The sequence below is a fragment of the Pelobates fuscus genome, chromosome 5 (assembly GCF_036172605.1).
Source record: "Pelobates fuscus isolate aPelFus1 chromosome 5, aPelFus1.pri, whole genome shotgun sequence".
Classification (NCBI taxonomy): domain Eukaryota; kingdom Metazoa; phylum Chordata; class Amphibia; order Anura; family Pelobatidae; genus Pelobates; species Pelobates fuscus.
The window spans coordinates 84,759,239-84,831,327 of NC_086321.1; the positions used below are offsets into that span (position 1 = coordinate 84,759,239).

The 72,089-nt window shown below is 43.3% G+C and overlaps 1 protein-coding gene across 1 annotated transcript; it reads right to left on the reverse strand.

The window, feature by feature from the left end:
• Window positions 1-7,052: 7,052 nt before the first annotated feature.
• On the reverse strand, window positions 7,053-34,108 carry LOC134612511 (granzyme A-like). Its single transcript, XM_063456890.1, has 5 exons — window positions 34,042-34,108; window positions 33,040-33,178; window positions 18,346-18,487; window positions 10,531-10,821; window positions 7,053-8,066 (listed from the first exon to the last, which is right to left on the reverse strand). Exons 1-5 carry the CDS (start codon window positions 34,100-34,102, stop codon window positions 7,914-7,916), a joined length of 786 nt encoding a protein of 261 aa, XP_063312960.1. The 5' UTR covers window positions 34,103-34,108; the 3' UTR covers window positions 7,053-7,913.
• Window positions 34,109-72,089: the final 37,981 nt, after the last annotated feature.

Here is a 72,089-nt window from a genome sequence, read left to right on the forward strand (position 1 = left end):
ATTTAGTAGATCTAGCATTACCTTCTTGATTTGGAAATTTCTGTAGAGAATAATATAATAAAAACAAAACAATTTTCCAAGAAAGTAGATGCTAATAACTACATTTTAAATAGTGGCCATTACACACCCTGGCTGAATAATATCCCTAAGGGACAGTGTGACGAGAGCAATATCGCCACATTGCATTGGAGAAGCCTGGCTGCCCGCCTGCTGCCTTTGGACTATGGCCCTGGGAGATTGGGCCCTTTAAAAACAGTATTCGGCCATACCAGAGTGTATGTCACTCATTCTGGCCCTTTAAATACAGTGGGTTCATTTGGTACTTGCCCTGTGTGAGCTGTGGTAACCCAGATAGCTATGCCATGGAGCCTATTCGTGTGATTAAAGACTTTGGCTCCATGGCGATTAAACTGTATTCGGTTGGTCTGAGTGCCATTCACCTAATAATGTGCACTCAGATCTGAGCTATCTGGGGATATGTGAAATGTCTGTGTGTTATGTGTAAAATGTGACTTTATGTATTTTAAAGTGTTTTATGTCGTTTTGCAACCATGTGGTTAATGGAGTCTGTCTCTAGTCCTGGATAATTGGATTACTTCCCCCCATTGTCTCCAGGATAGAGGGCCCTGTAAAACCATGCTTCCAGAAGGTCAAATGCACATTTGTACTAACTTTTGAACCCCTGGTCCAATTCGTATGATTTTTGAGTATGTTGTTCCCCTGAATGGATTGATTGTGAATATGTATTTTTATGCGAATGTGATGTATATTTTGGGAGTTATGAATGTTGTGTAAAAACTGTATTTTCCCTACCTATGATAATTGTATTTTCCTGTGTGTACAGATAATTAGTTTACAGGTAGAGGGGAGGGCTATGTGTGGGATGTAACTATTGTGTGATTGGTTAATGTACGTTACTGTGTGTGTCCCTCCCCTTCATGGGAGCACCTAATAAAAAGGGCTGCAAGCTAGCAGCCAGAGAGTTCTATTTTTACCCTCAACTTGAGTCCTGTCTCTTATTGGGGGAATCTGCTATAAGGGATTGCTATGCTAGGCATATTCCCTTGCTATAATCACTGAGCTCTTGTAAGAGCTTGTTCCTGCTTCGTTCTGAAGGGAGATAGCTGCAGCTTTCAGTGCTTATGGTGTCTGGTGGAGTGCTTGGAGTCCTCTGGAAGCGCTAGGAGCATCCATTAACGGAGGTACCCAGCCGGGGTACCAGGTGATCCGTTACATTGGTGGCAAGCGGTGGGATGGCGTCCTAGTGCGAGGAGAAGCAGCGCAGAGACACCGGTAACGTGTGGAGTTGTGCAGCGTCCCTATCTTCAGCAACATAATGGAACCAGCAGTGGCTACAGCAAGCATGGCGTATAGCTACTCCGTACTAGAGTTTGGCACGATGGTAGGGTTGCACCTGAAGTTTTACGGACCCAATCCAGAGGAGAAATACGTGCGGTTCGTGTGGGACATGGTGAACCGGAACCTACAACACAGGGCGTTGAGGGAAGGCCAGTGGGCACGTTGGGAGAAACTCCAGCCACAGGTAGAGTGGGACGAGGAAGAAACCGAGGTGGCCGGTGGAGATGGGACCGAGGTCTCTCTACCGGCCCTACAGGGATGCTGGGCACCCGGCCCAGATCCCCAGCGGCAGTATGTTTTACAGGGAGGGGAGACAGTCGGTCTCACTCCCCAGCGGCAGAATGGGTTATTGGAGGAAGAGACAACCGGTCTCCCTCCCCAACAGCAACCAGAGGTACCCGAGGTAGAGGACCTCATAGACTGGTCCTGGGAGGACCCCCTGCAGGCAGGTGGAGATGGGACCGAGATCTCTCCACCAGCCCTACAGGGATGCTGGGCAACCGGCCCAGATCCCCAACTAGAGCTGGAGTTACAGAAAGTGGAGAGCATCGACCTCCCCCCCCAGCAGCAGGGCACTGTATTGGGAGGAGAGACAGTCGGTCTCCCTCCACAAAGGCGGAAAGTATGTATGGGAGAGGAGCTTGCTACCACCTCTCCCCAGCGGCGGATCCGTAATGTGCAGGGAATAGAGAGCCCAGTCTCCTTTCCCCAGCGGCAGAGTGTTCTATTGGGAGAGGAGCCTGTTACCCCCTCTCCCCAGCGGCAGCTTAATATACCAGGGGGAGACTGTAAGCCCCCCACCGGTGCAGATGGGACCGTGGTCTCTGCACTTACCACACAGGGGGTAGGGATGGTCGGTCCTGCCCCCCCACGGCAGGGCTGTTTAGCCAAAGGGGAGACAGTCGGTCTCCAGCAGCAGAGCTGTGTAACTAAAGGGGAGACAGTCGGTCTCCAGCAGCAGAGCAGTGCAGCTAAAGGGGAGACAGTCGGTCTCCAGCAACCAGGCTTCAACCAGACTACTCCCGTGGTAGTGCTGGCATCAGGGCAGAGTACCGCTGGTCTCTGCCCACTCAGCAACCCACCAAGGCAGCCTACCAGTCCCCCACACAGCCATGGTGAGGCACCTGGACATGGACAAATGTCTCCTCTACCCAGGTGTAGTAACCAGTTATTGTGGGTGGGCTGTATTGCTGTTTCTGTTTTGTGGGTGGGCTGCTGGACTAACAAGGGCACTGACCGGCAGGAGGTCAGATACCCTGTTAGTCTGTTTGGAAAAGGGGAGAGATGTGACGAGAGCAATCTCGCCACATTGCATTGGAGAAGCCTGGCTGCCCGCCTGCTGCCTTTGGACTATGGCCCTGGGAGATTGGGCCCTTTAAAAACAGTATTCGGCCATACCAGAGTGTATGTCACTCATTCTGGCCCTTTAAATACAGTGGGGTCATTTGGTACTTGCCCTGTGTGAGCTGTGGTAACCCAGATAGCTATGCCATGGAGCCTATTCGTGTGATTAAAGACTTTGGCTCCATGGCGATTAAACTGTATTCGGTTGGTCTGAGTGCCATTCACCTAATAATGTGCACTCAGATCTGAGCTATCTGGGGATATGTGAAATGTCTGTGTGTTATGTGTAAAATGTGACTTTATGTATTTTAAAGTGTTTTATGTCGTTTTGCAACCATGTGGTTAATGGAGTCTGTCTCTAGTCCTGGATAATTGGGTTACTTCCCCCCATTGTCTCCAGGATAGAGGGCCCTGTAAAACCATGCTTCCAGAAGGTCAAATGCACATTTGTACTAACTTTTGAACCCCTGGTCCAATTCGTATGATTTTTGAGTATGTTGTTCCCCTGAATGGATTGATTGTGAATATGTATTTTTATGCGAATGTGATGTATATTTTGGGAGTTATGAATGTTGTGTAAAAACTGTATTTTCCCTACCTATGATAATTGTATTTTCCTGTGTGTACAGATAATTAGTTTACAGGTAGAGGGGAGGGCTATGTGTGGGATGTAACTATTGTGTGATTGGTTAATGTACGTTACTGTGTGTGTCCCTCCCCTTCATGGGAGCACCTAATAAAAAGGGCTGCAAGCTAGCAGCCAGAGAGTTCTATTTTTACCCTCAACTTGAGTCCTGTCTCTTATTGGGGGAATCTGCTATAAGGGATTGCTATGCTAGGCATATTCCCTTGCTATAATCACTGAGCTCTTGTAAGAGCTTGTTCCTGCTTCGTTCTGAAGGGAGATAGCTGCAGCTTTCAGTGCTTATGGTGTCTGGTGGAGTGCTTGGAGTCCTCTGGAAGCGCTAGGAGCATCCATTAACGGAGGTACCCAGTCGGGGTGCCAGGTGATCCGTTACAGACAGTTACAAAGAATATGAAGAAAATGTACCCAGGTTGAGATATTTAACAAGTAAGCTAGTTTAAGAAATATCCTAAACAGTTAATGAGTCTAAAACTAAAATTACTCAAAAAGGTAATAAAAATGTTGCACCGTTAGTTTTTTAATTTATTATTGATTCTAGGAAAATTAAATCAATAATAAAAAAACATTGGCATATTATGAAGAAAGCTAATGAGTTATCCAGGTCATTCCTAAGAAGCCTTTTATTACTTTTAGAGGAGCGTCCAGTTTAACTTTCAACCATCCAACAAAAATGCCCACTACATTTTTAACAGCAGGAAAAGGTTTTTACTCTTGCAACAGATTTGCAGGCTATAAAACAGTAAAAAAAAAAAAAAACTTTAAAAGGAATAAGTAATCCCGAGATATCGGGAGGTTCCTGAGCCAGCATGCTAGGCCCGAGCAGACTAAAAAGGCACCAGAGGAGGCTTCAGCATCCTCTAATGAGGACAGCTTGGTGGAATGGCAGTCTACCTTTCCTAAGGTACCTGTGGTCACCCAAGGGCCCCCTTCACCTGAGGATACTGCACCATCAACAAAGGCAGACATCAAGGCACTGCTTCATGAGCTGAGAGCCATGTTTCAAGGGTGGCACACCCTTACTACAACCTTTGAAGGAAGCATACTCCCCTTCTATTGGGATTTGTCCCGCCACACCATCCTTTGGAGACAGTCCCTCCGATCACTCACCCAGCTTCTCCGTGACCACCAGATGCCCTATAAATGGGGCATGCCCTGGCTTTTGGTAAAAGGGGACGGAAAGACCCATTTCCTCTTTCATCTGTCAGAGGCATTCTCCATAATTCAGTAACTGGGATTACCAGCCGGCTCCTTCTCAGCAGCACATCACCCGCCATAGTCTGTGGACCAGAAAACCCCGTTCATACCCAGAGCAATAACTGTAAGATCCAGTGACCTACCACAGTGAATAGCAGTACCGCTCTACATTGTGTACAATATGCCTGTTATGTGCATTTCACGTTTTCTATAAACTATTGTTTCGATTATTTTTGGTTTTATTTTGTTAATTATTATTTTGTTCTGGCTCCGAAAGCTGATGTTATTTCAGTCTTAGATGATGTGTCTCCATACATCTTTGTCCACTACACCACGGAGAGCTGAAAGTCTAGCAAGCTTAGACTGTGTATTTGACCGGTAGTCAGATCCTACTGTAATGTTTTATCATAGTTTCTTTTATATTAGGCCTCTATAGACATGTATTCATAAGGTATCTTTTGTAATATATTATGTTTATTTATATAAGTGTCCATTACAACAGACGTTGGATAGATTAAATGGACTTTGAGTACACTATGGTTTACATATAATTACTGTCTGGACTAGTCCGCATATCGTGCTATGTTTCCATTCATATTAATGGTTTTCAAAAGCCACCTATCAGGGGACTCACTTTTGAAGAAAACACCCATTGGGATTGACTTAAAAATGAGTGGCAGCCTAAGACTGATGGATCTGATTAAGCCGTGAAATGGCAAAACACGTCATCATGTTTAGTGACATCAGAACACACGTAGGACGTATCCCCATGATCACAAGGCCTGCGAGGGCCGAATCTGCCGTAGGATTGCGACGGAGTCCTGGTGAGTACAAAGGACAGCAGAGACATTCCAAGCAAATGATTTAACTACTGTTAGTGAGGAATTTTCTCTGTCAGGAATTTCCCCTTGCCATGGCCTTTTGTATCAATTTGCAATTCTCTCTATTTCTCCTCGTCCCCAAACCAGCTGATGAGGAGCCTTAATGAACGAGACAAGAAAATGCAAGGTTTAAAGTGACTTCAGACATTTAATGGGCTGTGTAACAAGTTATATTCAGCAGGAAACAGGGGCGGTCTACAAACATTATCCAATCCTAATAAAAGCATTTATCTTATCTTAACATCTTAACCTATAGCAAGCTTGCAGGTGTATCTTCATGTTCGGGCCTTGCTCAAAGCTAAGTTTCACTATAACTATGCACTTAGAATTAATATGTAATTAATATGCATACACACTTAGAATTAAAGATATTTACTGCGCAGTCATATTACTATGCAGATATGATCAAAGGGAGAAACACAGGAAATAAAGCCAACAGCAGAAACACACAGAATATAACACTAACACTTGTTACACAATGTTCTATAGCTCTTGTCGAGGGGTATATTCACTAAGCATTGTATATAGACAAACTATATTATTTCAAATATCTAACATGCTCCAAGTTAGCCAATTTTAAACAAACTGAACATCCTGTCATCTGTAGCTTGAGCCTTGGGTCAGTATAGGCAAAGTGTATTATTCCCAACAACTACTCAAAATCAGCCAGTGCTCTAAAACCCAAACCCGCCTTCCTTCACCAATACTTCACTCATACACTACCCTCCCTAATCTGTCTTTTCACTGTCGCACAAAACACAAGTAATATCTCACAAAAATACTACCTTGAAGTTTATTTTCTTTAGTTTGCATCCCAATGGCCTGAACTCAAACTATAAGACCCTCCATCTTTCTCTGACAATGTCTTTGTTAACAATATTTACCATGACAGCAGTGTCATCTCTAGCAAATGTTTCAGCTGAGTAGAAGATTACCACATCTGCTCTATTAATCATAGAGTCACCTACCACCACAACTTGACTAGTCTTTCCTGCTTTCTCAATCCCTCCTACACTAGAAGAACTATTTATTTGGCTGGAAAGTTTGGTGACTTCCCAGCAAAGTCACCCTTAAGCCGATGCTCCTCACATCTTCATTTAAATAGATAATTCTTGTTGAGTTGCACACAATCCGAACTTCACCATAGCCACCACATCTAACTGTCAAATACTTTTTTTGCTTTAGTTGAGCCCCTTAGTAAATCAAATACTTACACAGTGACACTGTTGAATTATAGCAATACATTATCAAATGCATTACCTGGGGAATCTGACTCAGTGGCCAAAATGTGATGTTTACACTTTTGAATTGTTAGCCATAAGTCATCAATGAAGTCCATTGTTGAATGAATGAAAATGCAGTTAGAATAATATTGGTGTCAGAGGATGGCTGGAACAACAGGTTCAAGCTTCATCAATCCTCTGACATCAGAGCTACATTCAGTGTCCATTAAAAGTCAAACCGATTTTTTTAGCTGCCATACTAAAAGAGCCATTTGTTCACTGAAAAGAAGAGTTTTTTTTTTCCAGCAAAGCCTCTCATGAGCTGGGAACTATTAATAGTCCTCCGAAACTCCCTACATCTCTCTACCTCCCTGTGGTTCCTGTTCCTGACTCCATTAGTAGAATGTGGAGCATATTGCATCATATGTCTACCTCCTTCTATAGCTGGCACCTCAAATAAACAACCATGCAGAGAAGCACTGATAAAAACTTGTACTAAGACCTCTGCTGCCTCAACTCTATTAGACTACCAGATAAATTGGAGGATGTGAGAAAATATATTTCTGCTTCTTGTTTCACACATTCACAAAATGGATTTAGGAAGAGAGGGATGGTTGTGATTTTTTATGGGAGAGAGAGGTGGTGGAATGGCTAATGAAGTGGCAAGATTGCTATAAAAATGTAGTGGGGTGAGGTGATTGTTATGATGTGAGGGACAAAATGAATGAGTGGATGTGATGTAACTGCTAATGAAGATTGGGATAGGTGATTGCTAATAAAGATGAGATGGAGGAGGGTTTGATATAACTGCTAATGAAGTGGTTAGGAGATGGATAGGGTTGATCTGGTGTCTTGTTGAGTAAGAGATGGGTGCATGAATAGGTAGTTTTAACAGCCAATGTATAGTATAGTAGGATGTCATGAGGGACATAACATTTTGCATGAATTAAACTTTGAGGTTTGGTTGTGGCTTGGGGGTGTAGTCTTTGTGGTGTGTTTATACAGTTTTGCTTTGGATTCCATTGCCATATCTTTTTGGGACCCAACAAGGGCCTATGTTATCATAAATTAACAACATCAAATTCATATTGCATTTCTAAAGACATCACATTGTTCGAAAAGAAAAAAATATAACATTATCATTTGTAAACGTACAAATATATCATCATAGTGGCTAAGGGCAAAAGCAATGACAGTATAATATCCAATGATGCTGGTAAGATAATTTTAATTTGCATTGATAAACAGTCTGAATGAAATGCAGATTTAGAAAGCAGCAATCTTTGCCTCTATCCACTTCACATATTTTGATGTTAGTCGAGTATAAACTGTAGGTACTTTAGAACTGCAGGTGCTGTCCCCATATGACACAATTCCTCGCAGTTGATTTTCACAAATTAGAGGACCGCCAGAGTCACCCTATATTAAAAGAGATAACGTGTGAGGCTTATACACATGTAAATACTAAACATTCCTTTACTCAATATTATGAGTTTTCACTGGTAATCTGCAGTAGCTAACAGAGGAAATAGACTCTGCTGAATACACACAGACACACTGCTGAATAAACACAGACACACACAGACTGCTGAATATACACACACACACACTGCCAAATACACACAGACAGGCTGCAGTGAGTGTGCAGTGTTTGTGTGTATAGGGGCACACTGTGTGAGTGGTGCAGTGAGTGTAAGTGGTGCAGTGTATGAAGGGTGGAGTGTGTGTGAGGGCTGCACTGTGTGTTTGAGGGGTGCAGTGTGTGTGTGTAGGGTTGCAGTGCATGAAGGGTGCATAATGTCTACATTGTGTGCGGGGGTTATCAGGGATGTAGTGTGTGTGGGGGTACAGTGTGTGCAGGGGTGCAATGCGTGAATAATGCATAGGGTCCATATTGTGTGTAGGGGGTTATCAGCGAGAAAATTTATATTTCTTTAATTTAAATAAAAGCTTTATGTGCCCTCACCCTTCTTATCCTTTTATCAGGGAGAGGGGACCTTGCACTGCCTGGTGATCCACTGGTTACTAGAGAGCTTTAGCCTGCAGCCTTTACCTGCAGGCTGACTGTACTCCTCTTGCAAGCACGGGGCTGTGTCAGAGCTTTGCCACGGTACTTGTTCTTGGGGGAGAGGGGGAGCAGGTATCATTGATCTCCCCACTGGCCCAAGAAGGCAGACAGCGTGTCTGGCTCTGCATTGGTTGGCGGGGACCTCAGCCCATGGGCATTCCCATGCCTCACACACAGGCATTGGAAGAGCTGGGGCTAAACTGAGTTTTACATCCTCTATAACTATCTGCAGCTCTGCTATCAAGCACAGGGTTCTGATTGGGTTACAGAGGACATTGAGCAAGGCTCCTGTTGCTTATCCCTCCTCACCAGCCCACTTGAACTCACAATAAGCACATTATAAGTGCTGAAAACAGACACCCCTAGTGGAAATTTGGGGTAACATATTGCCTACAGAAAGTGTCCAATGGATACAATGTCTTTTGGACTTTGTATCCATTGGACACTTTCTGTATACAATTGATCTAATTCTTAGGGTTACCCCCTTTGAAGTCCATTTACACTTCTCATTTTCTTGTAACATTTTGCCTAGACTAATTATTTAATATTTTAATATAGCTCAGCAGAGAAATGGGTTAACATATGTTGCAATATACCAAAGGTCTGTATCACAGAATCAGTTTTCACTAATGTTCAGATATATTGTTTCCATACTCTATGTACATTACAATTTGTGGCTCAATTTCAATAGAATAAAATGACAGCTATACCAGTGTCACGTCAGTGTCAGCTTTAGACTTTGCTAGGCCTTAGGCAAAACTCAAACATGAGGATCCCACTAACACCCATAGTGAGAAAAATATATATTATAAGATAGATAGAGGGTGTCTTGTGTATGTATGAGGCTGAAGCTATGCTGCATAGCTTGCATAGGGGAAAGCTGGGAATGTATTGGGATAAACATCAAAGAATTTGTGGAGTCACCAAGGCACAATAACACCTATTGTTTCCTACATTATCAGTTTTGTAAAGAACTAGAGTGATTTGTTCCTCCATTGGTTCTTGGATATGCATGGGTGATGGAAAGGTTGTGTTTTATTGAGACCACGGATATCTGGGGAACTATAGATTTTCGCCCACCGTATGATTGGTAGAAGAAAAATAAAATGATTAATACATAAAATCAGTCAATGAATTAGTACACGCTTCATGTAATCCCACACAACAAGTCTGCCTGTCCAGATCATGTTGGTATATATTGAGTAGAACCTCTCTGATACATCTTTAGGAGAGCAGTTTGCTATAAAATCATTATGTGTGTCTAATTCTAATATATATATATATATATATATATATATATATATATATATATATATATATATATAAAACACACAACAGTGCTACCTATACTGAAAATAAATGCCACTTGCCACTTACCTGACTTACATACACTCACTCAATGGACTGGCAATGCATCTTTTTAAAGGCATCAGAAGTTTCAAAATGATTATAAGTCAAGTAGTTTAGGCTTAACTTGCTCTCAGAGCTGTTTACAGGAACAAATGTGCAGAGATGTTTTGCATACCAGTTACTCGCAATGTCCTTCAGTATGCTAAATGCTAATGGTTCTCTCAATCACTCAAGGATACGTTTATTTTTTTTTGAATTTGATACGTGACTTCTAGACACAGTGAGAATCTATAAAACACACACATGCAATATGCACACACATACATTTGCATCATACATTTCTTTACCAAAGTATGTAACTCTACAATGGCTAAGCAGGGGTGCAAGTTTATATTAATAACAGATTTATTGTCTTATTAAAATTATCTGACAAATAGACCACTTGAAGTGACTAAGAACTCTTACCATGCATGCATCATCTCTCCGGTCCTCAACTGGTTTTGCACAGAGCATGTTTTCAGTTATGAGTGCTTTTATATTCTGTTTTCTATATTCACTTCGGCAGCTGGCTCTATCAATTATAGTTAAGTTAGTTTCACGTAGATACCTTGATAGCTGTGGGACATTAGGTGGGACATTAGGTACGGTGTAGCCCCAACCTGCAGTGTTACACTGAGTGTTTTCTTTCATATCATCAGTAGACTTTGGAAATGGAAAAACTGAAACAAACGGGCCTAGCTTTGCATGACGATCTAACTGTAAACAAAATCAATTGAAAAAAAAAAAATCATGCAATTAAGCATCGTTTTGATTAAACAAAATTATCCTGTTTATTTCAATCCTGGGATGGTTAGCTAACATGTAAACAGGTGAAAACAGCAATTCGATTAAAGGACCACTATAGTGCCAGGAAAACATACTAATTTTCCTGGCACTATAGTGCCCTGAGGGTGCCCCCACCCTCAGGACCCCCTCCCGCCAGGCTTTAGGGGGAGGAAGGGGTTAAACTTACCTCTTTCTCCAGCACAGGGCGGGGGACTCTCCTCCTCCTCTCCACCTCCTCGGCTGAATGCGCATTCAGCCAGTCCATAGGACAGCATTCACAATGCTTTCCTATGGACGCTGGCATCTTCTCACTGTGAAAATCACAGTGAGAAGCGCAGAAGCGCCTCTAGCGGCTGTCAATAAGACAGCCACTAGAGGCTGGATTAACCCTATTATAAACATAGCAGTTTCTCTGAGATTTAGCAGCAATTAAATTGTTGGATACTTTGGTCACAGCAGTTTCGACAGAGTGACCAGCGCGGAATCCAGACTGAAGGGGGTCAAGCAGAGAGTTGGATTCGAGAAAGTCTGTCAATCTGGCGTACACAACTCTCTCGAGGATCTTGGAGGCAAATGGCAGTAGCGAGATAGGGCGGTAGTTGGAATCAAGGTTGGGCTTTTTCAGAATTGGGGTTACGGTTGCATGTTTGAAGGGTGAAGGAAATGTGCCAGAGGAAAGAGAGATTGAAAATGCTAGCGAGAGGAAGAGCAAGAGAGGGAGACAAAGTGCGGATGAGATGCGAGGGAATAGGATCGAGGGAGCAGGTGGTGGGGCGGGAGGACAGGAGCAGAGCAGAAACCTCTTGTGTTGTAGCAGGTGCAAATGTGCATAGGATGGCAGGGGGAGTGGGGTTGGGTGATGTAATGATATCATTGATATGGTCATAGGTATGAAACATTTAGCATTTCCCTGACCGATGGCTAGTTTTTAGATCTGAAATATCAATTTTCTCTCTCATGTTAAGCTTGGCCATGCTAAAGTCTGGTAATACACAGTTGTATTTTTCCTACTGTTCTCTCTGGTAGGGATCTGATCTACACTGTTTAAGAATGCAGCAATTGTGATACTTTCATCCTAAACCACCAAAAGTGCAAAAGAAACATCTCACAATCCTTAATCTTATATCCTCCACTACATTGTTTGTGCCTGTCCAACTAGCAGGGGTATTTCAATATCTGAGCTCCACTTTTAGCATTCCACAACTGGACAGGAAGAAATAAATACCTGTGGCTCTATGTGAGCATAAGCCCTTTCTTGCAAACAAACTCAAACAGCTGTGCCTGCTAGCAGACGGTAAGCGGTCAAGCAGAAAATTAGAGGAACACTATAGTCACAAAGACAACTTTAGTTTAATGACCAGTGTTGGTGTATAGATCATGTCTCTGAAGTCTCATTGCCCAATTCACTGCCATTTAGGAGTTAAATTATTTTAGTGAGGCTAAGGGCAGAGAGATAACACACACAGAGGCTGGGGGCAGGTTTTTGGGGGCACATGGCGCTAGTGGACATTCAGCCTTTTACTCAGTAAAGGAATTCAAAAATTTTATTAACCAGTTCCGACTTTTCATATATTTCCAACTCACGCACATGAACAGATAATTGTTGGAGGTGTGGAATAGATAGGGAGACAATGAATCATATGTGGTGTAAATGCTCGGTGATCAAACCATTCTGGTGTATGGTGGTGGATATCAGGGCTGCCATCAGGGCATGAAAACCATAATGCTTGTCATCAGGGCCGGATTAACATAGGGGCTGATGGAGCTGCAGCTCCAGGCCCAGGCCCATGGAATAGGCCCATTTAAAAAAAATAAAAATATAAAAATAATTTTTTTTTTTTTTTTTTTTACACACGCACTACTCTTGGGTTTGCCACCTGACTGGTATTTCACTGGCACAGCCGGTATTTGAGGCTGCCTGGCCATGCCGGTATTGCAGTAATACCGGAAATACAAATGCACGTATTTTTCGCAGAATAAATGTAGATTACTCTGCAATACCAGCACCGGCCAGTAGGGGTCACTGTATGTGGAGAAAGGCAGGGATAGGAAGTTACAGCATATCCCTGCCTCTCTCTACTACTCACTGATCTGTGGGGGAGCAGCAACACAGCACAGAGTCCAGACAGCAGCTCTACAGCTCAGGTAAGTGAGGGATGGGGGGGGGGGAGGGCAGCAGGGACACATGCGGACACTGAGACACATGCGGACACTGAGACACTAGGGGACACTGAGACACTAGGGGACACAGACACTAGGGGACACAGACACTAGGGGACATATGGGGACACAGATATTAGGGGACATATGGGGACACAGATATTAGGGGACATATGGGGACACAGATATTAGGGGACATATGGGGACACAGATATTAGGGGACATATGGGGACACAGATATTAGGGGACATATGGGGACACAGATATTAGGGGACATATGGGGACACAGATATTAGGGGACATATGGGGACACAGATATTAGGGGACATATGGGGACACAGATATTAGGGGACATATGGGGACACAGACACTAGGGGACATATGGGGACACAGACACTAGGGGACATATGGGGACACAGACACTAGGGGACATATGGGGACACAGACACTAGGGGACACAGAGACACTAGGGGACACAGAGACACTAGGGGACACAGAGACACTAGGGGACACAGAGACACTAGGGGACGCTGAGACACTAGGGGACACTGAGACACACTTAGACATTGGGACACGGAAACACTATGTCCCCATGTCTCCCAGTGTCCCCATGTCCCAGTGTCCCCTAGTCTCCCAGTGTCTGTGTTCCCATGTCTCTGTGTCCCTAGTGTCTTAGTGTCCCCAAATGTTTCAGTGTCCCCATGTCTCCCAGTGTCTGTGTCCCTAGTGTCTCAGTGTCCCCATTTCTCCCAGTTTCCCTAAATGTCTCAGTGTCCCCATGTATCTCAGTGTCCCCATGTCTCTCGGGGACACACTGAGACATTGGGACACTGGGAGACTAGGGGACTGTGAGACAAGGGGACACTGACACTGTGATACATAGGGACACAGACACTGGGTGACTTGCGAGACTGAGACACTGGGATCAAGGAGACACTGGGAGCAATCCATCTGTACAGCAGAATCCAACTGTGAGTAGTTTGTTGGTGATTTTACAGAATTTCTCTGATGTCACTCCTTGTGATTTACATCATGTGATGTCATGCATAACTAATTAATTATACAAATGATTAAGGCTGGTATTTTTTTCCAAGAAAGGTGGCAACCTTAACTACTCTTCACATACTCTTGCTTAAAGGAGCACTATAGGGTCAGGAACACAATCATGTATTTCTGACCCTATTATGTTAAAACCACCACCCTGGCCCCTTCTTGCCTCCCTAAATATAGTAAAATATTACTTGTATTCAAGTCTGCAGCTGCTGGCTCTGCCTCTGAACTGACTGTCTGCTGACATCATCAGAAGTGGTGGTCTGAGCAAATTACAATACTTCCCCATAGGATTGGCTGAGACTGTCTAGAACTAGGCAGATCAGAGGCAGAGCCAGCACAAGTCCAACATAGCCCTGGCCAATCAGCATCTCCTCATAAAGATAAATTGAATCTATGCATCTCTATGAGGAAATTTCAGTGTCTGCATGCAGAGGGTGGAGACACTGAGTGGCAGTGCTGCACACTAGGCAGTACTGCCCCAGGAAGCACCTCTAGCAGCCATCTAAGGAGCGGCCAGCCATCTCTGAAAAGACAGTGTTTACTGCAGAAAGCCTGAATGGAATCATTCTACTTACCAGAACAAATACAATAAGCTGTAGTTGTTCTGGTGACTATAGTGTCCCTTTAAGTTTGGAAGCTTAAGAGGGATGTATGGGAACAAAACTTGTGTGGATTGGCTGACAAAATTAGTTTAGGTAATGCAGACGTCGGTCTCTCTAACACTGTGGCATGTCCCCTTTCTTCTACACTCACTACATACACATTTTCTCTGTCTCAGGAACTTCTGCCTGCTAGTAAGAAGGTAAGGAGACAAGTGGACCAGCCAGTGCTAGGGGACAGTCCTTAGAAAGCATGGAGTGAGCGCATCATTAGACGCATTTATGTCAAGCTCAGGGTGCTGCCTGCATAGTATGCCCTTAGTTGGACAGCCTGCATGATTGGCTGGCAGCCTGACATGCATTCATGCCAGGCTGACCTTCCAATTCTTTGGACAAACATGCCCCCTTTTTGGGCACGTTTACCCCTTTTGGCGGGTCCGGTCACGTGATTCGCGCCAGTGGCACACCCTTTTACCCCGCCCATTGACTTCCTGCTTCACTGGACACTGCTGTTAGGGGGTATGAATTTACTTGAAAGATGAAAGCATAAATTAGAGAGAGATTAGCATAGGGTATGTGTTTTCTTATAGCTGCATCCTATGAGTTTCCCTCCAGTACCATCTCCATCAGATACATGACGCTTGGGAGGTATGACTGTTTTAGTGTTTTTGGTCAATAAGATTCCGTAATTAGGCCCATCATAACTGTCAGCACCAGGCCCACTGTGCTCTTAATCCGGCCCTGCTTGTCATGGGCACGGAGGTCCTTGGGGGCCCGGACTACTCTGGCAGTCCGAGACCCACATTCCTTATGTGCACATATATATAGCGATTTTCGCTATATATATGTGCACTGAGGACCCCCTGCTACCTGTAAATTGCAGAGGGGGGCCCAGCAACACACTGTCTTCCTTTCCAGCTGCTCTCTGTCTAACTTTCCTGCGCCCTTCAGCCGCCAGAGCGTTGCCACGGGTTACCATGGCAACGCTCCGCACAGCACGCAGGCCGGTCTTGTGAGAGTTAGTCAGAGAGGAGCTGGAAAGGAAGACAGTGTGTGCTGCTGGGCCCCTTCTCTGCAATGTACCATGGCTGGCTCCCTCTACAATGCGATCTCCCCCCTCCCTGGCACGGTAAGAAGCATGGAGGGGGGGAATAAAATTTAAATATACTCAAATATTTTTTTAAAAAAATACTCCCCTCCCCCCTATTTTACACAAACACTGCATCCTTACAAGCACACACTCTGCACTACATTCACTAAACACACTCTGCACTACACACACACACACTACATTCACTAAACACACTCTGCACTACACACACACTAAATTCACTAAACACACTCTGCACTACACACACACTAAATTCACTAAACACACTCTGCACTGCACATACTCACACTACATTTACTAAACACACTGCACTACACACACACACACACTACATTCACTATACACACTTTGCACTCACTACAAACATACTGCATTCACTATACACACACTCTGCATTCACCACAATCACACTACATGCACTATACACACTATGCACTCACTACAATCACTATACATATTTTGCACTTGCTGCAAACACACTACATTCACTATACACATTTTGCATTCACCACAATCACACTATATGCACTATACACACTTTGCACTCACTACAAACACACTACATGCACTATACACACTACATGCACTACAAAAACACACACTCTGCATTCACTGTACACACACTACATCCACTACACAAAAACACACTTGGCATTCACTATACACACCAACATTCATTACACACACACTGCATCTAATGCATGCATACAAACATTACACAAAACATACAATCTGCATCCACTATACACACTGCATCCATGACACACATACCACATCCACTACACACATTCTACTTCCACTATGCACACTGCATCCATGACACACATTCTACATCCACTATACACACACACACACACTTCTTCCTTGTGGGCGGACTCAGGGCTGGCCCCGGGGGCCCAGATCTTGAGCTGTGTCAAGGCCCTAAACTTTCTGATGGCTGCCCTGGTGGATATTATAACTAAACTTTTGGATCAAATAATACAAAAGAGATCAGTATTTTCTGTTGTTCATACTTCCAGTTTCACTCTCAAAAAACCCACAAATGAACTACTTTTCATGTTTAAGTAGCAGCAAACTTAGTTATAGCTGGGGGATGGAAATCCAAGAAGGCCCCTACTAAAGAGGAGTTCTTACACAAGTATCTAGTAAAGAAATGTATGAAGGAATGGCTTTTATGAGCTCTGATAGAATGTACAAAAGATAGAAGCATGGGATGAATTGGATGCACAGAAAGATGCTTTATTTCAACAGACATGTGTCAAACAACCCCAAATTTTTTGAGTAAGAGAGAACGTCATTTCATTCTTACTACATGTTCGAGTCTCCAGCATGCATTACTTTAACATTATTTTTTCCTTTCAGTGAAAAGTAATGCAATGTAATCTTCAATCAGAATAAATGGTATTTAGAAGGGTGGGCGTTAAATGTTGATTGGTCAGAGGGCATGAACCCAATTACATTTTTAGAGATAAACATAAAGAAGATTTCCTGGCCAAAACGGTAATGGATAAGTACCGTATAAGTATGTAAAACTTCACTTTTATTTATGTCAACTAAAAAATGTGTGTCAGTAACTAGTATAGCACATAAATCGTGGATACAATTAGGTGTGTGTCAGAAGTAAATTGAATTATGTCCATATACGGCAAAAAAAAAAACAGTGCGGAAAGAAAATATAGAAAATAGATATACACAAGGGTACAATATTTACAAAAAGTACTAAGTGAAAGATAGGAAAGAATATAACTATATACAAGGAAAGGAATATATACAATAAATAAGTTCAGAGGTTAGTGAGACAGAGCCGTAGAACGATGTACTTCTAGTGCAAGCTTTACAGTAACTGTACACACTCCGCATTCACAACAAACATACTACATTCACTATACACACTCTGCACTCACTACGCAAACTACATTCACTATAACACTCTCCCGTCACTATTCACTCTTCAATCATTATACACACTCTACATTCACTACAGACATACTACATTCACTATACACACTCTGCATTTACTACACACACTCTGCTGTCACTATACACTCTGCAATAATTTTACACACTCTGCATTGACTACATACACACTACATATACTATACACACAAACACACATTCTGCAGTTGTTATACAAACATATACTCTGCATTCATTTTACACACTATATTCATTACACAAACACACTCTTTGCATTCACTATACACCAAAATTTCTGATGGCAGGACTGATTACAGATATTAGTGTTCAGAGATACCCTGCACCCACTTTCCCTGTTAAGAAAGGTTATAACTGAAGACATTTATGAAAGATTGCAATGTGTCTCTCTGAGTTTTACCTTCTCATCTGCCACCCAAGCTGTCTAACTTAAGCAACAGGTATCATAACTTGAACAGACATATCTCACCTGCTCAGATGGAGTTTAATGCCTTAGAAAATTCACTTTGAAAAATCACTTCCTGTTTCTGTGCTCCTTTTAATATTTCAACAGAATTCCCAACATTGCTGTAAGTCTTTACGTGAAAAATGTCCTACCTGTATAAGCTGAAAATCGTTGGATAGTGTGCGACTTTGAAAGCCTGGATATTTCAATATTTTGGAAACAGAAAACCTTTGCTGTTCTCGTTCATATTGCTTCCAATAATTGGCTCCCAGAATGACCACTGACTTATCATCACTGTAAGAACAAAGAAGCTAAAATAGAATATGTTTCAACAAATTATATTTCAGTTTCTATTAAACTAATTACATTAAAGCAACCATAGCCCCTCAACATATTACATAGTTACATAGTTACATAGTTAGATAGCTGAAAAGAGACTTGCGTCCATCAAGTTCAGCCTTCCTCACACCTGTTTTTTGCTGTTGATCCAAAAGAAAAAAAAAAAAAAAAAAAACCCAGTTTGAAGCACAATTTTGCAACAAGCTAGGACAAAAAATTCCTTCTTGACCCCAGAATGGCAGTCAGATTTATCCTTGAATCAAGCAGTTATTACCCTACATTGAAAGATTATATCCTTGAATATTCTGTCTTTGCAAGTATGCATCTAGTAGCTGTTTGAACATCTGTATGGACTCTGATAAAACCACTTCTTCAGGCAGAGAATTCCACATCCTGATTGTTCTTACAGTAAAAAACCCTTTCCTTTGCCTTAGACGAAATCTTCTTTCTTCCAGTCTAAACGCATGGCCTCGTGTCCTATGTAAAGTCCGGTTTGTGAATAGATTTCCACACAATGGTTTGTATTGGCCCCGAATATATTTGTATAATGTTATCATATCCCCTCTCAGGCGACGTTTTTCTAAACTAAATAGGTTTAAATTTGTTAACCTTTCTTCATAGCTGATATGTTCCATTCCTTTTATTAATTTTGTAGCCCGCCTCTGCACTTTTTCTAGTGCCATGATATCCTTCTTTAGAACAGGTGCCCAAAATTGCACAGCATATTCAATATGTGGTCTTACCAGTGATTTATAGAGAGGCAAAATGATATTCTCGTCCCGAGAATGAATGCCCTTTTTCATGCATGACAATACCTTACTGGCCTTGGCCACTGCTGATTGACATTGCACATTGTTGCATAGTTTGTTGTCTATAACAATTCCCAAGTCCTTTTCGTGTGTTGTTATCCCTAATTCGCTTCCATTAAGGGTATACCTTGCTTGTGTATTCTTTACGCCGAAGTGCATAACTTTGCATTTTTCAACATTACATTTCATCTGCCATTTGAGTGCCCAGTCCTCCAGTCTATCTAAATCCTTCTGCAGCAAAGTAATATCTTGCTCACATTGTATTATTTTACAAAGTTTTGTGTCATCTGCAAACACTGAAACATGACTTTCAATGCTGTCTTCAAGATCATTTATAAATGATTTATATTGAGTGCTTGGAGATATTATTTCTCAATGTTCACCAAGTAGTATTCTGTTTACCCTGGCTGTTGAAGAACTTTGGAAATTTATCAATAAACGGATTGAGCGGTATGAGTGATTTTACTTCCCTTGCAGAGTAAATACTAAATACTTTACTAAATACATGACTTTTATTTAACATAACAGTATTTTTTAGCACTATATGGGTTTTTTCGCAAGTGTCGCCTCGTTAATAAATATTGCAAAATAAAATTCATTGTGAATTCTTGATCTTCTTTGTGCATTAGATATTCTATGGTATGTTAGCTAATGTCTGTTTACAAGAGATAGCTCTGCAGTAAAGGTCTGTCTACTCTAATATTATATTTATCGTGGCTTATTACACCTCTGCTTTTTTACTCCTGTAATGAGCAAATATTTTAAATATCAGGGCTATTCATATCAGGGCTATCAATTAAACATTGGATTTTGCCCAATGGACAAATTACTGTAAAAATGACAGAATTATAACTGCATTGGCAATTTGCTGTCAGGGTTGGCTAGAGGATCCCCTGCATGGTGAGAGGCAGTGACCTAACAAAGGCAAATCCAGGCAAATAGGAAGAGGCGTATTACCAGACCTTATAGTGGCTGGACTTAACGTAAAGCAGGAACCAGGAAGTAACAGGACTATACTTAAAAAAATACTACATGCCAGGCCCAGGGGAGGAACAAAAAAATAAAAAACAACATCTGACACAGGAAAAGATCAGGAGCAAGAGAAAAGCAATGTTCTGAACAAGCCAGGGACCGGTACACATGTCAGGTAGCAAGACAAACCAGAGGCCTGAACACAAAATCAGGTAGAAGTAATAGGCTGGGTCAGGTACACTAGTACACGAGAACAGAATGTAGTCAGGTAAGCTAGGTCACACAGAAAAAGAGAGAACTTCATGAAGAAACCTCACACTACCCTCAAAGTCCCCACTGCCACTGCCAGTGATAAGTAATTATATGTTACCCAGCAGACTAATAGTGATTATGTGTGTGTATTTATCAGTTAGCTTGTCTATAGTGAGCTTGTGTATGGGTCAGATAGCTTATATGTGTCAGTGAGCTTGTCTGGAGTGTGCTTGTGTCTGTCAGTGAGCTTGTCTGTAGGAAGCTTGTGTGTGTCAGTGAGCTTGTCAATTGTGAGCTTGTGTGGGTCAGAGAGTGTCTGTGTGTCAGTGAGCTTGTTTGGGTCAGAGAGCTCCTATGTGTCAGTGAGCTTGCCTTTAGTGAGCTTGTTTGTCAGTGAGCTTGTATATAGTGTGCTTGTAAGTGTGTGTGCCAGTGAGTTTGTAGTGTGCTTATGTGTTAAGCAGGGTCAATCGCAACAGACAGGTGGCGGCCTGGAGGGTGGGTGTTACAGCACTGTTATACCCATGGATCATCTGGAGTGTGGGGCTGCAGGTAGGAAGCACTTTAACAATATTTTTAATTAAAAGTAATATAAAAGCATTAGTAGTAAACCAGAAATTGCATAACAAATGAACCCCTTAAGGACACATGGAAATATTTCATCATGCTAGTCTTTTACTTCTGAAGCTGTGTCCCTAAGGGGTTAAGTCAGGAAACACTATTGTATCCAGATTTTATCATCTGTCAAATGATACAATGTGAGCAGAATATTGTTTTGCTGCAGGGGGATTTAGATAGATTGGGTAATTGGACAGTCAAATGGCAGATTAAGTTTAATGTAGAAAAATGCAGTTATGCACTTCAGGGCAAAGAATGCACAAGCAATTTACAAACTTAATGGTAGTGAATTAGGTATAACACATGAAATGGATTTGCGAATTGTTATGGACAACAAATTAGGCAACAATGTGCAATGCCAATCAGCAGTGGCTAAGGCCAGTAAAGTATTGTCATGTATAGATAGGGCCTTCTCAGGATGAAAATATAATTTTGCCTCTTTATGAATCACTGCTAAGACCACACCTACCTGTGCAATTTTAGCACCTGTTCTAAAGAAGGATATTATGGCACTAGAAAAAGTCCAGAGGCAGGCTACAAAATTAATAGAATAAATGGAGCATTTAAGTTATGAAGAAAGGTTAACAAATTTAAATATATGTAGTTTAGGAAAACAGCACCTCAGGGGGGGACAGGAAAGCATTATACATATATATTCAGGGCCAATGCAAATTATTGTGTGGAAATCTATTCATAAACAGGACGATACAAAGGACATGAGGTCATGCATTTAGATGGAATAAAGGAGATTTAGTCTAAGGCAAATGAAACAGTTTTTTACGGTAAGAAGAATAAATATGTTGAATGCTTTGCCTGAAGAGGTGGTTTATCAGAGTCTATACAGATCTTTAAACATGTAGATTTTTTTTAGTAGCAGCATTGAGCAACATAGTCATACAAATACAGGGTTATTCACTAAAGTGAGAATTCAAAGTTAATTTCAAATTCAAAGTAAAAATAGCTGAAATGGAAACATTCTCAAACTCAATTATGTTTACAGTTCAGCTACTTTAGCCTTAAATTTTAAATTCACTTTTAATTCTAACATTGAACCCCTTAAGACCGCAGGGCGTTCTATGCCGTCCCCATTTTGGTGGTTTTTAATTCTAACATTGAACCCCTTAAGACCGCAGGGCGTTCTATGCCGTCCCCATTTTGGTGGCTCTAAACACCGCAGGATGGCATAGAAAGCCCTGCGATCTTTTGTACTTACCCGGTCGCCGGCGATCCCACGCTGGCGATCGCGGTATGGGGGACTTACCTGGGACCCCAGGGATTCCCCCTCCGTCTTCTTCGGCCCCCCTGGGCCATGTGATCGCGAGGTCCTTGCGAGGACCCCGCGATCACATGGACGGCATAGCCGTCCAAGGCAATGCCAGCAGGGGGAGTGCCTGTAATGACAGGTACTCCCCCTGCTGTCTGAAAAAAATAAAAAAAAATTAAAACAGTGTAAAAATAACATATATACTTAGATCATATATATATATACACACATAAATATACATACACTGTCTACGTGTATTTTAATAATATATACATAATTATATATATATATTAATATCAAAATACACGTACAATGATATTGATTAAATATATATATATAATTTTCATTATATATATATATTTATATAAGTATAGGTAGAATAGGTAGCACTCACGGTCTTCAAGTTAAAAATCTTCTTTTATTGTGCAAGTTTAAAACATAATGCCAGGATCAACGTTTCAGACCTCTCTCAGGACTTTCATTTGATCATTTGATCCTTTCATTTGATCCTGATGAAAGTCCTGAGAGAGGATGGAAACGTTGATCCTGGCATTATGTTTTAAACTTGCACAATAAAAGAAGATTTTTAACTTGAAGATCGTGAGTGCTACCTATTCTACCTATACTTGGATACCTAAAGCCCCAGGGTGTGCACCCGGCATCTATTTATTTTTCTATTTATATGTACAGCCTGTGTGCAAGGATTTTGCATATATATATATATATATATATATATATATATAAAACAAAAATAATCTTGCACTCCTCCTGTGTAAATAGTGGGTGCCCGGTGCTTGTCAGCCAAAATTAAAAAAAAATATATCCAAGATAGCACTCCAAGGACTTGCATAAAAAATAACTTTTATTACCTTCCAGTAAAAACAGCGAAAATCATTTTCGCTGTTTTTACTGGAAGGTAATAAAAGTTATTTTTTATGCAAGTCCTTGGAGTGCTATCTTGGATATATTTAACACTGGCCAAAGTTAGTGTTAATATTTGAAAATGCAAAAAACTAATTGGAACTCAAAATTTGGCCAGTGTTTGTGACTAAGTGGCTACTAAAAAAGACTGGACATACTCCATTTGCAATACCTTGGGTTGTCTACTTTTGCAAATGGTATGCCATCATGGGGGTAATTCTTATTCCTGGGCTACCATATGGTCTCAAAGGCAACGTAACCAATCTGGCGAATTTCAATGTGAAAAAAACAGAAAAGTGTAACATTCTATATTTGACCCTGTAACTTCCCAAAACACCATAAAACCTGTACATAGGGGGTACTGTTTTACACGTTAGACATTGCCGAATACAAATATGTGTATTATATTGCAGTAAAAGCAAACAGTATTTTGACATTCACAGTTAAAATGTCACGTAGAACTAAACAAATTAAAAAAAATCTTATTTTCACCCATTTTTTTCATATTAAATTATGTTCCATACCTAAATATTTGATGTTAAACTAAAGCCCTGTTTCCACTGAATAAAAATATATATAATAAGTGTGGGTGCATTTAATATGAAAGAGGTGAATTACGGTTGGACAGACATATAGCGCAAATGCCAGGTTTTGTTTACGTTTTGTTTTGATCACAACTTGTACATTTGCCTGCGGTCTTAAGGGGTTAATAAATAATCCTGATATAATAACAGGGTTATTTACTAATGCAAAAATTCAAAGTAATTTCAAGTTTCAGGTAAAAATAGCTGAATTGATAACATTTTCTAAGTCTATAATTGAAAATTCACTTTTAATTCACACATGATAATGGAAATGTTTCAATATAAGATAAAACAGAAAACAGGGAGGCGGAGCCAACCACCGACCTGTATGGACGTGTTCTTACAGAGCTCCCCAAGCACGACCTGTATGGACGCGTTCTAACAGAGCTTCCCAATCACCGACCTGTATGGCCGTGTTCTAACGGAGCTCCCAGCTTCAGACGCAGGGCCGTCTATAATATGATTAGGACCCTGGGCAATGCATTTTCTTGGGCCCCCAGGGCCCTGCCCCTCCCACTGCCTCACCCCCCAATTGCGCCCAACCCGCAATCACACTGACAGACGTACTGGCACATACACACACACACACACAGACATTAAAATATTCACAGATACATTCTGACACACACAGTCACTGACACACAAATATATACTGGCAGACATACTGACACACACACATACATACATACACAGACACATACGCTGACAGATGCACTGACACACACAGACACGCACAGACGTATTGACACACACACACACAGGCATACTGACATACACATAGACAGACATTAAAACATTCACTGATACATACTGACACATACACTGACAGACATACTGACACATACACTGACAGACATACTGACACATACACTGACAGACATACTGACACACACACACATACTTACATACACACACACACATACTTACATACACACACACACACATACTTACATACACACACACAGACATACTTACATACACACACACAGACATACTGACACACACACACACAGACATACTGACACACACATACTGACACACACACACATACATGCAGACAGATGTTCTGGCACATACACATAGACAGACATTAAAACATTCACTGATACATACTGACACACAGACACTGACATACTGACACACACACACACACATACTAACATACACACACACACACACACACACATACTGACCCACAGAGACATATTGACCCACACACAGACATACTGACATACACAGACATATTGACATACACACACAGACATACTGACACACATACAGACATACTGACACACATACAGACACAGACATACACACACACACACTGACACACACACACACACACATACTGACACACACACAGACATACTGACACACACACAGCCATACTGACACAGACATACTGACACACACACACACACACACACACACACACAGACCTACTGACATACATTTAGCCACCCTCCAGGTTCTTACCTTTTCTGGAGGGTGGTTTCCCTGGTCCAGTGGCAGGCTGAGGCAGATGGGAGTCCTCCTCTGGAACTCCCCTCCCTGCCTTTCTCTTCCCGCGCGGCTATTATCTCCGGTGGGAGGAAGTAACGTCACTTCCTCCCAGCCGGCTGCAGAACAGGAAGGGGCCCGGTCGCGCTGTTTAAGCGCCACAGAGCCTGACCGGGCCCCTGCTGACACATGCTCCCCGGGTGGCCCTTAGTGCATGGGCCACCCGGGGAGCCTCCTCAGTGTGCGGGCTGGTGCGGCTCCGTGCAGCCGCACCGCCCGGTCCATAGGGGCTGCGCAAATCGCGGGGCCACGGAGCAGCTGCTCTGGCCCCCCAGGAGTAACTGGGCCCGGGGCACCTGCCCTGTTTGCCCCGCGTTAAAGACGGCCCTGTTCAGACGATACAATCCATACCTTTACCTGAAGATTTAATCTAATTTCTGAGTGAACTACTCCAAAAGGGAAATGCTACCTTTACATACAACCGAACATGTCACAGCCACCCTAAAAACCTCTTACTCCTTCACGTAGGCTGATTTAGCCATCAAATATTTAGGGTTTCAATTATTGAAAGATTTCTCCAAACTCTACAAACTAAATTATACCCCACTAGTTTACAACCAGTCGTAAGACCTAACATCAGGGAACAAACCCCACTTCAACTGGATTAGTAGAAGTAACATATTAAAGATGAATACTTTACCAAAAATTGTGTATATGTTACAGGTTATCCCCATTGAATTACCTAAATCCTTCTTCTCCACTATTAGATGAACCATCTCAGAATTTATCTGGGGAGGTAAACATTCACGGCTAGCGTTCCACACCCTAACTTGACACAAATTATGGGGGGGGGGGAGGGGGGTAAGGTCTCCCAGACATAAAATGATATCACAAAGCAATAACTTTAACTAGGATATATGACTGGACAAATCTGGCACCACATAAACAGTGAGTGAAATTGGAAAATTATACGTTTCGAATACCAATATACACCATGCCATGGCAGAGTAATGGACATAAACACTTATGCCCCCAATACCAAACTCACCCAACGATCGTACCTGCCCATAAACTTTGGAACCACATCAGAAACTCACCTAATGTCTCTCCACACCCATCTCCTCTCTACCCCATAACCCATAACATCCCCTCTTCCCACCAGGTCTCCATACCACTGTCTTTAAATCACCTAAAAACTCTAAACACCTTACGTTAGGCTCACTCTTAGAAGATAAGTGCTTAAAATCATCACCCAACATAGTAAACAAAGCACGACCATCACCTTTGGAGTCTTTCTTTTACGCCCTACTTTCTCACTTCATACAGTCTGAACTGTTATTACTGACAGGGGACAATCCATACTTTGACTTTGAAATTAAATGCCACACTCGTAATATGAAAACTAAATATCTTTAGACGTTTTATAAATTACTACAACTCGAATATAAAGACCAACTCCTATATACACAATATCATGGGTTACGGACCTCCAAATCATACTTATGGTCTAACATATTTAACCTCCCTGGCGGTATGATTATGTCAGGAATTTTGTACCAAAAGCGGTACCATTTTTTTGCATTTGAATTACCCGCCCAGTTCCGCCCCCATGAGCCTCTGCGGCTCACAGAGACGGAACCAGGAAGTCAGATGGAGGCATCCGCCGGGGCTCTCACCGGCAATCACAGCGTGGGGACATCGCTGGATCGCAAGGAGAAGTTAATCCCTTCAGGACGGAGTCAATAGTGCACGTTCTGATCAAAACAAAACGTAAACAAAAACTGGAATTTGCGCAATATGTCTGTTCACCCGTAGTTCCCCTCTTTCAAATTATATGCACCCACACTTATTACCGTATATACTCGAGTATAAGACGAGTTTTTCAGCACATTTTTTGTGCTGAAAAACACTCACTCGTCTTATACTCGAGTCAGTTGTCTGTATTATGGCAATTTTCATTGCCATAATACAGACAAGGACCGGGGGCTGTCAGGAAGCTGTAACTTACCTTCACCGCAGCTCCTGTCAGCTCCCTTCTCTCTCCTCCGTCCGTACAGCTCCCAGGTCAGCTCCCTCTGCAAATCTCGCGAGAGCCGCGGGGTCAGAGCGTTGCCACGGGTTACCGTGGCAACGCTCCGCGCGGCCGCGAGAGTTGCAGAGGAAGCTGACCTGGGAGCTGTACGGACGGAGGAGAGAGAAGGGAGCTGACAGGAGCTGCGGTGAAGGTAAGTTACAGCTTCCTGACAGCCCCCCTCCTACAGCCCATCCACTGGACCACCAGGGAGTGAGAGCCCCCCTCCCTGGCCAGCTAACAAGCAGGGAGGGGGGACGAAAAAAAAAATAATAAAAAAAAAAAAAAAAATAATAACATTAAAAAAAATATATATATTACAATAATAATTAATAAAATGCCCACCCCCACCAATGCTCTGCACTCACACACACACACACACACACACACACACACTGCACTCACACACACTGCACTGCATTCATACACACTGCATACATACACACATACACACACTGCACTCACACACTGCACTCATATACACACACTGCATTCATACACACACTGCATACACACTGCATACACACTGCATACACACTGCATACACACTGCATACACACTGCACTCATACACACACTGCACTGCATTCATTATATACACACTGCACTCATTATATACACACTGCACTCATATACACATACTGCACTCATTATATACACACTGCATACACACTGCACTCATACACACACACTGCACTCATACACACACACTGCACTCATATACACACACTGCACTGCATTCATACATACACACTGCATTCATTATATACACACTGCACTCACACACTGCACTCATACACACTGCATACACACTGCACTCATACACACACTGCACTCATATACACGCACTGCACTCATATACACGCACTGCACTCATATACACGCACTGCACTCCATTCATTATATACACACTGCATTCATACACACACTGCATACACACACAGCATTCATATACACACTGCATTCATACACACACACACTGCATTCATTATATACACACACTGTAAATAAATATTCAGTTAATATAACTTTTTTAGGATCTAATTTTATTTAGAAATTTACCAGTAGCTGCTGCATTTTCCACCTTAGTCTTATACTCGAGTCAATAAGTTTTCCCAGTTTTTTTGGGTAAAATTAGGGGCCTCGGCTTATATTCGGGTCGTCTTATACTCGAGTATATACGGTATATATCATTTTGTTCAGGAGAAACAGGGCTTTAATCTATCATTAACTATTCATATATGGAACATCATTTATTATGAATAAAAGTAAAAAAAAATTGAGAAAATAAGATTTTTTTTAAAATTTGCATTTCCGTCTGACATTTTAACTGTGAATGTCATAATACTGTTAGGTTTTACTGCAAAAAATGCACATATTTGTAATCAGCGATGTCTCACGAGTACAACAGTACCCCCCATTAACAGGTTTTATGTTGTTTTGGAAAGTGACAGGGTCAAATATAGAACATTCCATTTTCAAATTGAAATTTGCCAGATTGGTAATGTTACCTTTGAGACGGTGTGGTAGCCCAGGAATGAGAATTACCCCCATAATGGCATACCATTTGAAAAAGTAGACAAGCCAAGGTATTGAAAGTGGGGTATGTTTAGTCTTTTTTAGTAGCCACTTAGTCACAAACACTGGCCAAAGTTAGCGTTCATATTTGTTTTTGTGTGAAAAAAGCAAAAAATGAATTTTTGGCCAGTGTTTGTGACTAAGTGGCTACTAAGAAAGACTGGACATACCCCACTTGCAATACCTCTGGTTGTCTACTTTTGCAAATGGTATGCCATCATGGGGGTAATACTCATTCCTGGGCTACCATACGCTCTCAAAGGCAACATAACCAACCTGGCAAATTTCAATGTGAAAAAAATGAAATGCAAGCCTTATATGTGACTCACTTTCCAAAACACCATAAAACCTGTACATGGGGGGTACTGTTATTCTCGGGAGACTTCACTAAACACAAATATTAGTGTTTTAAAACAGTAAAACATATTACAACAATAATATAGACCATAAAAGTGCAGTTCGCTTGCAAAAAATGCAAAAAACGTCACTTTTACTTAAAATATCATCGTTGTAATACAATTTACCAGTTTGAAACACGAATATTTGAGTTCAGCGAAGTCTCCCGAGTAAAACAGTACCCCCTATGTACAGGTTTTATGGTGTCTTGGAGAGTTATAGGGTCAAATATAGTGCTTGCGAATTAAATTCTCTGCACTTTTTCCCTGTGTTGTCAGGCATGTCAATCAAATTTTAATTAATCAAATCACATAATTACGTTAAAAGATTATTTAAATATACATGTAGAATTTTAATATATATGCATTTATAGGTATTTAAATTCTACGTGTATACTAATGTAATCTTTTATGCAATTATATGTATTTATCTATATATATATATTTGCGGTTATTTGTATTTTATATATATATATATATATATATATATATATAGATATATATAGATATATATAGAATGTCATTCTAAGTGTATTTTTTTACGGATATATATATTAATAACAAAATACAGTTAGAATGAAATTACGTATGCATATATAATTTATATTAAATTTTGTTTCAATATTTTATTTATTTATTTTATTATTTTATTTATTTATTATTTTAATTATACGTATTTATATATAATATATATGTACATCTATTATATATATATATAATATATATATGTAACGTCATTCTAAGTGTATTTTAATATTAATATATATACTTATATTAATATTAAAATACACTTTGTATGACGTTACACATATATAATATGTATATATATATATTATATATATAAAAATATATTTAATTTATTTTTACACTTGTCTTTTATTTATTTTTTATACTTCCCACCAGCAGGGGGACTGTCTGATATTTCAAACAGTCTCCCTGCTGGCAGATCCACAGCCAGCTATAGAGGGCCATGTGATCGCTCTTTGAGAGCGATCACATGGCCCCCGGGGGCCTGATTTGCCGTGGGAGGGCTGCCTGGGCTGTGAGGCAGTCCTCCCGAAGCGGATCACGGCGGAGGTAAGTACATCTTACCTCCGGGGGCTGGAAGCTGCCAGCTCTGTTATCTACCCCGAGCGTGACTCGGGGTTACCGCTTCTGGCAGCGAAAATTAACCCCGAGTCACGCTCGGGAATACCGCCAGGGAGGTTAAGCAAATACACAGGACTCCTATTAGTTGTAACATAATAGAAGCAAATTATAAGAGAATTTCCCGATGACACTACTCGCCAGATAAATTACATAGACTATTCACCACCACCTCTAACTTATGCTGGAGGTGCTTCCAAGGGACAGGCACACCCGTACACATCTGGTGGTCATGCCCTGTAATTCAGAACTATTGGAAGCGCATAACAATCCTGATACACAATATCACAGGCATACATATAGCAAATAAGGCTACAACAATAATATTCCTCCTACACCCTAACCCAATTCCCAAAACAAAGCGCGTTCCCGTAAATCACTTACTCACAGCAGCTAATCTACTCATCCCAACGAAGTAGAAACAAGCCACAGCCCCAACAATAAGAGAATTAATTCAGAAAAAGGGAGACTATAAGGGTACTGGAGGAAATCCACTACTCGTTTACCAATAAATACACCCTATATAATAAAATATGGGAACTAACGTTGAAATTCATAAGGCAACAGCCTACGAGATAGATATTTATTGGGGAAATCCGAGCTACATTTACTCCACAAATATGTGCAAACAGTGCAATCCTATAATTTTGCTGAAAGGGAGTGATATAGGACACAAGGAAGCAACACAGGAGATATAATCACTGACTAACTGCTTTAAATCCGACTTACAGCAGTTGGAGAAGGCATGAGATTTATATCTTATGACTACCCCGACACACCTTTAACTCATACGCTATTAGACCTACTCTCAACATACCTACAACACCAGGCAGCACTAGGCTCTCCCCTGGGCCAACTGTTCTGAGTTTGTTAAGCTTACAATGTTTATAATTAGAAACTTTACGTTGTCTTCCACTAAATTCACATCTTAATGGCTCATATGAACCATACTATACTACAAATATCTGGCTGGGAGGGGGGGTTGGTCTAAATATCCCTTTGTTTGTATGAACTCAATATAATGGTTTGACAGCATTACCAACATATATTTAATAGTTCTCAGGAAGTGCTCCAGGATCCTTCCCTCCTCCAAGACAGACCGTTCACACGTAGCATCCTTATATGATGAGCCATAAGATGAGATGTTTAAAGAGCTATATGATAAGATATTGTGACTCCAACTGAAATACATCAGATGATTGGATATACCCCCACCCAAAAATATTAAAGCATTATTACAGAATTAATAAAGAATTATTAAAGAATTAATAAAGTCATACAGTTCAAATCCTATGTGGAAGAGGAAATATACAACGTAACTCACGGTTTTCTTATGTACTACTCACAAAGCCATTTTGTATATGCATTTGTCTACTTATATTTATGTCTACTAATGTCTGTGCGATAATTTTGTCAATCTCTGAAGAAATATGTATGATGAATGTACCCAAATATTGTTGTCACAGTGTTATGTAACATTTTGGATGACCAATAAAAATATATATATATACACAAAAAAAACAGAAGTACAAAAATAATGCTGAACAATGTTATATTGACAGTCTGACACACTGACTAAATAAAGTAGATTTAAAATGAAACACAATGTTCATAAATGCTGAATGTTATAAACTAAAGCATTTATTTCATGTCTGATAAGTTCATGAGTGTTAAATTGCCGGCAGGCAACCATACAACAGCCTCACTGCATGATCTTTCTGAAATCCCCACAATGTTTGGAAGCAGCATTTTTGGCAATGATTCCACAACCACCTTAGGAGCTCCAACATAACATCGTAATGGAATGGGACACAGATTTCCAGGAGAATCACTGTCTATTCAAATTTTATATAAAGACAAATAAAGCTATATAAAAAAATTACAGGAAATTATTTGCTACATTATAACCAAAATTTCAGCATTTAGGCAGTAATACAGCTATGTTGGCAGCAAGTGTGGAGTTAAGTTCTTAAATCACTCCAAGTCATTACATTCATGGTTATTGACTGAAGTCAAAATGGCCCCATACAAACTGGGACAAAACCATCCTGGATGCATACGGAGCCATTCGGAATGCAAAATCCAGACATTATTGATGGAATTGAACAATGTCTATATTTTGTCATCAGGTCCCAAATGAGCCTAAATTTGATCTGGATTTCAGCCCAGTGTGAGTGACGGAATCCTACCTGCATTTGGCTTTATTAAATCTGCAAATTGCCAATGTGGTTGGAATTCGGTAATTTTAACCAGATTTAGTCCATTTTAGACAAAATGTGGTGTTTATGTTTCAATGTTTCTATGTTAGTAAATAACCCTAATTCATACTCCAATAACACAGAACTTAATATCACACATGACCTAGAGTTTAAAAATGTATGTCTGCTAATATACTTACACTTTACAATGCGCTGCTGTTAAAACCCAGTTTGTTTTAATCAAAGTCCCTCCACAATTATCGCTACCTGTAAAAAATGCCATGTACGGTCTGGAATGGGCCTTAGCTTTCTTCCCTCCAATGATTTCCGTGGAATCTCCTGAGATTTGAAAAGGGGAGCAAATAAGAAAAAGTACAATTTTAACATGAACCTGTATCATATAAACATGAGCACACAGACATATCTTTGTGTTCCAGAGAAACACTTTGTCAAATATCTAATACATGCAGAGCTACAGCTGTATGTTGCATTAAAGGATCACTATAGGGTCAGGAACACAAACATATTCCTGACCCTATAATGTTAACACCACCATCTAGCCCCTCCTGCCTCCATAAATATAGCAAAATCTTACTGTATTCAAGCCTGAAGCTGTAACTCTGCATGCTGTTTGCCTCAGAAAAACAAGCAGTCTGCTGACATCATCAGAAGTGGTGGCCTGATCCAATCACAATGCTTCCCCATAGGATTGGCTGAGACTGACAAGGAGGCAGATCAAGGGCAGAGCCAGCATGATTCAAACACAGTCCTGGCCAACCAGCATCTCCTCATAGAGATGAATTGAATCAATGAATCTCTATGAGGAAAGTTCAGTGTCTGCATGCAGAGGGTAGAGACGCTGAATGTTTGGATGCATTTTAGGCAGCCATGACCCAGGAAGGATCTCGGCTATCTGAGGAGTGGCCAGTGAAGTTATCACTAGGCTGTAATGTAAACACTGCATTTTCTCTAAAAAGACAGTGTTTAGAGCAAAAAGCGGGAAGGTAATGATTCTACTCACCAGAACAAATGCAATAATCTGTAGTTGTTCTGGTGACTATAGTGTCCCTTTAAGTATTTACAAAATTATATTAATTATCCCACAAATAAATTGTAATATAATAAGTTACTCAATTTCTATGGTTCCATTATTCATGTTACAGGAAATAAATATGTTTCTAATTGTTATATAATTTAGTTACCTTTAGAAAAGGCTATAAAAAGAAACAAAGCAGATGTGTAGCATATGTAGAAGAAACCCATTCTTGCAGATTGTGATAATGCTGTGTACCTTGATGTAGCATGTATATATATTAAGTGAAAAGGGTCTGTGGTTTCAGTGGTAAGCGAAAAATAGTCTTTGTAACAGTAATTGATGTTTTGTTCAACCCACTGTGGTTTGCAGAGCATTTCTTGTCACGGTCTTTCAAAAACATATATGTCTCTTTTCTTCAACAAATAGAATGTATCACACTCTGTGAAGCTATATTTTCCTTGAAAATACAAAATTTGAATATAGAGAAATAGATTAATGAAAGAATGCAAGGTTTCTTTTAAACAATCATCTGTTGCAGTTGTCACTAGTGATGTCGCGAACACGAAATTTTCGGTTCGTGAATGGCGAACGCCAACTTCCGCAAACGTTCGCGAACCGGGCGAACCGCCATAGACTTCAATGGGCAGGCGAATTTTAAAACCCACAGGGACTCTTTCTGGCCACAATAGTGATGGAAAAGTTGTTTCAAGGGGACTAACACCTGGACTGTGGCATGCCGGAGGGGCATCCATGGCAAAACTCCCATGGAAAATTACACAGTTGATGCAATTTTGATCCAAGCTAGCCATGTCCGTTCCTTGTCCTCACTGATGTCATTGAAGGTCTCTTCTTCCACCCAGCCACGTACAACACCAAGGGTCCCTGAAAGTATGCTAATAAACTGAAAAAAGAAAAAGTCTCCCAAGAAGGAAATCTAAAACTGGCATAGGAAAAGGTTAGACAACCATAATAAAGTGATACCTACAAATCCTAGTGAGCATAGGTGTATAATAGAGGGAGAAAGGGAAAGCAGAGTAATGCTTCCTAATACCGTGGTTAGTACCCTTTGTTAAAGTAAATTGAGTAATGGACAAAAGTCTTTATTGTATCATTTATAAATAACAAAGGGATACTATACTCATTCCCCTATAGTGGCTAATTGTGTAATAATGGTAATACTATTACCTATTATATAATATTGGCAGGGGCAAGGAAATTCCTTCTAAATAGATGGGTATAGGCAGAGAGTATGGAGACCGGAGTGATAAAGTGTCAATAAGGTGATATAAAGTTAAATGTAGCACAGACACACAGCCACCCTTTCTCTTAGCTAGTTTCCAGAAATGCTGGATAGGTAGAGGGGCTATAAAGACTCAGAGAGGTCTAAGAAGAATCCTCTAAACTAGCCCTAATCTCCTTAAACACCTTCAAGGGTGTTCTAAGCTAAAGCTCAATCTAAACGTTTAGATGACTGCCTGATTTCCCATCACAGATGCTGGCTAGGAATAACACTGTGCCAAAACAAAGAGTGGGTCTAAGTGCCCATAGTGCAGTAAAGTGTCCCTAGTGAAGTGAAAAAGAACGAGCTGGCACCCAAGAGAATAACGAGCTGGTGCCCTATCAGGGGACGTGTATATGGCATCGATTTTAAGAACCGGGAGATTGAAAAAGATGCTTGGTCGGTCCTCCTACTTCAAATTTGGGGCACTGCGCGTGCAGTCTAATGTGCCACCAGATAGGAATAGTACTACTTAACACACCACTCCTATCAGTTTAATCCCTGTTATGTGCCTTTTTTTTGGTTTGGTTTTTGAAGCCGCAGTGCAGCACCAGAGGCCCGAAAAATTAGGCATGTACACATGCCTGAAAAATTAGGTATTGTTGCAGCCGCTACTACAGAAAAATTGATGTTTGTTTCCAAGGCAGAAAGTGCCCTAATACATTGCGGCTTGAACCCTAGTTGGTGGCGGATAAGTCACACAAGTCAACCGGCATTCAGAGCTAAAATACAGCAGCGTGTGGACCATTTTTAGCCCAAGGCAGCTCATCTCATCAGGCCTTTTTTAGTCGAATGTATCGCCCAGTGTCAGTCCCTTCGGGATCCATCCCTCATTCATCTTAATAAAGGTGAGATAATCTAGACTTTTTTGACCTAGGCGACTTCTCTTCTCAGTGACAATACCTCCTGCTGCACTGAAGGTCCTTTCTGACAGGACACTTGAAGCGGGGCAGGCCAGAAGTTCTATCGCAAATTGGGATAGCTCAGGCCACAGGTCAAGCCTGCACACCCAGTAGTCAAGGGGTTAATCGCTCCTCAGAGTGTCGATATCTGCAGTTAAGGCGAGGTAGTCTGCTACCTGTCGGTCGAGTCGTTCTCTGATGGTGGATCCCGAAGGGCTGTGGCGATGCGTAGGACTTAAAAAGCTCCGCATGTCCTCCAACATGTCTGTAAAGCGTCCTGTCCTTGCCGGCATGGTCGTGGGAGGAGGAGGATGACTTTCACCTCTTCCCCTGTTAGATTCCCGTTGTGCTGTGACATCAACCTTATACGCTCTGTAAAGAATGCGTTTTAATTTATTTTGCAAATGCTGCATCCTTTCTGACTTGTTGTAATTTGGTAACATTTCAGCCACTTTCTGCTTATACCGGGTGTCTACTAGCGTGGACACCCAGTACAGGTCGTTCTCCTTCAGCCTTTTTATACGAGGGTCCCTCAACAGGCATGACAGCATGGAAGACCCCATTTGCACAAGGTTGGATGCCGAGCTACTCATTTCCCGTTTCTCCTCCTCAGTGATCTCAATGAAGGGATGTTCTTTTCCCCAGCCACTTCCAACACCATGGGTACCAGATAGGTGACAATGAGCACCCTGGGATGCCTGTTGTGGTTGGTCTTCCTCCTCCTCCAAGCCACATTCCTCCTCTGACTCCTCTTCCTCACAATCCTCTTCCAGCGTTGCCGCAGGTCCAGCAAGCGATGCTGATAAGGCTGTTTCTGGTGGTGATGGTGACCACAACGCTTCCTCTTCACGCTCATCTACGGCCTGATCCAGCACTCTTCGCAGGGCACGCTACAGGAAGAAAACAAATGGTATGATGTCGCTGATGGTGCCTTCGGTGCGACTGACTAGGTTTGTCACCTCCTCAAAAGGACGCATAGAACCATAGAAACATAGAATGTGACGGCAGATAAGAACCATTCGGCCCATCTAGTCTGCCCAGTTTTCTAAATACTTTCATTAGTCCCTGGCCTTATCTTATAGTTAGGATAGCCTTATGCCTATCCCATGCATGCTTAAACTCCTTTACTGTGTTAACCTCTACCACTTCAGCTGGAAGGCTATTCCATGCATCCACTACCCTCTCAGTAAAGTAATACTTCCTGATATTATTTTTAAACCTTTGTCCCTCTAATTTAAGACTATGTCCTCTTGTTGTGGTAGTTTTTCTTCTTTTAAATATAGTCTCCTCCTTTACTGTGTTGATTCCCTTTATGTATTTAAATGTTTCTATCATATCCCCCCCTGTCTCGTCTTTCCTCCATGCTATACATGTTAAGATCCTTTAACCTTTCCTGGTAAGTTTTATCCTGCAATCCATGAACCAGTTTAGTAGCCCTTCTTTGAACTCTCTCTAAGGTATCAATATCCTTCTGAAGATAGGGTCTCCAGTACTGTGTACAGTACTCCAAGTGAGGTCTCACCAGTGTTCTGTACAATGGCATGAGCACTTCCCTCTTTCTACTGCTAATACCTCTCCCTATACAACCAAGCATTCTGCTAGCATTTCCTGCTGCTCTATTACATTGTCTGCCTACCTTTAAGTCATCAGAAATAATCACCCCTAAATCCCTTTCCTCAGATGTTGAGGTTAGGACTCTATCAAATATTCTGTACTCTGCCCTTGGGTTTTTACGTCCAAGATGCATTATCTTGCACTTATCCACATTAAATGTCAGTTGCCACAACTCTGACCATTTTTCTAGTCTACCTAAATCATTTTCCATTTGGCTTATCCCTCCTGGAACATCAACCCTGTTACATATCTTAGTATCATCCGCAAAAAGACACACCTTACCATCAAGACCTTCTGCAATATCACTAATAAAAATATTAAAGAGAATGGGTCCAAGTACAGATCCCTGAGGTACCCCACTGGTGACAAGCCCAAGCTTCGAATATACTCCATTGACTACAACCCTCTGTTGCCTGTCACTCAGCCACTGCCTTACCCATTCAACAATATTGGAATCCAAACTCAAAGATTGTAGTTTGTTGATAAGCCTTCTATGTGCAACAGTGTCAAAAGCCTTACTGAAATCGAGGTAAGCAATGTCTACTGCACCACCCTGATCTATAATTTTAGTTACCCAATCAAAAAAATCAATAAGATTAGTTTGGCATGATCTCCCTGAAGTAAACCCATGTTGTCTCTGATCTTGAAATCCGTGTGTTTTTAGATGTTCAACAATCCTATCCTTTAACATGGTTTCCATCACTTTCCCCACTACTGAAGTTAGGCTTACTGGCCTATAGTTGCCCGACTCCTCCCTATTACCTTTCTTGTGAATGGGCACAACATTCGCTAACTTCCAATCTTCTGGGACTACTCCTGTTATCAATGATTGGTTAAATAAATCTGTTAATGGTTTTGCTAGTACACCACTAAGCTCTTTTAATAGCTTTGGGTGTATTCCATCAGGTCCCATTGACTTATTTGTCTTTACTTTTGACAGTTGAAATAGAACCTCTTCCTCTGTAAACTCACGTGTAATAAATGACTCATTTATCCTTTTTCTTAACTGAGGTCCCTTTCCTTCATTTTCATCTGTAAATACCGAACAAAAATATTCATTGAGGCAGTCAGCTAGACCTTTATCCTCATCTACATACCTTCCTTCTTTTGTTTTTAATCTAACTAATCCTTGTTTTACTTTTTTTTTCTCATTTAGGTATCTAAAAAAGGTTTTGTCCCCCTTTTTTACTGACTGTGCTATTTTCTCTTCTATGTGTGATTTGGAAGCTCTTATAACTTGCTTAGCCTCTTTCTGCCTAATCTTATAGGTCATTCTGTCTTCCTCACTCTGGGTTTTTTTATAATTACTAAATGCTAACTTTGTTTTTTACTATTTTGGCTACATCTGTGGAGTACCACAGTGGTTTCTTGATTTTTTTGCTTTTACTGACAAGCCTAATGCAATTTTCTGTTGCCTACAGTAGTGCAACTTTTAAATAATCCCATTTCTTTTGGACTCCATTTAAATTGCTCCAGTCTGATAATGACTCCTTTACACATATTCTAATTTTGGAAAAGTCTGTTTTTCTAAAGTCTAAAACTTTTGTTTTTGTGTGGTGTGACTCAGTCACTGTTCTTATATTAAACCACACTGACTGATGATCACTGGATCCTAAACTTTCACCTACAGTAATATCTGATACCAAATCTCCATTTGTTACCACTAAATCTAGTATGGCCTCTTTACGAGTTGGCTCCTCAACGACTTGTTTTAGAGACAATCCCAGTAGGGAGTTTAGAATATGTGTGCTCCTGGCACAAGTAGCTATTTTTGTTTTCCAATTTATATCAGGAAGATTAAAGTCACCCATGATGATAACTTCCCCCTTCATTGTCATTTTAGCTATTTCTTCAACTAGTAGATTATCTAACTCTTCAATTTGTCCTGGGGGCCTATAAATCACACCTACACGAGTTACTGTGTGATTACCAAATTCTAACGTAACCCAAACTGACTCTATGTTCGCCTCACTAACCTTTATTAGGCTAGATTTTATGCTATTCTTTACATACAGGGCCACCCCTCCCCCTTTCTTGCCTTCCCTGTCTTTTCTATATAAAGAGTACCCTGGTATTGCTATGTCCCAGTCATTTTTCTCATTATACCATGTCTCAGTAACAGCGACTAAATCTACACTATCAGTTGCCATTATTGCCACAAGTTCATGGATCTTATTCCCTAAACTGCGAGCATTTGTAGACATGACTCTAAGCTTATCATTTTTTTTTTTTGTAAATATAATTTTTATTTCCTGGATATAGGAGGTAAACAGGGTTATTTCTGCGTAGACTCGCAGGTCTGTGCAACTTTCAACAAGATGTTAGAGTCAAACATAAAACGGGCACGCAGGCCCAACAAGGCTGCCGGACACGCAGGTCCCAGATAACAACAACAATAAGAGCACAAGAAGGTGAGTCCCCCCCTCCCTCCCCCAGACTCTTCCCATTCGTCTCATGCGTCACCGCCATCCAAAGAAGGGTAATCGCCCGTGGCTAAGCTGTTGTCCCTTCAGGTTAAGACTAGCTCCCTCTAGGTGGCTACCTCTAGGGTGTCTAATGCAGAGTTCTCTATTACCTCCCTTGTGCCCCCTGCGGGAGCTTTTGTGATCTGCCTGTGCGAGAAGGATGAGTACTTGATCTGATGATTTGCTACTGTGGGGGTTCGCGTCTGTAGGGGTTCCCTATTGACAGCTTACTATAACAGCGGAATGCCATTTTGTAGGGAGGTGAACATGCATGGGCTCATTTCCAATGCCCCTATGTCATCATGGCCTTTGAGTAGCGTTTCTTGTTTGTGACTCTTGGGTAGTGGGGAAGGGAGAGGGTTAGGAAAGTGAAGGGGAGGAGGAGGAGGGTCTGTCCGTTGTCCCCTAGATCATGTAGGCAGAGTATAGCCCTATATTTAGTTTTGTAGCATCGTCAGGAAGTCCTGTTTCGTCGTAGTCAGTATCCAGTGAGTCCAGATGTCCAAGTATGTCTGATGCTGTTTTTCGGTAGCCAACATGGAGAGCTCCTCCACCGCTCTCAGCTCCTCCATGTGGGTGAACCATTTGAGGAGGGAAGGAGTCTCACTCTTTTTCCAGTATTGTGGAATAGTTTGCTTGGCCATGTTTAGGATGCGGATTGTGAGCGATTTTTTTGTACTTAGAAATCGGTATAGTCGTGTGGTGGAGCAGCATTGCTGCAGGTTTTAATGGTGGTGGGTTGTCAGAGAAGCGTGAAGTGATTGTGTGTATCTTCCTCCAGAATGGTTGGATGAGTTCGCAAGCCCACCAAATATGTAGAGGTGTACCCGGTGCATTTGTGCATCTCCAGCATATGTTGGTCCCATGGGCATGTATGTATTGAGGTGTGTCTGGGGTGCAGTACCATTGCGTGAGTATCTTATAAGCTATCTCCTGGCTCTTGCTAAATATGGAGCAGTGGTGTGTGATCTCACATATCTTTTCCCACTCCCTTGCGCTGAATGTGTGGTCGAGAGCCTCCTCCCATTTACCCATAAAGCGTGGTGTGGCCGTGGGTGTGTGTGTTTGTAGGAGGGTGTAGAGCTGCGAGATACCGTGTGGTAGCGGTTCAGGGTCTACACAGAGTTGTTCAAAGGTAGTGAGTCCCCTTGTAAGAGCTCCTGCCCGTGGTAGGGTTTTGGTGTAGCTAACTAGTTGTGCGTATCGGAAGTGGGTCGTGAACGGCTGGTTAGGGTCACCACACAAGTCAGTTAAGGACCTCAGCCCCTGACCGGAGCATACATGTCTCAGTCTCGGCAGTGGGCATTGCACCAGGGCCCTCAGTGCCCTAGGGTCCTTACCTGGTGGGAAGCCTGGGTTATGTGTGAGGGGAAGCAGTGGGGACGGGAATGTGGAGAGTGTGTGTCTACCGACACTCCCTCTCCATACCTTCAGCGTCGCTTTCGTGTATGTGGAGTAGTGTGTTTCCTTTCCGTCAGTCCCCCCGGGGAGCCACGGGATGAGGGCGGCTGGGATCCCAGCCAACCCCTCCTCCGCCTGTTTCCATAGTTTACTGACCCCTGTTTTAGACCACTCCACTACCCGTTGCAGATGGCATGCCTTGTAATATTGCCGGAAATCGGGTAAGGCTAGGCCCCCTTTAAGCTTATCATTTTTTAACACACTTGCTACAGGCACCTTCTGTCCTTGTTTTGGGGGACATGTGAGCCTACAGGCATTGCGCATGAGCATCCAGTAACATGGCAAAAAAAATTCCAGCTCCCCAGAGGCTGTCCTAGCACCCCGGTCATACAAATATTCATTAACGGCTTTTTCTTGTTGGAGCAGGCGGTGGAACATCAGGAGTGTTGAATTCCAACGTGTCGGGCTGTCGCAAATCAAGCGCCTCACTGGCATGTTGTTTCGCTACTGGATATCTGCAAAGTGCGCCATGGCCGTGTAGGAACACCTGAAATGGCCACACACCTTCCTGGCCTGCTTCAGGATGTCCTGTAAGCCGGTGTACTTATGCACAACGTGTTGTACGATCAGATTACACACATGTGCCATGCATGGCACATGTGTAAACTTGCCCAACTTCAATGCCGCCAACAAATTTGTTCCGTTGTCACAAACCACTTTACTGATCTCCAGTTGCTGCGGAGTCAGCCACTTTTCCACCTGTGTGTTCAGGGTGGACAGGAGTGCTTGTCCGGTGTGACTCTCTGCTTTCAAGCAAGTCAAACCCAAGACAGCGTGACACTGCCATATTCGGGATGTGGAATAGTACCTGGGGAGCTGGGGGGGTGCCGTTGATGTGGAGCAAGATGCAGCAGCAGAAGAGGACTCAGCCGAGAAGGTTATGGAAGAGGATGGAGTAGGAGGAGTAAAGGAGGTGGCAGCAGGCCTGCCTGCAAGTCGTGGCGGTGTCACCAACTCCTCTGCAGAGCCACGCATTCCATGCTTGGCAGCCGTCAGCAGGTTTACCCAATGCGCAGTGTCGGTGATATACCTGCCCTGACCATGCTTTGCAGACCAGGTATCAGTGGCCAGATGGACCCTTGCCCCAACACTTTGTGCCAGACATGCCATTACTTCCTTTTGCACAATCGAGTACAGGTTGGGGATTGCCTTTTGTGAAAAAAAAATTCGTCCGGGTACCTTCCACTGCGGTGTCCCAATAGCTACAAATTTTTTGAACGCCTCAGACTCCACCAGCTTGTATGGTAAAAGCTGGCAGGCTAATAGTTCAGACAAGCCAGCTGTCTGACGCCGGGCAAGGGGGTGACTTTCTGATATTGGCTTCTTACGCTTAAACATGTCCTTGACAGACACCTGACTGTGGGCAGATGAGCGGGAACTGCTCAAGGCGAGAGACGGAGTGGTGGATAGTTGAGAGGGGGCAAGGAGGACAGCAGTGGTTGATGTGGCTGAAGATGCTGGACCAGGAGGAGGATGGTGGCTTAGAGTTTGCGTGCTGCTTGTACTCATGTGTTGATCCCATAGGAGTTTGTGATGTGCGATCATGTGCCTACGCAAAGCAGTTGTACCTAGGTGGGTGTTGGACCTCCCACGACTCAGTTTCCTTTGGCACAGGTTGCAAATGGCATTGCTGTTGTCAGAGACAGACACACAAAAAAAATTCCACACTGCTGAGCTCTGCAATGATGGCATTCTGGTGGTGGACACAGCATGCGTTGATTGGCGTGCTGTCAGGCTGACCCCGGGTGCCGATGCATGCTGTCTGACTGTGCCACTAGCTCCTTGCGATGACCTCCCCCTTCTTCCAACTCGTCTCCTCCTCCTCTCTGTCTCCCCATCTGAACTTCCGCCCTGTTCTTCTTGCCGAGCGGGCACCCATGTGACATCTATGGACGCACCGTCATTATCAACCGCTTCACTTGTATCTGACAACTCAGCAAAGGAAGCAGCAGCAGGTACAACATCATCATCATCACACCGTACGTCCATGTGTGTAATGCTGCCTGACTGAGACATATCCCTGTTATCTACATCCTCTGGCAATAATGGTTGCGCATCACTCATTTCTTCAAACGGATGTTGTAACGGCTATCCAGGTAGTGAGAGGGTATCAGCCGTTGGAGACGTCCTTTTCCTGGCAAGCTGCTGTGTAGTAATAGAGCTCTTAATCCCATCCACGAAATCCAAGGGTAGAGTCAGGCATAGCTGTAAAAAGGCAAGGCAATAATCCAATACAATCCCCTTCCAAGAATGAGACGAGGCTAAATTTTGAAGGGTCAAGAAGAACTGAGATTTATTGACAGGGGTCTCCTTTTATGCAATACTGCACTGGGAAGGGCTACACCTACAATAACCATGTAATCACATACGTGGTACAACCCCCATTTCTCCTCCCCTCAGATAAACATGTTACACAATTAAAACATACACAATTTTACTCAAGTTCTGGATGTACCCCAAAAAGCTTTGAGGGGTTCGGGAGTTATGGGTCTTTGAAGTTTTGACCGACCACACAGATTCTCTAGCCAAAAAGAGTTCCATAAGTTTTGGCCCTGCGGTCGGTCTCTGTTCGTGCATTAAAACCCCACGAACTCCTTGCCACCCATAGTATTCCTGGTGTTTGCTGGAATCCCTATGTAAGCTTAAGTATAACTACCGAACGGCCGGTTGTTTGGTAGTTCCAGCACAAAGTTATGGGCTCATGGAGGTCTCAGCAGTGTTCACCTGTTTGCGTATTCGTTTTTAGTTCCATGCATTCACGGGCGAACACCGCTGTTCGTGCGTAAAATGGCCGCGAACACGTGTAAAGTCCCAAAATGGCGGCCATCTATTCAGAGCACAAAGAATTTGTGTGTAATCATACGAACGGCTGCAACAACGCTGGGAGGTAAAATATCACTTTTAACTGTTCCCCTGGGTGGTCCGATGTTCGGTAGTTTGGGCTGCATTCTCCGGTAATGGCATTTCTCATGAAATAGGTATTCGGATAAATCCAACTGTGTTCTCTTACATTATAAGTCCAGGCATAAAGCATAGTTTTGTTACAGATGTGTAAATAACTCCTCTGACAGATAAAGTGAAGCTGCTGTGGTGCTAGTGTTGGTGGTGGCAGCAGGCGGGTGAGTGGTATCTTGAGAGGTGCCCGAAGCTAAGCTGGAGGAGGATGGTGTGTCAAGGTTCCGAGCGGAAGCTGTAGAAGATTGGGTGTCCTGTGTTAGCCAGTCAACTATGTCCTCAGAACTTTTCAAGTTCAGGGTACATGGCCTCTGAAAACTGGGCATTATTCTAGGGCAAAAGGGAATCACAGCACCACGACCACGACAGCCCCTGCGGGGTGGCCTGCCTCTGCCTGTCATTTTTTTTTGGATTAGTGGTACTATGCGTGCAAGCTACTGTGAGACCAGATATGAGTGGCACTGTGCACTGGCAGAGGTTGGCAGAGTACACGCTGTAGGCCTGACACACCCGCTTGAAGACAACTAACTGCTATTCAATCTATAACAGTGAAAAAAGTTTTTGGGTTTTTAAATGCATGCTATTGTGACACCAGATATTAGTGACACTGTGCACTGGCAGAGTAGACGCTGTAGGCCTGACACACCCGCTTGAAGACAACTAACTGCTATTCAATCTATAACAGTGAAAAAAGTTTTTGGGTTTTTAAATGCACGCTATTGTGACACCAGATATGAGTGGCACTGTGCACTGGCAGAGGTTGGCAGAGTAGACGATGTAGGCCTGACACAGTTGCTTGCAGACAAGTAACTGCTATTCAATCTATTAGTGACATTTTTTTGTTTTTAAATGCAAGCTATTGTAACACCAGATATGAGTGGTGGCACTGGGCAAGTGGGCACAGTATCCACTGTGAGCCTGACACAGAAGCTGGCAGGCAGGCAACTGCAATTAGATTACACAGGGAAAAAAAGCAGACTGATGTTCTAGCCCTAAAAATGGCTTTTTGGGGTGCTGTCCTTACAGCAGAGATCAGATTAGTCCTTCAGGACTGTAGTGGACACTGAATACCCTAGACTAGCTATCCATTTCCCTATCAAATCAGCAGCAGCTACACTTTCCCTCCTCTCACTAAGAATGCAGCTTCAGAATTAATCTAAAATGGATGCTGTACAGGAGGTGGGAGGGTCTGGAAGGGAGGGTCTGCTGCTGATTGGCTGGAATGTGTCTGCTGACTGTGAGGCACAGGGTCAAAGTTTACTTAATGATGACAAATAGGGGGCGGATCGAACCGCGCATATGTTCGCCCGCCATGGCGAACGCGAACACGCTATGTTCGCCAGGAACTATTCGCCTGCAAACCGTTCGGTACATCACTACTTACAATCTGCAAGAATGGGTTTCCTCTCCATCTGCAATAGATCTTCTTTGTTTCTCCTTATGTTCTTTTCTAAAGGTAATTAAATTATATAACAATTAGGAACATATTCCCTTTCTGTAACACAAACAATAGAGCCATAGAAAATGAGTAACTTATTCCATTATTACAATTTATTTGTAGTATAATTAGTATCATTTTGTAAATACTTAGTGCAATACTTAATGCAACATGCAGATATTTGACAAAGCATTTCTTCGGGACACAAAGATATGTCTGGGTGCCCATATTTATATGATACAGGTTTCATGTTAAAAATTAACTCTTTCTATGTGCTGCCCTTTCCAAATCTGCAGGAGATTCAGTGGAAATCATTGGAGGGAAGGAAGCTAAGCCCCATTCTAGACCATACATGGCATATTTGATAGGTAAAAGATATTGTGGAGGAACTTTGATTAAGACAATCTGGGTTTTAACTGCAGCGCATTGTCAATTGTAAGTATTTTTGTAGAGAGACATTTTGAAACTCCAGGTTGTGTGTGATATTAAGTTCTGTGTTATACAAAGTTATACAAAAAATATTGAAAGTTCATTTAATGGTCTGTTTTCTGGGCTTTAACATCATGCAACAGGTTGACGCAAAGTAAAATTTCGGTGTGAACAACGTTAAATCCATGCTCTTATCAGGGAGTTCCAAGTGTCAATTAATAGCTAGGGCTCCTCTCTGTCAGCTAAGGCCAACTTTAGTGCCCAGATTAACAGATGAGCTGTATGCAGTGCTCAGAGTGAGTGCTGCATACAGACCTTTGTGATAAGGGATGTACCCCAACTTACAGAAATGGTGAATCCCACAAAAAGAGGTTCTAGATAGACACCTTAGTGTGCCTTAACGTTAATAGAAATAAAGAAAGAGTAAGGAATAGCAAAGGTCAGGGATATAGAAATAGAGATAAATGGAATAACAAGCCAAGTCTGGATATCAGAAATACACAAAGTCAAATTTAAGCCAGTTCAATGGGCACCCATACCACTTCATTGAGACATAGTGGTCTAGGTGCCTGAAGTGTCCCTTTAAGAACACTGTTCAAAAAGTTAAAGTCCACTTAGTAAACTCTTTCAGGGAGCATGGGTATGCCATATCTGGCTCTATACAACATTATATGGAACAATCAATCACGATTAATAGTTCAGCCACCAGTACACTTAAAGCACCTGTAGGACATGCGTCATCTATAAGTCCACCATGTATCCCTTTGGTCCTACTAGAAGAGAAGCTATTTGTCCTGAATGCTCCTACAAGGAATGCTGCTGCTGCCAATGCTGCGACTGAAAGACTCAAGACTGAAGTAACATGTAAAGTATTTAAAGTATTTCATAGCAAAAATACATATTCTCACCATGAAATGTAATTTGTTTCAGAAACCAAAGATAAATTAAACCATCACTTCTCCCATATAAAGTTGTGTGACAGATTACCTATAGATTATTTTTGCATCTTTTTTTAATAGCTTACAGTTTAATAAAACAAATGTTTAAAGTCGAAAAATTTTTACAGAAAAAAAAAAACGCGAGAGGCAAGGATGGCCTGTTTCCTTTCCTTAGTGGGTGTAGCAGGACACATTTTTGTTTCTTTTAGCAAAAATTTCAGGGTTATTCACTAAAGTGACAATTCAAAGTTAATTTCAAATTTAAGGCCATAGTGACAGAACTGAAAGCATAACTGAATTAGAAATTTTTCCCAGTTCAGCTATTTTGACTGAAAATGTGAAATTCCCTTTAAATACTCACTTTAGTGAATAACTCTGATTATCTCATTTAAACTGTTTTTTTTTCCAGAAATTCCTTTCAGAGATTGTAGAGGATGGGCCTTCACAATTGACTGAATGTGTCACTGCATTGATGAAATGCTGGTGAGATAGCCAGTGATAAGGTCTCTTGTTTCAGTCCGTATTCTGTGCATGATCTAGTGTTTTTTTTGTCAAACAAAGCTTTATTGAGACAGAAGGTTTAAAAACAGAGTTATACATTGGTAATATTAATGCATAGGCATATAGTGATTATGACACAGGTACAAGACAATTTTTAAGTTCGACATATCACACAGATTATAGAGGCCTCATTTTAAATTAAAGAATGGAAACTAGGAACTGAAGTACACAGTGAGTCAAGATGGTAACTAAAGGGGTCATATTAAAAAAAAAAAGAATGAAATATCCACTGACAATGATTACGCTTAAGAAAGGCATAATGCCTATGATTCTGGTATAGGAAATAATAATCAAAATAAAGTAAAACGTACATGTATATTAAAAGAAGGTTAATATACTCTTATCTGGCGAGGCAGTCATATCGAAACACTAGATTAAATTCAATCTTTGAAGCAAACAAGGCTATATAGACATGGAGAGTACTAGTCAATTAATACATAATTATGCAATAAAACATGCTGGTCATACAAGAGACTGTCTATGAATAGAAAGAAGCTTTAAAAAAAAAACTATGCTACCTGAGGGTAAGAACATGCTAAGCACATATAATGATGGTGCCACTGGGTATTAGCTGTAGAAAGTAGAACAACGCTATGCAAAATAGTTGAGTGTCATAATAGGACAAATAAAGACATGAGTGGACAGTCAGCCTATGCCAAATGATTTCCATGATTTAATGTCCACTCCAGCCTCATGCATGGCAGCAATTCTCGCCCCCTCCAAACATGACTGCTTTGGCAGATTATTGGGTAGATTGAGAGGTATAAAGTAACATTATTCAAGTAAATACAAGAAAAAATGAATTAAAGAGAAGGACTGTTTTAAATGGAAAGATATCCTAACAAGGTTATTCACTGAATACCGCATATTGTCCAAATTAATAAAATCCAGTGAAATTTACAGAATTCTATATGCATTGGCAATTCGCAGATGTACTAAAGCCAAATGTGGTCAGGATTCGGTCAGTCTGACCAAATCTGTATCAGTGACATCCATGTGTGATCTAATGTAAAGCACAAAAACTGACATTTATCAAGAACTGCATAGTGACTGAATATAAACCGAATGGATCCAGCAGGATGCACAGTCTCACTTGCTTTTTGTAATGTTAGTGGGCAAATAGTAAAAAAAAAAAAAAAATCGGCGGCATAAGGGTTTATTAAGTGGCAAGCTTAACTTGATAGCCAACACAAAAAAAGTTGTCAAAAAAATAATTAATAAATTAAAGATAAAAGTCCTATGGGGTCAATAAGATAAAATTATATATTACTATTTTACCTCCAAATACCTACCGTATGAAAAAAAAAAATATATACTGACCATCAGAAGTCTTTTTTCCAATTCTTCTTACCTTTAACACCAAAAAGACCAAGTAAAAGTCTAGAACAGGGGTAGGCAACCTACGGCACTAGTGCCATGCACGGCACTCGAGGTGTCTTTGCACGGCACTCAAGGCTGCTAGAGTCAAACAGGCTCTGGCCTATCAGGAGTCCCAGTAAAACTTCAGATATCTGCTAATCCGAAAAGGTGGTGAAGGACAATCCTCAATTTATGCATTGCAGCACATAGAGGTAGTGATCTTAGATAACTTCCTCCCAGCACTTGTGAATAGGAAGCCACTCTGTAGTAGAGCAGCTCGCAGTTGCTGTTGCAGCTCCTGTCCTTGACATGTACCTGGCCGGACTAGTCCCCACTGGAACCCAGGGAAGCCACCCACACTGCTAGATATACACAGAAATGCAGAATAACCCTCCCCTCATACAAATAATACAGACAGCCCACACACAAACGAAACACCTGAACAATCCACATACATGCACACAACCCCACATGCAATACCCCAAACAGCCCCCACACACTACCAAACACACACTTTGACATATCCATCCACACACAATTCCACAAGCAGCACCCATACACAGCTTACATTCATATGTATCCTACACAATACCATAAACTACTCATGAACATAAACAATATAATAGCTCATATATGCAGGGCCTTCTTTAATGCGGGGCAAACTGGGCAGCTGCACCGTGAGCCCTGCTGGCCTCAACTATTTCTAACCCTCTGTCTGGTAATCTGCACACTAAGGAGGCCCACCGGGTGGCCCATGCACAAATGACCACCCGCTGGGCTTCTGTCAGCAGGGACCCGGTCACACGCTGAGGTGCTTTAACAGCGCAAGCGGGCCCCTTGCTTTTCGGCAGCAGGCTGGGAGGAAGTGACGGCCATGCATCACTTCCTCCCACAAAGAGAGGAGCGCGCAGGAAAGAAGAGTAGGCAGATTGCAGGGGGGCTGGCCAAGAGCTCTAGGCCCCAACTCCCAACGCCTTCAGCCACCAGCAGGAAAGGTAGGAAACTGGAGGGTGAGTTTTAAAGTGTATGTCTGTGTCAGTATGTTTGTGTGTGTGTCAGTATGTTTGTGTGTGTGTCAGTATGTTTGTGTGTGTGTCAGTATGTCTTTGTGTGTGTCAGTATGTCTTTGTGTGTGTCAGTATGTCTGTGTCAGTATATCTGTGTGTGTGTGTTTGCAATCACGCCAACACCACATACAAACATATTCCACAAAAACACACAAAAACTGCTTAGTGCTAAATACAGACCTGCAAACATGAGTAAATGGTAAAGCCCCAGCTGTCAATGCTATTCTGGAGTTGCACGACAGATGGGGATCTACCTTTTAATCACCCGTGCAACAGGGAGACCGCCAAGAATTCTTGCACCTCTCTACTTTAGGTCCGCCACTGTGTTGAGGTGGAGGACGTGATTGCATGCCTGGGAAGGGGGGACAGGGTCCAGGGGGCCCTAAGCAAATGCTTTCCAGTCATTATTAAAGACAGCCCTGCATATATCCGCACAAATACAACGATACAAAGCAATTACAGTAAAAATAACACAAGCAGAATACGGCAGCATACACACCTCGATTTATAAAAAAAATAGGACCGGCACGCTACGGGACATCACAATCCTATATCGGCACAGTGCTGCTAAAAGGTTGCCTACCCCTGGTCTAGAATAATCAATGCTGTTAATTAAAATAATAAATAAAACCACAACACATAAATAACGATGACTGTATGTAACATGATGTCTCTTGGCTTGCACCAAAACTTTTCCTACACTCAAAATATATATATTATGACACTTTTTCATGTTGCACACTGTTTCATAAATCAGCCTTATTATTAAAAAAAATATTTAAAAAAAATATTTTTGTGCTAGGTGAAACATTTTGTAAATTCTCTTCAGTTTTACCAGTAATTAATATTATTTTAATCATTGGACTCATGTCATTTAGCAAGTGAAGTATCGCCCACAGCATGTAATGGTAAAACTGACTAATGTTGTCCACTTCCTCTCATATTATCAGAAGATAAAAAGAAATGTACTCTAGCAAACAGTTTCCAGGAAGTGGCTTTTTAGACTCGGTAGCCACAGGTATAATATTTGTTGCAGAAAACTACATGTAGAGAATATTTTTAACCAAAAACTGCAACCAGTTAAAAAAAAATGTTTTAATAGACAAATAACTGAAAGTGCTGAAGAATAAGAACATTCTAAAATGATTTAGAACCAAATAATATCTTGTATTGCAAGTGCAGCTGAAACATCAAAGCATTTCTCCAAATATGCCAACTTAAACAGTTACCCTAACTCTTCCCAACCAAAACAGATTTTATTTACCTAAATTCAGCACCAGGTGAAGCTCCCAGCACTGCTTGTCACTCCTCTCTTGACATCATGAAAGCTGCGCAGAGGTCCAATTAAACATTGCACTCCCAAACTCCAACCACCGTGGCACTTCAAAAAGCAGAAGTGGTCATGGTGGTAGGATTAACCCTTTAAAATGAAATATAAAATCTGTGAATTAATCCATGTCCTGTAGTGCAGCTACAAACCTGTGAAGTACCTGGGCTCAAGTCCCATATAGAACATTCCTCCATATGTCATTTTAATTACATTTGCTTCTTTAAATTTCCTGCTGTGATTGAACCTATTTACTAATAGACAGGCAGAAAGAAAAAAAAAAATCATCAAACTGAAGTGGAATTGGTCTATCCAGGCCTGGACTGTGTCAGGTGAGAGGGTGCCAGAAAAAGGCTTAGCCGCACAGCTTCTGTCCTCTGTTCTGCATCGAGTGGAGGTGTATCTCTCTCAAACTGGCACTTAAAGTGTCAGAATGCTGTCATGGTAACCCTCAAGAAGACCAGGGCCACCATCAGGGGGTGACAACCATGACGGTTGTCACGGGCCCAGCGGCCCGGACTGCTCTGGCAGTCCTGGGCCCCACTTTCCCTCTCTGCACACATAGATAGCGAATATCACTATCTATGTGTGCAACCGCGGGCCCCCGGCTCCCTGTTAGCGCAGAGGGGGCCCAGGCAGCACGCAGCCTCTTCTCTCTGCTAATAACTCTCACGAGACCCGGTTGCCATGGCATCGCTCCGTGGGTCTCGCAAGAGTTATTGGAGGAGAGAAGAGAAGAAGCAGTGTGCTGCCTGGGCCCCCTCTGCGGTAACAGGGAGCCGGGGTCCCCCCCCCCCCCGGCACCACCAGGGATCATGGAATCTCCCCCCTCCATGGACACAGGTAAGCAGGGGGGGGGGGGGGAGAAACAATTTAATTACATTTTTTATTTTTTTTATTTATGTGAAAATACCCCTTCCTCCCCCTCCCACCCAGATTGCACATTTACACACACACACACACCAACACAACATGCACTCTGCATACACTACACACTAACACTCACTGCATCCACTTGACCGGTGTATAGTCGCCATATGGGCAGTCGGATTCCAGGACAACCCTCCCACATACTTTCCCCAATAACACACTAGTGTATATGGGAAAAATTGTCCACAGCTTTATTAAACAATCTTGAATAATCATAATAACCATATCACTTATAAATTAATAACAATAATAATCATAATAATAACTTAACAAATAAACATGGGTCATTGCCCCCATGCTCCGCCCTCGTATCCGAATTCTTCTGTTAGTTAACAAAGGCAATGACCCCCATATAATAACACATATATATAACATATACCAACATTATTCCAACATACCAACTTAAAGTGCCAAACATAACTTAACCATGGCAGGGGTATACCCGGATACCCCTACCCCACCAGGTTCTGAGCCACCGGCAGGACTCGAAACCTACCAACCACCAAGGACCACAGTTTTCCGCTTCTGTTACGTTCATCCTAGGGAGCCTATTCCTTCTCCTTCAGCTCCCTATCCCGCCACAAGCTCAGACCTTGACCCCTTAAGCTGTCTGAGCTCCGCCACCCCGAAGAAATAGCACCTTGAGCATTCCGTCCTGCCACCCGAGGTTCAGCAGGTCCCATCCTACTGCTGAAAGGTGAACACCGTCCGAGCGGTAGTACCCTGGCAGCACACCCTCCAACTCACTGTGTCGCACTACCTCACGAAGCTTGCCATCAAGCAATTCACTTTCTTCCGGCACTTCTCAATGGCCACCGGGTCCCTAGCATGCCGCCAACTCCGCCTCGGGATAATCTCAGACCATACTAACATCACCCCCGGAAGCAGGTCCCTCAATTTGTTGAGGTCCTGCTTCATCCACTTCACCAACCGCCGTCGCGGCGTTAGGCCCAAATCATTGCCCCCCGCATGGAGTACGAGCAGGTCAGGCCTATGCCCACCCGCCACCATCTGGAACAGTTTCTCGCAGAATTCCCCCCCCAGTGAAAACCCCTGTACCCAAACCATTGCACCGCCAACTGGTCCATTGAGAAGCCCAGCTGCTGGCCCTGAGCTCGAGCTGCGGCCCTCCTCTCGGCCCAGAAGACAAAGGAATGGCCCACGATCCATGCAACACGGCCTGGGGAAGAAAGGCCGTGAAAAACAAGAAAGGCATGTGAAAAACACCCCCAAGAGCCCCTTCGGGATCCCCAAAGCGGCCTGCCCTAACAATCCAACAATCCCAGCCGCACATATGACCGGATGACCATATGATCATCAGTCTTGGATGTGGCCAGGTGAACCACCAATTTTCCCTCCCGAATCCGGACTCTCGAGGCCTGTAGGCCGCCGGACGCCGCCCGATTGGCACTTACCAACTCGCCAATCCTGAAAGCCCCGAAGAAGGCCAGCAGAAACGCCGCCCGGAACAGGGACACCTCAAACCCGTCCGGTAGCCCCCCCAACAGGTCTCCCAACTCCCGTACCGACACCGGGCGCCTCGTGTCCGGGAACCTGCGCCCCCTCCGATATCCCTTAAGTGCCTGCCTAACGACGAAGGTTTTAGTAAGGTCCTCCCTCCCGTGCAGCTTAAACCAGAAGACCAACGCTGCCATGGACCTGTCAACCATCGACAGGGAAGCCCCTTTTGCCAGCAACTGACAGGTGTACCACAGGAAAGCGTCCAGGAGCGATTCCCCATCCGGCACGCAGGCCAGCCCAGCCCACGACCGCTCCCACGAACCCCAGACCTTACTGTAAGCGTCCCACGTGGCCGGTGCCAGGGAATCCTTCACAAGTCCCCCAAGCAGGACACTCCCAGTCACCAAATCTCGTCCGGGCATGCCTGGCCCGCCTCCACCGCCTCCGGTGCCACCGTCCGGAACCGAGACCACTAAACGAGAGAGCGTCAGCCATTTCGTTCAGGTACCCGGGCACACGGCGCGCGCGAAAGACTACATTCAGGGACATGCACATTAAGACAAAGCGCCGCAGCAGCCTGACCACCGGTTTTAACGCTGCCGACTGATTATTCACCGCGTGCACCACAGCCATGTTGTCCGAGAAAAAGACCACCTTTCGGTTCCGCAGCTCCTCACCCCACAGAGCTAACGCGACTACCAGCGGGAACAGTTCCAGGAAAGCCAGGTTCCGCATGAGGGCTCTCGTCCCCCACACCTCAGGCCACCTTTCCGTGCACCATCTCCCACCGAAGTAGGCCCCAAAGCCCATACTGCCCGATGTGTCAGTGAACAGCTCCAGCTCAACCGCCGTCACTCCCTCCTCCTGGAAGAACACTGTACCATTAAAATCCCGCAAGAAGGTATCCCACACGGCCAGGTCAGCCCTCATGGAGGACGACACCCGGATGAAATGGCGTGGGGAGCGCACCCCTGCCGTAGCCGCCGACAGACTGCGGCTAAAGACCCTCCCCATGGGGATCACCCGGCAAGCGAAATTGAGCATCCCGATCAAGGACTGCAGTTGCCGCAGGGTGACTTTGCGCACCCAAGCTACTGCTGCCACCGCCCCTTTCAGACCCAGCAACTTCGCCGGCGGCAGCCGACACTCACCCCTCACCGAATCTATCTCAAGTCCCAGGAAACTAAGGCACACCGCTGGGCCCTCCGTTTTATCTGCCGCCAGCGGGACCCCAAAGTGGCTTAGCCACGGCTACATCGCGTCTAGCCTCACCGGGGTTAATCCCCGGGGCAGGGGAAGCCCCTCCACCCCCTCCGCCCACAGCAGTGCCGCCGGCAGTCCCCGACCTTCCTTTCTTGAAACATCGGTTAAGCCCGTGGGCGCCCCCGCAACCCGAGCACTCCCCCACTTGCACTGGCCCTCGTTAAAGAGCCAGCAGAAGCCCTTTGGTGTGGCGGCCGACGAGGCGGACTGCCACCTTTGCCCTCGCAGTGTGCTGAAAGGGCTGCGCCTACTCCGCCATCATTAATTTCATCCAGAGAGGTAGGTCCATCTGGTCCCACCTCATACCCGGATTGGCCGCCAGGCGTTGCCGGAATTGCTCGTCATACCGCCACCAAGCCAGCCCGCCATAGGTGCGGTACGCCTCCCAAATTCCGTCCAAATAGCAGAACAGGGAGGAGCATAAGCCAGGAGATTTCTCCCCCAAGACGCTGGCCAGCACACAGAATGCCCGCAGCCAGTTCCTGAAAGACTTCGGTATCTTACGATACCGTTTCTTTTTCTCCTCCTCCTCTTTCCTCTCATCCTTCTTATCCTCCTCCCTGAGGTCGATAAATTCCTCCAAAGGGAGGAGGGAAAAGATTTCACAGAATTCGCCTTTCCATATCTTTTCCTTCACCTCCTGTTTGAGGTGTACCCCCAGGGGACCCGCAAACGACACATAGGCGTGCTGCCTGGCCGCATCAGGGACCCCCCCACCCCAAGCCAACTCCGCCCACTCGCTCATCGCGTCCGCTACACTGCCCGCAGCACCGTGACCCACTCGAGCCCGGCTCCATGTCGACAGCCCCCCGACCCCCTGCTCGAGCCCGGTTTCGTTGAGCCAGCGCCCGAGACCCCCGTCCCCTGTGCCCACACTGTCCTACACTGTCCCCCTTTGGACCCCCCGCTCCCAGTGAGTGGAAATGTGCTTGTAAAGTATGAACCAGTGTAGTGGATTGCAATGATGTACAGGACTCACCGGCCAAGCCCCCCGTCCTACTAGCGCTCGGGGCTGCATCGACAATCGCTGTCCGCCTGAGATGAGCAACATCCGTGAACGTCTCGCCAACCGGGGAGCCCACCCGGTGCCCAGCCAGTACAGAGGAAGAACGTCTCCGAGACCTGTAACGAGGAGAAGATGTCCTGGGTAGGGTGCACTGACCATCCGCCACCCTCCCGTCCCGTCCCAGGGAGCGCCTGCTCTCCACCCAAGTCTCCCGCTCTGTGTCCCCTCCGCTCTGCGCTCCTGAGGCCCGGACGGCCCCGCCCCGAGGACTATGGCTCCTACTATCCCGGTGTGAGGTCCACCTCCGCCGACGATGCCTAGGGGCCCTGACCCCGTCCCCCTCTGAGCCGCCCGAGGTGGACCTGTCCCGCCTAGGCCTACCCCCTGGGCCCTAGCACTCTAACCGGGGAAGTACTGGTACAGCTGGACCCTGAACTGGACCCCCCCTGCTTACCACTGCGCCCCGGCAACCGCTCGCCAGAGTGAACAGACCTCTCCCTGACCCCAGGACCGCCCCCCATACCTAGAGGACCTCCTTTTACCCGGCCCCCCAGCCTAGCCTCCGCCTGGGAAACAGACCCACCCGCCCCCATGGATTCTCTGGATTCGCTAAACTATGGACACACTCTGGATTCGCTAAACTATGGACACACTCTGGATTCGCTAAACTATGGACACACTCTGGATTCGCTAAACTATGGACACACTCTGGATTCGCTAAACTATGGACACACTCTGGATTCGCTAAACTATGGACACACTCTGGATTCGCTAAACTATGGACACACTCTGGATTCGCTAAACTATGGACACACTCTGGATTCGCTAAACTATGGACACACTCTGGATTCGCTAAACTATGGACACACTCTGGATTCGCTAAACTATGGACACACTCTGGATTCGCTAAACTGACACACTCTGGATTCGCTATACTGACACACTCTGGATTCGCTATACTGACACACTCTGGATTCGCTATACTGACACACTCTGGATTCGCTATACTGACACACTCTGGATTCACTACACTAACATACACTCTGCATCAACTGTACACACAGCATCCACTACACAAACATCCTGTATTCACAGTACACACACTACATCCACCACAAATTGAAACACTCTGCATTCACTATACACAGATACAGACACTGCATCCACTAAACACATTTCATCTAGTACATACAAACACTACATCCACTACACAAACACACACTACATCACTGTACACACACTGCATCCACTACTCAAACACACTCTGCGTTCACTATACAAACAGTATCTTATACACACACATTCTAATTCACTTCCACTATACACACCACATTCAGTCCTGCATCATTGTCAGCGGACTAGGTAGGGCGTGGGCGGGCCCAGACCTTGTGCTTTGTCAGGGGCCCCAACATTTTTGATGGCAGCCCTGAAGAAGACTGCAATATAAGCTGTATGGGACTTAGCACCAAGAGAGCTACTCCAAGAGTCTGCACCAGGTGGACCACGAGGAATAGAAATTTCTCCCCTCCCTGCAAGGAAACAATCGGAAGAGGCGAATATATAATTTTAAAATATGTATTAGTGTAATTAACTGAAGTTCATAACGCCCATCTCCATATACACACACAGTACATCCTTTGTTGGAGCATACTGCTAGGTAAACACCAGACTTCTGTCATGGACTTAAAGTGTAGTTCTACCCAGACTGAGCCACACCACGAGTACTCATGGAACAATGAATGATTAGACTATACAACAGAGTCAACGCAAAGAATGTTCAATGCTTAATAAACAAAACAACGGTTTGAAGGCAAGCAATAAGGAGCAGTCTAGGGATGCTTCATTAATTACCAATCAAATATTGACAATGTTTAATTACTCACATGGATAGCTTGTGAAAGCAACATGGTGAAAGCATGTAATGAAGCCCATGGATCAACGCAGGCGGGGAGTGGGCCTTGACAGGGCCAGAGAGTGGCAGGTGAAGTTAAGGTCAGGGGGTGGGTTCAAATTAATATTACATTGGGGGGAGGAGAATTAGGGTTTAAATACCGGCCATTTTATGATTTCCCCCTCTTTAACCTAAATCTCACTTACTTGTTTCTTGCAAGTCTGTGTGGTTTTTTGTTTTTTCTCTTTTCTGCAGGTATGGCTTCTGCTGAAGAAATCCTGGACGGTGTTAGAAGATTGGTGGAGGAGAAGGGGATGTCGTGGCTGCAGAACCAGTTGGGGGTTCCGAGCACGTCTGCTCCCCCCGCCGCGGTGATCAGAAGGAGGCCGGTGAGGAGGGCACGTCCGCCCCAACGGTTGAGCCCGGGGGCTGCACCGGCGGTGAGGAGAAGTCGGAGTTCGGCATCGCCGAGAGCTGGACCTGCGGCCCAGGCGGATGGACGGGCCGCGGGGGTTGGTGTGCGCCGGTCAGGAAGTACCCGGGTGCAGAGGCCTTGCAGTCGGAATGCGCCCCTCCGCACGTCCGCGGGAGGGAGGCCGTGGAACACGTCCCGGTGAGTCTGCCCTGTGGCACTACTGAGGGGCAGGGGGGGAAGGGTAATGAGAGCTAGCTCGGCGCCAGCGCCCCCTCAGGTGACAGGGGGTGTAGCAGATAGCAGGACAGCAACAGGTTTAACCCTTACTGGAAGTGGGCCCAGGTCACCGAGCAGGGAAAGCGACAGCAACCCTAGGCATAGTGGAAGCGCGGGGGGGGGGGTTATCCCAGCCCTCAGGAAGTGGTCAGGATGGCAGAAGGGGACAAAGCGGGATGTCTGAGGACAGGCCCAGGAATGTGGTGGAGGCTCAGGGTTCAAGGAGAAAGGAGCAAGGCAGCACAGACAGGGGCGGGCGGGGGCCACCTAAGGGTCGCTCCTAGGATCGGCTGGATAGGACCCGGGACAGGATGCCAAGCGAGGCTAGAGAGCAGCGCTGCGACAGGGGCAGGAGCAGCAGCCAGCGGAGGTCAGCAGAGCGAGTGATAAGCCAGGACAGGAGCCGGTCTAGGAGCCAGCGGAGCAGGCAGCGGTCTAGTACCAGGGAGCGGAGGACAGGGTATCAGAGCAGTGCTTCAAGTTCGTCAGACAGGAGTGCGACAGGTAGACGGAGGAGGTTATACGGCCGGGAGGGTCAGGCAGAGAGACAGAGCAGTGGCAAGGACAGGGCGAGGATACGCAGGGACAATGGGCGGGTGGAATGTCGTGCGGACAGACTACCCAGGTTGTACTCTCCCTGCAGGTCGAGGAGCATGTCACCTACGGTCCCGAGGAGGGGCCAGGCAGACCGGAGTCGGCGGCAGCAGGATTCTCCGGAGCCTGGGAAGGCGGACGGAAGGACGGCTACCCCGCGGCCGGCCATGGTCGGGGGCACCGGTGGGGAGTCACGAATTGCACCACACATGGGGACCTTACTGGGTTGTTTAAAATCTTTCTTAGATTCATGGGTGGGGAAGGAGGGGTCACCTCCGCGGTTTAGCAGGGTATGTTCGCCAGGGGGCGGGGAGAACAGGGAGCAGGGGGCCGAGGTGACGTTGACGCGTAGGTCAGGCATCAACAATACAGGTGACAAGGAGTCGGCCTCGGACAAGGCGGACGGGTCAGGGCAACGGGTAGTTGGGGGTGGTGAGATAGCAGACGCGGCACGACAAAATGTCCACGTCTCCTTCGCAGGGCCGCTGGGATGTCACCTAAAAGCGGAGGTAAAGGAAAAGATCGGAAACGGGGAATTTGTGGAAATCTTCTCCTTGCTTCCACTCGAGGAATTCCTCGACTTGAAAGAGGAGGATAAAAAAGATGCCAAAAAAGAGGAGGAGGAGAAAAAGCGTCGGTATCGTAAGATACCGAAGACTTTTGGGAATTGGCTCAGGGCCTTTTGTATTTTGGCAAGTGTAGTCGGGGAGAAACCCCGAGCGATGCTCGCAGCTTTTCGGTTATTTGGACGGGATAGGGGACGCATACAGGACGTATGGGGGCTTAGCTTGGTGGCGGTATGACGAACAATTCCGCCAGCGCTTGGCAGCGAATCCGAACATGAGGTGGGACCAGATGGACCTACCTTTATGGATGAAAATAATGATGGCGCAGAAAAATGCCCCCTTTCAAGGGACTACCGGTACGGTCACAGGTAGCACCGTGTCGGCCGGACAGAAAAAGGGTTTTTGCTGGCTCTACAATGAGGGTCAATGCAAGTGGGGGGCGTCGTGTAGGTTCAAGCATGAATGTTCCGGCTGCGGGGGCAATCATGGAGTCAACAGATGTTTTAAAATGAAATCCAATCTTGGAGGTATGGCAGGGTCAACTGCCACAGCTGTTGCACCTGGGAACGTCGCCAGTGAAGGTAGGCGTGATGCTTCCCTGGTTAAGGCAATACGGTAATCAAGCAGACGCGAGATTCCTATGGCAGGGGTTTACGGAGGGTTTTGTTATTCCATTTCGGGTTAGGGGTCCGGGAACCATGTGTGCAAATCTCAAATCGGTTCGCGAACATCCGGGAGTAGTACGGGAAAAGTTGTCAAAAGAAGTTCAATTGGGGAGGATGGCGGGGCCGTTTCCGTCCCCGCCGTTGGCTGATTTGAGGGTGTCTCCGCTGGGGGTGGTCCCCAAAAAGGAGGAGGGTAAATTTCGCTTGATACATCACTTATCGCACCCACACGGGACTTCGGTAAATGATGATATCGATGCAGCACTGTGTTCCGTATCCTATGCATCATTCGATCATGTGGTCGAGTTGGTTCGAAGAGCGGGACAAGGCGCACTAATGGCGAAAGTGGATGTAGAAGCAGCTTTTCGGCTGCTCCCCATCCATCCGGAATGCCACCACCTACTGGGGTGTTTCTTCGAAGGGGGTTTCTTTGTAGACTTGTGTCTACCAATGGGCTGTTCTCTCTCATGTTCCCATTTCGAAAGTTTAGCACCTTTTTGGAATGGGTAGTGAGGCAGGAATCAGCCGGGGGGTCAATAGTACATTACCTCGACGACTTTTTGTGCGTGGGGCCGGCGGACTCCGAGCGATGTGGCCAGATACTGAAGGTGTTTCAGTGGGTTGCGCACTCGTTTGGGATTCCCTTGGCGGGGGACAAGACGGTTGGCCTCACCTCTTGCCTCAATTTCTTAGGGTTGGAGATTGACTCGGCAAAAGGCGAGTGCAGATTGCCCGCGGATAAACTACTTAAGCTTTGTCAGCTGGTGGACTTTGTGAGGCAGGCGAGGAAGGTGACCTTGCGGGGGCTACAATCACTGTTAGGGAGCCTGAATTTCGCATGTCGAGTGATTCCCATGGGCAGGGTCTTTTGTAGACAGTTGGCTCAGGCGACGAGCGGGGTACGGAGGCCGAATCACTATATCAAGGTTACGGCGGATATGAGAGCGGATCTGGGGGTTTGGGAAAGCTTACTAAGGGACTTTAACGGTAGGGTATTTTTTTCGGGAACCGGGGGTATCCTCCAGGGATATGGGCTTATTCACAGACGCTTCCGGGAGCGTGGGGTTTGGGGCGTATTTGGCGGGTCAATGGTGCACTGAAGAGTGGCCGGCAGAATGGAGGGCGAGCCCGCTGATAAGGAATCTAGCATTCCTGGATTTTTTTCCGGTGGTAGTGGCGGTAGCGCTATGGGGTGAACAGATGGCGAACAAGAAGGTGGTCTTCTATTCGGATTACATGGCGGTGGTTCAGGCTATCAATGGGTTGTCTGCTTCATCGCCGGCGGTTATACGGTTATTAAGGCATTTGGTATTTTTGTGTATGGCCAGCAACATAGTGTTTAGAGCGAGACATGTTCCGGGTTTCTTGAATGTGGTGGCTGACGCACTCTCGTTCACAGTGGGACCATTTCCGGGAAGCAGCTCCGGAAGCACGAGTGGACGGACAGGCATGTCCAGTGGAAATGTGGCAGCTCGGGATGTCGTGCTTGGGGAGTTGATAAGGAGTTCCTATGAAAGGGTTTGGTATGAATGGGAGGAGACAATGGCACAGGTAGGAGGGGACCATTCAACGGACCAGCGGCTAGACATGTTGTTGTGGGTACTATGTCGACTATTCGCCAGGAAAGCGTCTACGGCTATGGTGGACAGGCACATGTCTGCGCTGGCCTTCTTGTTTAAGTTTAATGGATGGGAGGATCTAACCAAGCATTTCTTGGTTAGGCAAGCCATAAGAGGTTTTCGGAAGGGTAAGAAGTCAGTGGACGCGAGGAGGCCAGTGTCTTTCGCGGTGCTGCAAGAATTAGTGGGGGCTCTGCCAACTCTATGTTACTCGGATTATGAAGTAGTACTGTTTTCCGGTGCATTTGTCTGGGCTTTCTTCGGGGCATTTCGGATTGGGGAACTTTTGAGCAGTAACAGAGCCAGGGTGGGTGGACTTCAGCGGGGAGACGTGGAAGTCAGTAATGATAAGGTGCAGATTAAGTTGCGCCGTTCAAAGACGGATGTTTTTGGCAAGGGATGCGCGGTGACGCTGTTTAAATTACCAGGGTCCAAGGTTTGCCCTGTTGCTTGCGGTGCCGAGTTCTTGGCAGTCCGCCCCGAGAAGGAAGGCTGTTTCTTCGTCCATGCGGATGGGAAGGCGTTGTCCCGTTTTCAGTTTGTTCGGGTTTTCAAGGCTGGGCTAGGTGAGTTGGGCCTGGACCCCAGGCAGTTTGGGACGCATTCTTTCAGAATTGGGGCTGCGACGGAAGCAGCCCGTTTAGGTTTGGGCGAAGAGCGGATCAAGCGGATAGGGAGGTGGGAATCCATTCGATTCCGCTCATACATTAGACCCGACAGGTTGGTATAACGGGGAGGGTTGATGGCGTTTTCTTGTTATGTTGCTCTGCTGTTCATTGTTCTGTCTATTTTAGGTCGCTTGGTATGGCTGATTGGACATTCGTACGTGTATTGGGCACAGAAGAGGGCCATGATGAGATGCAATGGTGCACAACTGGGCTTCCCAAAGGAGACGACTGTTCTAATATGGATGGGGTTCAGGGGTTTCAGCTGGCAGAGCATCAGTTCGATATTGTTTAAAAAGTTGAGGTGGGAGATCTCCCCCAGACGTAATATTGATTCACGGTGGGGGGAACGATCTGGGTCTGTTCCCCCAGCGGGAACTGTTAAGGAGGATGAAAAGGGACTTAGACAAGTTGCGGGAGCTGGTTCCTGACGTTGTAGTGGTCTGGTCGGAGATGGTGCCTCGTTTTGTGTGGAGACACGCTAGGGATCCTGTAGCGGTAGCTCGAAGTAGAGGGAAGGTCAATAAGACTATGGCGGTATTTGTTAGAAGGATGGGTGGCGTGGTTGTGCGTCACAGGGAGTTGGAGGGCATGCTGCCTGGTTATTTTAGGAAGGACGGGGTACATCTCTCCGACGTGGGTTCGGATTTGCTTAATTTGGGTTTTCAAGACTGTATTGCCCAGGCACTGTTTCTGTGTGGTGGGGGTCGCACATGTCCTTAAGGGGATCAAGTCATGTGCTGTGGCGGAATAGGGCGTGGGCTAAAGAGGATTTAGGGGGAATTGGAAGTGGGCAGGCCAAGGTCTAGGCTGGTGTATGCCGGAGTGGAAAATGGTTGGTAGGTTCAAGCTCGTTGGTGGCTACGAACCTGGGGGTGTAGGGGTGTCTGGGTACACCCCTACAGTTAAACATATGGTTAAGGGGCCTCGTTGGTAGGCCATGTGTTAAAATGTTATAAGTTATTTGGAATGTTTATTATTGTTATTTGGTAGGGTCATTGTCGGGGGTATTGGGCAAGAAGGTCGGACATAATTAATACTTGGGACAATGACCCTAAATTGTTAAATTGTTTAATTTATATTTAATTTAATAAAGCTGTGGACGTTATACTCCAACAGAAATTTGTGTCCAGGTGTCATTTTATTACGGGTTTAGCACATGCCGAATAACGACTGTGCACATGTCATGAAGCCCATGGATCAACGCAGGCGGGGAGTGGGCCTTGACAGGGCAAGTTAAGGTCAGGGGTGGGTTCAAATTAATATTACATTGGGGGGGAGGAGAATTAGGGTTTAAATACCGGCCATTTTATGATTTCCCCCTCTTTAACCTAAATCTCACTTACTTGTTTCTTGTCCCTCCCACCCTCCCTTTTTTTGTTATTTTAGGTTGTTCCCGTTTGGTCACAGCGGCGGGAATAGGGCGTGGGCTAAAGAGGATTTAGGGGGAATTGGAAGTAGGCAGGCCAAGGTCTAGGCTGGTGTATGCCGGAGTGGAAAATGGTTTGTAGGTTCAAGCTCGTTGGTGGCTACGAACCTGGGGGTGTAGGGGTGTCTGGGTACACCCCTACAGTTAAACATATGGTTAAGGGGCCTCGTTGGTAGGCCATGTGTTAAAATGTTATAAGTTATTTGGAATGTTTATTATTGTTATTTGGTAGGGTCATTGTCGGGGGTATTGGGCAAGAAGGTCAGACGTAATTAATACTTGGGACAATGACCCTAAATTGTTAAATTGTTTAATTTATATTTAATTTAATAAAGCTGTGGACGTTATACTCCAACAGAAATTTGTGTCCAGGTGTCATTTTATTACGGGTTTAGCACATGCCGAATAACGACTGTGCACATGTCAAGAATTATAGCTCTAACATTTATCTAGGATGCATTACTAGTAAGGGTCTTCTTAGAATAGGAGGACATTGGGGTAGAGTATTTTTAGAACAGGAGAGAACAAAGATGGTCATGTGTCAAGACTACGTATGTGAAGTTCTGACAATGTCTGGTGCAAAACTACATATATGATGTATATGCAATGTACAAGACTGTTATTTTCATGATTCATCCAAACAGAAATTAGCCTAATCAGCGATGGAATGTTTGTCAGTCTCACATTGACTCTGTCAGGGACATACATACGTATTATTACTGCTTTAGAAATTCTGTCACAAAGATTCTGTCCAGACTGGGGTTGATGTACTTTTTATTTATGCATTAGAAAAAAAATCTAAACAAAGAGACCTCTTTCTGAATGTCCCTAGTTTGAAGTAAATTCACACCTTCTGCAGACAACAGGAAGTAACTGAAAATTCTTGTTCAATCGTGATTGTCCTGTTTTTATAGCTGTGTATATATATATATATATTTCATAAAACAATACTTAGCCGTGATTTGCAGGACATATGGTTCAGATATCATAAATTGTTTAATTAGTGAACAACAAGCTACTTCGGAATAGCAGTAACCAAAAAGCTTCTATTTACTTGCATACTAAATACTGTTCTTACATCCTTAAATATCTTCTGCAATAAGGAATTGGAGATTTGGAAGTGGATGCTCTAGCCTGGAGTCAGCTAGAGTCATGAAATAAAAGGTAGGATACCGAATAAAAAGTGAACAGGGCTTACTTCTTTGTATCAAAATAATATAAATTTAACCCCTTCAGGACCGGCCTGTTTTTGCGATGTTTGTACGTTAAGGACCAGAGCAGTTTTAACACTTTTGTGGTGTTTGTGTTTAGCTGTAATTTTCCGCTCTCTCATTTACGGTTCCCATACAAGTTATATACTGTTTTTTTCACGACAAGAAGGGCTTTCTTTACATACCAGTATATATATTATGTCATATATTGTATTTAAAAAAAATAATAAAATATGGTGAAAAATAAAAAAAAAAAACATGTTTTTGGACTTTTACTTGAAAAATCTTTTACTTATCTACAAAAGCTAATGAAAAAAACTGCTAAATAGATTCAAAATTTTGTCCCGAGTTTAAAAACACCCAGTATTTACATGCTTTATTGCTTTTTTTTGCAAGTTATAGGCCTATAAATACAAGTAGGAAATTGCTGTTTCAATATATATATATTTTAAATGTATCAATAGTGACATTGTTACACCGTTATCTGTCATAAATCCCCGAAACACACCTAACATGTACATATTTTTTAAAGTAGACAACCCAGGGTATTCAAAATGGGGTATGTCCAGTTTTTTTTAGTAGCCACCTAGTCACAAACACTGGCCAAAGTTAGCATTTATATTTGTTTGTGTGTTAAAAATGCAAAAAACGCTAACTTTGGCCGGTGTTTGTGACTAAGTGGCTACTAAAAAAAGATGAACATACCCCATTTGCAATACCTTGGGTTGTCTTCTTTTGCAAATGGTATGCCATCATGGGGCTAATTCTCATTCCTTGGCTACCATACGCTCTCAAAGGCAACCTAACCAATCTGACAAATTTCAATAAAAAAAAAAAGTAAAATCAAGCCTTATATTTGACCCTGTAACTTTCACAAACACTATAAAACCTCTACATGTGGGGTACTGTTATACTCAGGAGACTTCGCTGAACACAAATATTAGTGTATCAGAACAGTAAAATATATCACAGCAATAATATCCTCAGTGAAAGAGCTGTTTGTGTGTGAAAAATGCAAAAAACTTCACTTTCACTGACAATATCATCGCTGTGATATGTTTTACTGTTTTGAAACACTAATATTTGTGTTCAGCGAAGTCTCCCGAGTAAAACAGTACCCCCATGTACAGGATTTAGGGTGTCATAGAAAGTTACAGGGTTAAACACAGTGCTAGCAAATTAAATTATCTGGACTTTTGGCCTGGGTTGGCAGGCAGGTCCCTCAAATTGCAATCATTAAAATTACTTAATTAGGTAAAAATATTACATAAATATGCACGTAGAATTTTAATATATATACATATTTATATATTTGACGTCTACGTGTATATTTATGAAATTATTTATGTAATTATGTATGTGGACATATGTATATTTCGTATTATTTTTATTTATTTATTTATACATAGATATATATATCATTACATTCTAAGTGTATTTTGATATAAATATATCAATATCAAAATACTGTTAGAATAAAACTGAATATATATATAATTTTTTTTTAATTATTAAAAATTATTTTTATTTTTTGTTATTTATTTTTATTAACATATTATTTGTATTTTATAATAATATATATATACCATATATATATAGTTATTATATATATTGTATATATTCGTGTGTAATTTAAATATAAGTGTATTTTTATAATTATATACGTATATATAAATATAAAAATACACTTAGTGTGACATTATATATATGATATATATACATATATTATATATAGGTATATATAGATATAATACATGTATATATAGCATATATATATACACATATTATTTTTTTTTTTACACAGATTTTTTTTTTACACTTTATTTTGGATTTTTCACTTGCAGGGAGACTGCCTGTCAGCACAGACAGTCCCCCTGCAGGCAGATACACAGACCCCTATTGCGGTCATGTGATCGAGTGATCACATGGCCGTGGGGTCCTGATCTGCCGAGGGGGGACTGCCCGGGCAGACAGGCAACCCCCCTGGACCGGGAGGAGAGCTGATCGCCGCCGTGGGACCGACGGCGATCAGGTAAGTAGCCCCAGACCGTTATGACGGTTCAGGACCGTCAGCGGTCCAAACGCACGTTTTACCGCTGACGGTCCTGAACAGTCAGCGGTCGTTAAGGGGTTAAAGGACCACTATAGTGCCAGGAAAACAAACTTGTTTTCCTGGCATTATGTAGTCCTTAGGTCCCCCCACAGTCATGGGCCCCTTCCCGCTGGGCCGAAGGGGTTAAAACCCCTTCAGCCACTTACCTTTCTCCAGCGCCGTAATCCCTTGGCGCTGGGGAACTCTCCTCCTCCTGCAGACGTCAGCGCCGAATGCGCATGTGCGCCTTCAAACCGCCCATAGGAAAGCATTACTCAATGCTTTCCTATGGACGTCCAGCGTCTTCTCACTGATTTTCATAGTGAGAATCGCGGAAGTGGCCTCTGGTGGCTGTCAGAGAGACAGCCACTAGAGGCTTGATTAACCCTCAGTGTATGTTTTCAGCTGCAGGGTTAAAACTAGATGGACCTGGCACCCAGACCACTTCATTGAGCTGAAGTGGTCTGGGTGTCTATAGTCCAATATAAATATATAACTTTGAAGGATACGGCAAAGTCCTGTAGAAGAGTATCTTCTAGCTTTGAATATCAGGTCAAATGGTGCTTGGAATCCATAAGGACATATAAAAACTTAGAAATCCAATAGTGTAGTAGATAACAGCAGTAACAAAACTAATAATTCATATGTAGTCTTACTCACAATTATTAGAGCTAGTACTAGCTTTAGTATAGTTAATGTGCAGTGGAATTGATCCCCTTGTTGTGGGATATGCAAGAAGATTTATGCAGTAGATGTCTCAGCAGTGTGATAACCGTTGGTCCCAAATAAATAGAGAAAAAAAAAAAAACAATAGTGCTCTCTGTATAAAATTAACCAGGAGTAAAATAAATTATTTACTCACATTTAATTGAACAGACAGACCACTCGATGGGTAGGGCTTAAGTGGTTTTATGCCCACCTAGAATTCTTTAGTGAGGTCCTCGCTGGAAAAGTAGAAAGGATGCCAGGCTGTATAAAATAGAAAAGATATATGGCGCTCTCACAGTAATAAAGTAGCCAATATTCCTTTATTAAAACATTAAAATAATTTGCAATGTGATTTACCACACAGGGCTTTATCAAGTGAAAACAAAGGATCTGAACCTGACAAACAGAGGTGTGTGTATATATAGACAAACATGAATGTTAAAATTTAATTTGGCACCAAAATGACATCATAATCATGTGACAAATGCAAAAAGTGTGTGAATAAACTTTAATTAGTATAATAAACATATAGGGAAGTATTAAAGTATGTTAAAAATAGGTGTAAATAAAAACGAGGGTTTAATCCGAAAACAGGTCACCTAAGGTGAATGCTACCATGCTATGACCCATGGGAAATGTTGCTTGTTGCGGCTGAATGATGTGTTTTACTATGGCACCTGTATGCCTCATTGGTCATACCGGACTGAGTTATTGGTCTCGTAGGCCAATGAGGAGGGAAGGATGAGGGGGAATTTGAATAGGTTGCTGTAGACCACATGGCTGGATTGTTGAAAGTGGAATATATACATAAAATGTTTTTATTTCAAAGGTCATTTTGGAGGTTGAAATCTAAATCAAGAACTTCTGGGAGAAGTATTTTTTAATTAAATTAAATATCCAATGTATTTCTTGTCTTTTTTTTTTATAACTAGTGATATTCCGACAATGTTCAGCCAATCCTATGTTTAACCCCTTAAGGACCAAACTTCTGGAATAAAAGGGAATCGTGACATGTCACACATGTCATGTGTCCTTAAGGGGTTAAACATCTAGAGGTCATTCCTACATATTGGAGGCCACATGGGCACTCCATAAATAAATTACATTTTTGGTATTGCAACAAATAAGATCTTTATTGGGTAAGATTTTCCTGTTTATTTGAAAACTTGATTTTGATAAAAAATGAAGAGTTATTATTGCAACAAGTTCTGGTATAATTTATTGTAAAGATTTATTTAAAACGAGTACTTGGTCTGTCTGTAATATAGTCCTTTAGTAATTCATCCTGATTTAGTTAATGACAATATTTTTTATAATATTTTTTTTTTACAGCATTGCTTTTGTTGTTAAAAATCAAGTAGAATAGGCAAAGTAGGAGGATTTTTTTTTGTCATTGTATTCTAATAGGTCTTTTCTGCCGCTGCTCCTTACTGTAATTAAAGTTTTATTTACTTTTTCTGATGGATAATTTCTCCTAATAAATGTACTTGTTAGAATATGGGTGTAACGGCTTACCTTGGTTGGGAGTCTGTAGCGCAGATATATGCTCACCCTTGCAATTAAACACAGGCCAAGGTTGTCAGATAAGAACTCACCTGGCCTGTGAGTCTGTGCACGGGGGCTGTGCAGGTTAATGCTCCAAGTCGCAGTACAGAAAGGACATAAACAGGAGAATAGTCGTGGGTAAGCCAGAGGTCAGTGGGTGCCAGAAATCAGGATAAACCAGTAGAGAGCCGAGGTCAGAGGATGCCAGAAGTCAGGATACACAAAATAACAATCCAAGGTCAGGCATCAACAGGAGAACACGAAACAGCACTACTTGAACCAGAGTCAATGAACTGACACTGCCCTCAAGGAGAGTGTCTTATACCTGGCTAATTGGGAATCAGCCACAGGTGTGCTGAGAATGTTGGAGCAGCCACAGAATAACGTCCAGCCCCCAGTGCTGGATACAAGGCAAGATTATACTTCAGGCAATTACTAGAGCTGTATAGTGGCTCAGAGGCAAAAAAGCAGGTTCAGGATTGCAAAATACCCAGGTTCAAGTCCCTCATCGGGCACTTCTGGGGTGACCTTGTCTGGCCGTCTGGATGTCACGGTGAGAACTGTGACAATGGGATTGTTCTTCAAAATTATTAAGACGTGAGCAGTTTCTGCAGAGATGTAGAAATTTACTTTTTGGCCCCCCATCCAACCAGGGTCCATAGTGACAACTTGATCAATGACTGTAATGGTCCATACTTTGTTTAAAAAAGTTTTTGTGTTAATACTACCATTCTGAATAAAATATGTAAATCTAAAAGAAATATTGATTTTCTGCTATGTTCTATTATAAATAATGCCCCTATTGTTAATGTTTAAATAATCTAAAAACAACTTAAGAGACTCTTCAGGACCTTTCCAAATGAAAAACAAGTCATCAATGTAGTGTAAATAGGTGACCAGGTTTGTCCACCATGCATGCTCCTCCCAAACATCTGTAGACTCCCAATCAGCCATAAAGAGGTTGGCATAGCTGGGAGAAAATCTGGTCCCCATTGCTGTACCATTTTTGTATATAAAAAGAATCTAAAAACCAGAAGTAATTTTTTGTTAAAATCATAGTAATACCTTGTATGATAAAATAAATTTGTTTTTCTCAGGAATTCTATTTTTTTTGTGCCTAAAATCTTTGTGACTGCTTCACAACCTTTTTCATGGGCAATAATTGTATTTAAAAATTGTACATCATTGGTAACTAAAATATATTCAAATTTCCAAGTAAATTTTTTACAAGCTGGAGGAGTGTCATGGAATCTTTCAGATATGACTAAATAAATTTCACTGAGGGTTGTAAAATAATATCAATGTATTAAAACAAATTGGACAAGATAGAATTGATGCCTGACACAATTGGTTTTCCCTAGGGGATATTTTTCCTTTTTTATGTAGTTTAAATAAGAAATTAATTACTGGGATTATTGGATGAGAAAAAATTAGAAAATTATATTCCTGTTGAGAATTATATTATATTCCTGTTGAGAATTTTTGAATCTAGCCCATTTTGTAAAAATGTAGCCAAAATTTGTTTTATCATGGGAGTTGGAACAGAAACTAATATTTCATAAACTTCTATGTCATCAAGTTGTCACATGGCCTCATATTTACACATGGTTTGAGACAGTATCATCAAACCGCTCCTTTTTGTTGACCAGCTTGATTATAATATTGTAATCTTCCTGTAGTTCTTTAAGTGCTAGCCATTCTTGGCATAAAAGGTTTTGGTGATATCATTTATGTTTTCTGATTTTATCAAGATAGTTCAAAAAAAAGTTTTTTGAATACTTCATTTAGGGTTGCCTTTCGTACAAACTTATTGATCTCTAAAAATGCTTGGAATGGTTTAAAATAATTTATAGGCGCAATCTTTAAACCCTTATTTAAAACAAATATCTGGGTGGAGGTTAGAATGTTCTGGGATAGATTGTAAAAAAAAAAATGTGAGCTTCCTTTTTTGTCCTTTTCTGTTCTTGTTTTGTTACTCTAAGTTAATCCTTTGTTGTTTTTTGCCCACAAGGTTCATCTCATCAGGCTCAAATTCAGAACGACTTGGCGACAATGGAGTATCATAGGCGCTGGAAAAATGTGA

Bases quoted from the DNA above. Each gene is read 5' to 3' on its own strand.
- LOC134612511 (XM_063456890.1), bottom strand. From the start codon at position 34,102: ATGGGTTTCTTCTACATATGCTACACATCTGCTTTGTTTCTTTTTATA. The intron at 18,488-33,039 runs GTAAGTATATTA...TTGTTCTTACAG, and splicing joins ACAGCAGCGCATTGTAAAGT to TGATGATAAGTCAGTGGTCA. The intron at 10,822-18,345 runs GTAGGACATTTT...TTTTGTTTACAG, and splicing joins ACGATTTTCAGCTTATACAG to TTAGATCGTCATGCAAAGCT.